General features: G+C 39.6%; 4 protein-coding genes across 8 annotated transcripts in view; 3 read left to right on the plus strand and 1 right to left on the minus strand.

Moving 5' to 3' along the window:
- The first annotated feature begins 751 nt into the window (after positions 1-751).
- Positions 752-14,993, plus strand: mapk9 (mitogen-activated protein kinase 9). Of its 2 annotated transcripts, none has more exons than XM_026938444.3 (12): positions 752-1,019; positions 4,683-4,834; positions 7,003-7,132; positions 7,228-7,286; positions 7,461-7,599; positions 8,944-9,109; positions 9,200-9,271; positions 10,506-10,688; positions 10,900-11,024; positions 11,654-11,717; positions 11,815-11,886; positions 12,046-14,993. In XM_026938444.3, exons 2-12 carry the CDS (start codon positions 4,719-4,721, stop codon positions 12,183-12,185), a joined length of 1,266 nt encoding a protein of 421 aa, XP_026794245.1. In that variant the 5' UTR covers positions 752-1,019; positions 4,683-4,718; the 3' UTR covers positions 12,186-14,993. The 2 variants fall into 2 exon arrangements, with proteins under 2 accessions (XP_026794245.1, XP_026794244.1); XM_026938443.3 differs by having other exon boundaries at positions 753-1,019; positions 12,043-14,993.
- A 67-nt stretch (positions 14,994-15,060) lies between these two features.
- Positions 15,061-28,106, minus strand: si:ch211-247j9.1 (rho GTPase-activating protein 24). Of its 3 annotated transcripts, none has more exons than XM_026938441.3 (8): positions 27,759-28,106; positions 21,479-21,592; positions 18,346-18,553; positions 18,022-18,151; positions 17,710-17,783; positions 17,486-17,607; positions 15,961-16,993; positions 15,061-15,711 (listed from the first exon to the last, which is right to left on the minus strand). In XM_026938441.3, exons 1-8 carry the CDS (start codon positions 27,871-27,873, stop codon positions 15,474-15,476), a joined length of 2,034 nt encoding a protein of 677 aa, XP_026794242.3. In that variant the 5' UTR covers positions 27,874-28,106; the 3' UTR covers positions 15,061-15,473. The 3 variants fall into 3 exon arrangements, with proteins under 3 accessions (XP_026794242.3, XP_026794241.3, XP_026794243.3); XM_026938440.3 differs by having other exon boundaries at positions 18,022-18,154; positions 27,759-28,103; XM_026938442.3 differs by lacking the exons at positions 21,479-21,592; positions 27,759-28,106 and adding an exon at positions 18,791-20,429 and having other exon boundaries at positions 18,022-18,154.
- A 6,912-nt stretch (positions 28,107-35,018) lies between these two features.
- Positions 35,019-43,262, plus strand: clk4b (CDC-like kinase 4b). Of its 2 annotated transcripts, XM_026938888.3 has the most exons (13): positions 35,019-35,168; positions 35,939-36,128; positions 39,147-39,363; positions 39,950-40,040; positions 40,640-40,706; positions 40,825-40,941; positions 41,047-41,213; positions 41,374-41,468; positions 41,559-41,688; positions 41,794-41,876; positions 42,005-42,084; positions 42,581-42,671; positions 42,792-43,262. In XM_026938888.3, the coding sequence occupies exons 2-13, from the start codon at positions 35,950-35,952 to the stop codon at positions 42,939-42,941; spliced, it is 1,467 nt and encodes a 488-aa protein (XP_026794689.3). In that variant the 5' UTR covers positions 35,019-35,168; positions 35,939-35,949; the 3' UTR covers positions 42,942-43,262. The 2 variants fall into 2 exon arrangements, with proteins under 2 accessions (XP_026794689.3, XP_026794692.1); XM_026938891.3 differs by lacking the exons at positions 35,019-35,168; positions 35,939-36,128; positions 39,950-40,040 and having other exon boundaries at positions 39,223-39,363.
- A 4,706-nt stretch (positions 43,263-47,968) lies between these two features.
- The window catches only part of LOC113541783 (collagen alpha-1(XXIII) chain), a 64,872-nt gene continuing 41,679 nt past the window's right edge, over positions 47,969-71,161 (plus strand). The window contains exons 1-2 of the mRNA XM_026938945.3: positions 47,969-48,476; positions 50,797-50,866. Coding sequence (XP_026794746.1) covers positions 48,207-48,476; positions 50,797-50,866 — 340 coding nt within the window. The 5' untranslated portion in view covers positions 47,969-48,206. The remainder of the gene's footprint in view (positions 48,477-50,796; positions 50,867-71,161) is intronic.

The raw sequence follows: 71,161 nt of genomic DNA on the forward strand, positions 1-71,161 counted from the left end.
CATCCACTAGTAATAGTTTTTAATATTAATATTACTTAACAATTTTTTTTACTAATATTTTTCTCAAAAGACTTTCCCATGCTATTTTTAAAAAGAATTTTAAACTGCTCATGCGTTTATAATTTATTTATATATTTATATTTGATGTCTATGTTTTATGCCGTTAGGTACTTAGCTATGAGCTAATCGCAAATGCTTTAGCACTAAAAGCTAGCCGGTGAATAACTGGAGTGAATACTAATACAATCACAACTTTTATGTTTTTTTATATGTAAATAATTTTGCATTTTGCATGAACACATGTAAGAGGAGTTGTTGGTGTGTTTTTGGTCTACTAAACTGATTTCTTTGGTATTGGACTAATTATAATGTAATAAAATGTAATTAAAAAGGAGACAAGTGGACCCAAACCATGCCCAAAACGTTGTCAGATTAGGGCATTATAATTTATTTTATTTTATTAAAAAATAATGCTAAGTTTTATATGCTAAGTTTCAAAATAAGACTGGTAATACATGTTATTTTGACAAAAAAGTGGACTTTTAGTTTATTTTATAGCACTTTAGTAGGGCAACGTATCACAGGAGCTACAATTCATACTTCCGTTCTAAGTAGTATGCAAAAAAGTGCCATTGTTGCTTTACTGTAGCGTACTATTTAGTGCGTTAGTATGCACTAGTTAGCATGGTCGCAACTTTAGCTCTTTGCTGCAAAGTTCCAACTTGAGCTGACGGCAACGCCATGACGTCATTCCTGCTCGCTGGCTGCCACACACACACACACACACACACTGACTATCCCACAGACCTCCGCCCCTGCAGCCATGCCGCCGAAACACGGGCAGCACTTCGGATTTTACCCCGAAAGCCCTTAGAGAAGGAGAAGCCCGGGCTCGCCTCGCGGACTTAGCAGACCCCATAACAGGGCACTTCCGCAGTCCAGGCGGTGTGTGTGTGTGTGCAGCCATTAGCTGGCGTGTATGGGAGTGAACTGGAGGAAAGCGAGGAGCTGAGGAGGAGGTAAGCTTCCATCCAGCAGATATGCAGGCTAATGAAAAATGTGTCCGGCTAACGCCGCTTCACAGTCCGCCCTGTCACACCGGGGACACACGTCCTGTACACACACATTTTAGCTCGTTTATAACTCAGGTGGCAGTTTGCCGGGAGTTTGCTATCGAGTTTCTCTTTAGGAAGCGCTGTGTGTGTGTGTGTGTGTGTGTTGTGTTAGGTTGTGTTAGGGTAACCTTGGCCGCCCAACACACAGCTGCACAATTTTAGCCTCCAAGCTACCACAAGCACACCAGCTACCCGCCTCATTCAGGGTTAAACTGAGGAGCAAACGGAAACGCTGTCACTTTGTTTGGGCTTTGTGTTGTGGGATTGTGGTGTAGCCGGCTGTTAGCCGTGTTTTCCCGAAGCTAACATGCTATATACAGCGAGAAGGATGGTCAGGTAACGACTGTGACCTGTAGCTACATTCTCAACTGGCTCACGTCATTTAAAATAAAATATTTTACATCCATTATAAGCGTTCTTTTTTTAAAACAATTGTAGCTATAATAGTTAAAAGGAATTGCAGGTCGCTTGGGTCTGTGTAGAGACGCTTAATTGATTAGGAAGTCGTCCACCTCTTAATGCATACTAGCGTACTAAACAGTATGTCAGAATAGTGTGGGATGGTGGTGTGGGTGGTTTGCATACTGTTTAGTACGGAAGTATGCACTGCTAGAGGCTGTGACGTAGCTGCACTTCTTTCTAGTATAATAGCAGTATGTGTTGCCATTTAGGGCAGTTTCTTTGACACAGTACATTTGCATGTTAGAATTTTCTTTAGGTGTTTAATAAAAAAAATAAATTCTGATACAAGGGTTGCACAAATCGTTAGTACTACTTTAGTATTTTTTTACATTTTCAATATTAGACTAGAGATTTGTGGATCAGTTGATGCTTGATACTGATCCAGTACTGACACAGACACAGGACTGACATGCATTTAGTAAACAGACTGACTCTCTAAAGCTCCTGTTGGCAAGTTATGCAAATCCATCGGAGGCACAGAGGTGGAGTGGTTTTAACACAAGCCGTGTCCAGGGTTGACAAGAACAGTCTTTGATGGGTCGGTCGAAATCACATGGTCACGGCATAAAATAAATCAGAAGGGATCGGGATTACTGGAAAATGTGTCAAATCCGCTCTGATATCTGTCGATCCAGGATTTCAGACCAACATCAGTCCTGATAGCAGCACTCAGACCGGTATCAGATTGGTGCCGATACTAGTCCTGTTGACTACCTGGTTCTGGTTCTGATATGAGCCACTAAGACATTTAGCGTGTACCTGTTTTGGAAGGGGAATTTATTTATTTATTTATTTAAATCTTCAGCCATACACCCAATCACCCACCCAGCTGGCCAGCCTCCCTCCCTCTCTCCCTCCCTCTCTCTCTCCCTTCCTATCACTGTGATTTATGATGCCAAATGATGTCATCGTATTTAATCTTAGGACATGATTAAAGAGTCATGTAATGGCAGTCGTGGATCATACCTCGGCCTGGAGGTCGTCACAAATCGCGCGAGCGTAGTGTTAGGATTCGTATTTTGATAGGGACCATTACTCAGAATGTTAAGAATGGAGTCCGATATAATCACGGCTTGTAAAAGACAAATAGAGGAATAACACAGGATGAGGAGGGCAGGAACGGCCCCCCGGCTGAAGGTCTGTTTTGCCTTTCTAGGTCACCGGACTATTTACATATCATCAGGCTCTTTTGACATATGCGTACTCTCCTTTGTGTGGATTCGTCGGTCGACTTTTGGGTGTCACAGCGTTACACGTCCCTCCTAGCTTGTCTCGTTCATAATTACTAACCTCTTCAGTTCGTCACCTTGTCTGGATTTGAATTGCTTTCCTTATCAGGATTTAGCTCAGCCATTACTGAACAGGCTGCAGAAAAAAGAAAAAAAAAGTCTGTCCCCCTCTCCCCCAGTTGGTGAAATATGGGAATAAAGCTCCAGAAGAGATAAAGTCAAGGCGCGTGGGACCTGTTTGCTGCAGTGTGTGCTTTCTTTCTGTGATTTAGCACCGGAGGAGTTTCGCTCGGCAGAGCGGATGTGTTCAGCACACAGAGAGAGAGAGTTGGATTTTAGCTGTCATTTCTCTAAGGTTTTTGCCACCTTTCAGAAGGATGCTTGTTTCAGTGACCAAGACACATAACTGAGACCAGGATTTGTACGTGCCATCCTACGTCACTGTCTGTAAGTTTGAGTATGAATAGTTTTTTTTTCTTTTTTTTTTTTTTTGTAATGACATTTCAGTCTGTGACAGTGCTGTTGGTACTTAGTCGTAAGTGCAATGTCCTGGTAATGTGATTAATGCCTTTCTAAAGGTCACATTCATTTGTTTTGACACAATGTGAGCCTGATTATTATCATTTTAGCACTCTGCGGTGACAGTGGTGATATTTAAGATGTTTCTTGGGGAACACTGAAGAGTGAGGTTTTTATAACGACTTCACCGAATTCTTGCAAAAATTGTGGACTATAATATATCTAACATGGTGATATGTAATCTGGCCACATTCCCTTTTAGTGTATTAGCCTAGCTGACTCTTCAGTCATCCTCAAAAGAAGCTAAACAGCAAAGACATACACAGCAAATGAACTCAACCATCATTGATTATCCAGCTTCTCTCTTTTTCTGTATTCTTATCAGCCAGGCATTAGGTAGATGTATCATATCACATCATAGTTTTCATCAGCTAGATTTTTTTTACTTATTGATCTGTATACGTCAGCAACATGCAGTAAGCAATATTGCGTTAATTTCTTACTGTAAAAGCGGTGCCACTACTCCAGTGGCTGCCTGCTGTCAGAACTAGCTCCATTAAGATATTGGATTATAGAGCTCTCTTTAACCTGATTACGTTCATCCATTTCCACGCCGGATCAGACGGCCTTATTAAGAAGCTAGTCCAACCTTAGCAAAGCCTCCGCTTATGGTGTTAAAGCCTTAGCGAGTGTGGAAATGCTAATGGGGTTTATCTTGCTAGGATTGGCTCTACGTACGTGATTCGTTCCTGTTCACCCCTTATCAACACGTATCACCTGTTGCGTAATCAACACGTATCACCTAATAAGAATGAGAGGAGAGTTTATGAGGATAAGAGAAGACAGTTTAGGGAGAGAAAGAGAGAGGGGCCTGTTGAGCCTAATCAGTTCTTCTCTCTTACGTAAACTCCAGGATGAGATGGAAGCGCCTGGTGGACTCGCGTCATCGTGTTGCCTGTTTCCGTGTCTGTCAGACAGTGATACTGATTAGAAAGTGGCTTTTTAGGATGATAAGCGGGATTGATGCCTAACCATGGCAGGGTCTTTGTCTCGGTGATGTAAGTTAATATTGGATTCTAATAGTCAATTTATTTATTTTTTTTACATTAGCCACACTGATTTTAATGAAGCTTCATGTCTGGTTCTCCTTGTATGAGTCATTCAGAGAGTCATCTCCCACACACAGCTCTGAGACGGTAAAGCTGGCAAGGAATGAGTGTGCACACTAAGCGATGACTTGGCGTAATATCTCTCAGCCAAGCACATCGCCCCCCCCCCCTCTCTCTCTCTCTCTCTCTCTCTCTCTCTCTCTCTCTCTCTCTCTCTCTCTCATGTTTTTTCCCCTCAACCTTCTCAGGTCTGAATTGTCCAGCGGCATTCAGATAGAGGAGCCATGACTGAAGGGGAAGGACATTTTTACAGCGTGCAGGTGGGGGACTCCACCTTCACAGTGCTGCGGCGGTACCAACAGCTCCGCGCAATCGGCTCCGGGGCGCAGGGCATCGTCTGGTGAGTGGGCACCGAGTGCCACCGTCATGCCACCTCCATCAGTGTAACCCATTAACACTGGTATAGATGAAGAACTACAGATTTCTGAATGTGCTGTCTATTGATGTTAAGCAAAGCTACAAAGACGGCTAATTTACTCACCTTAAACATTACCTGTTGAAAAATATTACCTGGGTTGACTGCTGGTTTATGCAGCAAAGAGTCATATGAACAATGACGGAAGGGGGGTGTGGCCTCTGTGATCAGAAAATGGTTGCAAAATCTTTGTACATAGAAGTGAGCATTACACAGCCATAGCAGTACCGAAGCGTACAGCCGTAAAAACGGTGTTATTTCAATCTCATGCGCTCTCTTAATAATGCAGATTCGCGAAACACAAATGTTTTGTTACAGTGCAGCAAAATATTAGCAGTGGGTCTCTGTGATCCACACAAGAAACAAAATAAAGGCAAAGTGCCGGCTACGGTAGCTCACTTTTATTTATTTTTTTTTAAACATATTCTGTTTCACCCCACCTGACCACCGGGGGCAGTGCTAAACACCTGTATACCTCCTTCTGTGCGTACTCAGCTAGCAGTAGTCTTTCAGGGACACGTAATAAATACTGCTGTTATGCTGGCATCTTTCCTTCTCTTGGATAACTAGATTATTATGGGATGGAGCTATGTGCTTATGAGCACGTTCAGAGCTACAGGTATCATTCGTTCTTCTTCAGTAACCGCTTTACTCTGGTCAGGGTCGTGGTGGATCCGAGCCTGTCCCGGGGAACACTGGTCATGCAACAGGAATAAACCCTGAATGAGATGCCAGACCACACATATTCACACCTATGTGCACTTTAGTGTAGCCACATACTGGCATGGTTTTGGGAGGTGGGAGGAAAACTGAGAACCTGGAAGAAACCCATGCTGACATGGGAAGAACATGCACAGAACCTCCTATGCTCTCAGCGATCAGAGACCAGGCATTGGCTTGCTGGCGATGCAGGGCTTTGCTTAGGTAGAGGAGTTGAGACCTTACATATTTTGGTGTCCAGATGGCACCGGGGTGACCAAATCCAGGTTTCCAGCCCAAGCTCACGTCATCCTGCTTTGCAGCCTTGGCATTTAGGACGACTGAAATACTCTGATAGTTACAGGTGGCTCAGTAAGAAGGTTATAGAGAAGATGGATGCATGCTGGCAGTTTTTATTGCAAACTCTGTCATTTCTTGAAGAAGGTATCCAAGTGATTCACATTGCCCTTGGCAGTTATACAGAGTTCACAGACCAACAGTTACGTCCATAACTATTGTTTTGTCCTAGGGCTGGGCGATATGACGAAATAATAGGGGTGTGAATTTTTGGGTTGACAGAGAATCGATTCGATTCACGATTCATCGGTTTTCAATCCGATTCAGAAGTGATTTTTGGAAAATTCAGAATGATTTGATTCACCAATTCAATTCAGTAACATTTTAAAATGTATTATTCACAGTGTTTAACTTCAGCTGTATCTCGAGCGAGAAAAAAAATGACAAACTACTTTAAACTGTTGACTGCACCAGTTTTTTTTTTTGCAAGAAAAGTAAACATTGCCTAAATTTCCTGACCATATAGGCAAGCAGGAATACAAAGTGCAATTAAAACACCTGTCAGGAATTTACAAAAGATTGGGCGGATTAGACCTCACCATATTAGAACTAGGAACTGCCGCATTTGCTTCTCCAGATATCTCTGTCTTAATACCATGGCGCCTGTGCAAATGGTTGCTGAGATTCATCGTATTCTCGAAGTACTTCAGCTTGAATTTACAGTATCTATAAATTGCGACTGACTTGTCCAGTTTTCCATCTCTTTTGTTAAAACCAAAATGTTTTTCCCAGTCCTACTTGATGATCCTTTATACTATATCTTCAAAAAATGAACATAAAGCTCATTGTAAAAGGTGTATTTTTAAAAATTAGCAAACCTGTTTATTGTGTAACGTATCGTATATAATAGAAGTGCCTTCAAATATCGTGATATGATATTTTTAGCATATCACCCACCTCTTTCTTTTTTTTTTTTTTGTGCTAGCACAGAATTAGAAGCATCACCTTTTAAGCCGTTGGACTTCCTCACTGGCATGCTATTTATGCTGATGTTGAGTATAATAATAACGCCCTCTTTTTCCACCCACTGCATTAAGCTCTGCTCTGGACACTGTCTTGGGCATCCCTGTAGCTGTAAAAAAGCTCAGCCGGCCTTTTCAGAACCAGACCCACGCCAAACGAGCCTACAGAGAACTGGTGCTGCTCAAATGCGTCAATCACAAGAACGTACGTCACGTTCTCCACCACCACACTCCTCTCCCTCATTTACTCATCATGCTAATCATCCCGGCTGACTCAAACATCCACGTCTCTCTCCACAGATCATTCGTTTACTCAACGTCTTCACACCTCAGAAGTCTCTGGAGGAGTTTCAGGATTTGTAAGCAACAAGTTTTTTTTTTTTTGGCCTACGATGCTTTTATTCGCTGAATGGAATTACTGCTTCAGGGAATTGATTTGTTTGTGGCCTAGCTAGGGCTATTATTATTCATAGCTTTGCTGAGACTGTAATGCGCTCTGCAAGTGTGTAGATAAATCATGTGGTGCCTTCTAGGTATCTGGTGATGGAGCTGATGGATGCCAGCCTGTGTCAGGTGATCCACATGGACCTGGACCACGAGAGGATGTCCTACTTGCTTTACCAAATCCTGTGTGGCATCAGACACCTGCATTCTGCTGGTATCATCCACAGGGTAATGAGCCTAGTTGATTAAAGGAATAGTCCAGCATTTTTTAATCTACCAGATCCGCACATATGCGATTACCACAGACAGAAATCTGGGCACATTTCTCTTTAATAAAGAACTGAAAACTTGTTATTCCAACAAGGGCTCATGTTAAAGGGTTTGGAAGCGTTTTTGTAGAACGTTGTCATGAATTCTTCTAAGGTCCCTCTAAATTAAGCCCTTTTATGAATCGGACAGCTTTTTTAAGTGGGAAGAATTTGCGGAATATGCAGTAAAAATATAGTTGTGTGGGGTGTAACATTACGCAAAGTTCAGATATGATACGGTGTGGTAGTGTCTTGATGCGAAACATTTTCACTACGACAAAAATAAGCATTGCTAGAACATGCCTTCGTTCGTGCCTTCAGTTTCTGTTTTCAATGGGCTACTTGTACTCAGGGCTATGACGTATTTCCATTTGAAATAGCGCAAATCTCGCTATCTCCGTTAGCATTTTTTACGTTCGGCAGTACAGCGAGACAGCAAAATCTTACATATATTTTTTTTTTTTTTTTCCCCACTTACAATAAAGACATAGTTTTGGTGCTCGTTTCTATTAATAGGTATTTTCACGCCTTCATAGTTGTTTATGTGTAACAAAGCATACAGTCTGATGCCTTCCTCTAGCTTAGTAAAAATTCAACATTATTAAACTACAATAATTGAAAATTGATAATGACACAGTGTAGTGTTGTGTAGTGTTTATGTGATCCATTCAGACTCTTGGTAGCGTGTACTGAAAAAAAAAAAAAAGCTGTGCATTAGAATGTAAAATTTGTAGACACTAATAATTACCATTAGCTCTCTCGCCAAGTTTCACTGAAGTGGTGTGTCTTGAAGCACAGAGTTTTTCTAATTTCAAATTCTGAGAGATAAGAGATTGAATCCTGCGTTCATCACTATACTGAGTAGTCTCATATATGCATCTGAACTTCCTAAACACCACAGTGATTTCTTTAACCAAGGCTTAACCAATCACCAAGGTCTTGATTAAGTTGAAATGTATGTTACACTTCACGATATGAGGAGTATTTTATGGCGGATAGACTGCATTATTATGCATTCGATACGCAGACATATCGAATCGAGAGCCTCGTATGAAATGATACAATACGCCATATTTTTACACCCTGTTTTGTGGGTCTGGTTGTGCAGGATATGAGAAAAACTTAAGGCAGGCAACCACTTTCCTTTTTAGTGTTGGAAATGTGGATAAAACTACATAAGCACACCTTTGGGAAGAGATGTCATGGTTGTAACAGTTAACACAAATCACCATGGAGATGAGCTTTTTCCTTTCCTGCCCCTCAGGACCTGAAGCCGAGTAACATAGTGGTGAAATCAGACTGCACTTTAAAAATCCTAGACTTTGGCCTGGCCAGGACCGCCTGCACCAACTTCATGATGACTCCATACGTGGTGACCAGATACTACAGAGCGCCGGAGGTCATTTTAGGCATGAAATACAAGGAGAATGGTAATGTTCTGCTCACGTATCTGGAATGTCATCTGTGGTTACCTTTTTGAGTTTTGAATATTGTTTATGTTTGTGTGTTTGCCTTTGCAGTGGATATTTGGTCAGTGGGCTGCATCATGGGGGAGATGGTGAAAGGCAGTGTTATATTCCAAGGCACTGATCGTATCCTATCTGCTGACTTCATCTCGGTTTGAAACTCTCAGATCTCTCACGTAATACTCAGAATAACATTTGTATTTGTATTTGCGTGTGTGCACACGAGTGTGTGTTAACATAGTGGTTCTGAAACTAGTCCAGAAGGTCCACAGTATTGCTCAGTCTGCGTGATTTGTGAGGTGGCATCGAGTAAGGTGACAGGATTCTTTCTTTTTCCACAGTCCATGTTAGCAGCTTTCTTTGATTAGCTTCTTGTGACACTGCGCAACACTTTGGTGCACACGCAGATGGCAGCAGAATGCATTTGCAAGGCCTCTACTCCCCTGGGAGGCAGGAAACTGTTCTTTGGCTGTGTCTAGACTTCTCTGTTTCTTTCTGGTGCAGTTAAATATTTTATTTCTTGGTACCTTCAAACAGACTGTACTTAGTACTTGGATCTGGGGCTGAACACAGTGACTGCAAAGTATTTGATTTAATTTGCCTGGTTTGTATGCCTACTGTGTACTCAGCCTATATAAATCTTAGTCAGCATATTTAATAAATGCCAGGGATTAATTATAATCAGAAACTGAAAGTTAATGTGGCTGTAAATAACATGTATTGCATTAGGGCTGCACAATAATAATTGTGGTCCATTTTGGCTTCCCTAATTAATGAAATGTGTATTTATTTTGTGACTTTGGGGCATTAAACCTTGAGCTCCAATATCCATGTGTTATAACTGTTTGTATGGTTGTGCACTGTGCTGGCATATGTATTTTCAAATCAAACAACATGCCTAACCATCAGCCTTATTTTAAATAAAATTGAGATTGTTATTTCATTAATAAGCAAAATAATCATTATTATACCTTTTAGCCATTATCCTACGGTCCTGCGTTAAAATCTAATGGTCTGTGCGTGAGCCTCCTTTGCTTTAAAACGATTAAATCATACCCCAATTTGGCAATGTTGTTGTGTCACAGTTGTTTAAAGTTGCAGCCAGATAAACAGCAGACGGTATGATTTGTTTGGATAAAAAAGCTGCTGCTTGCTTTTCATTAGAAAACATTCACCAGCTGGCTGTCAGTGCACATTGCTTGGAGCACTCACTTCCTTTCTTTTTTGTTTTCATTCTGTACTGCAAGTAACAGTGAAGATTTAATCATTAGACAGCCAACAGCTGCCTAGTGGAAAACAGATATGCATATACGATTTCAATTTTCCGTTTCTGTTTTAACCTTAAATTGGCTGCTGCTAGACATTGACCAGTGGAATAAGGTTATCGAGGTGCTGGGAACTCCTTCTCTAGAGTTCATGAACCGTTTGATGGAGACAGTGAGGAACTATGTGATGAACAAGCCACATTTCCCTGGAGTCAGTTTCAGTGAGCTCTTCCCAGACTGGGCTTTCCCGTCAGAGACCGAGCACGACAAACTTAAGAGTAAGACGAGTATTCTCTCTCCCCCTCTTTTTTGCTTTCTGTTTTTTTTTTTTCCCCATTTGTTCCTCTATGACTGTTACCTTTGTTGTCAAAAATGTCAAAATTCAGAATCATTTGCCCTTGTGACTAGATGCCTTTCTGCAAGCTTTAGGATACTCTTAGATAATCTCAACACAACTCTCTATATATTCATCCACTGCGTCTCCTACAGCCAGTCAAGCTCGGGACCTGTTGTCAAAGATGCTGGTAATCGATCCAGAGTCTCGCATCTCTGTCCAGGAAGCCCTGAATCATCCCTACATCCATGTGTGGTACGACCCAGCTGAGGCTGATGCGGTGTGTAAACACTGTGTACTTCCATTCACCACATAATCTGTTCACTCTGTAATTAAAGTATATCTCACCCGAAATCTCATCCATAAATACACGCCCAAAATCTCCATACATTTCCTCACTCACTTTCAGTAACCGCTTGTCCTGGTCAGGGTCACGGTAGATCCAGAGCCTATCCCGGGAGCTTTGGGTGTGGTTCGGGAATACACCTTGATGTTACAGCAGTCCATACACTTAATTAATCTCATTTATAAATGAGCAATTTTGTGAAATTGCAAAGCAGACAGAGGTTCAAAGTGGAACTATTGAACTATTCAGATTTTCACTAGAATAATGAACAAATGGAGGCAAATGAACAAATGGAGGCAGTTTGAGGCAGGTATTTACTGATCAGGTTTTGCTGATATTAACTTTTCAACCTTGTAAACAAACAGTGGACACCAAACACACCTCATCATATCAGATGCATAGAGTAAGAAAAAAATTGTGCAAATAAAGATTATTATTATTATTATTTGCCGAACTATTCCTTTTTATATACTATTCCTCAGGTGGTCTGTCTTGTGTTGAGGTCCAGATTTGTAATTATTATTATTTTTATTATTATTATTATATATATATTTTTTTTGCAGCCCCCACCTCAAATCTCAGACAAACAGTTGGAGGAGAGGGAACACAGCATAGAACAGTGGAAAGGTAAAAGTCCTTGCCAGAAAAAAGGTCTATAAGAGCGATTAGTATTAACGTGTTCCTATGATAAGATGATTCATTTTCTCTGTCTGCCTTTCACTAGAGCTTATCTATAAAGAGGTGATGGACTGGGAAGAGAGGAACAAAAACGGTGTCCTAAAGGAGGAGTGCTTAGGTGAGTTGACCCAAATGTCAGCTGCGTTCTGTTTTACGTCTGCATTCGATTGTAGCTAAGTGTGTGTGTGTGTGTGTGTGTGTGTGTGTGTGTGTGTGTGTGTGTGTGTGTGTGTGTGTGCGCGTGTGTGCGCGCGTGCTGTTCTGTCCTCTGCAGTAGATGGTGTGGTGAACAGCAGTGCTACAGCCTCTCAGTCCTCGTCCATTAATGACATCTCGTCTATGTCCACTGAGCAGACGCTGGCCTCAGACACAGATAGCTCCTGCATCGACACCATCGCTGGGGGATTAGAGGAGTGACTGTGAGCCTCTGTACTCCAAAGCACTCTCTCTCTATCTTTCTCTCTCTCTTTCTCTCTCTCTCTGTATTCCTCCTCCACACATTTTTCCAGATGGCAGTGTGGGCCCTGACTTGTTCCAGACAGACAGGCTGTGACACTCTGGGGCTCTTCTCTCACAGAATCATTTTTCGCCTAGTTTCTTTGCATTCAGTTACGTTCCATAGCCTAATCGGTTGAGAAGTAAGTCTAAGTACAGATTTTAGAGCAGGAAATGAAAAAGTTCCTGTAGCTATGGCCTGTGAGGTAAATTTGATCTGAATTCTTTGGTGGAAATGTGCCTAAGGATTTCGGAGTTCCTTCAGAGGTTCCTGAAGTGGAAATATCCTTATTACTTAAGTGGAACAGAGTTGGAAAACTAGATTACTGAATTTATTTTTCACATTAAACTTGCCTATTAGCTTACTGTTTACATGTAGGCATGTGGAAACAACTTTTACATTTTATCCCTTATTCAGTTTAAAATTTTCTGCTAATGGAATAGAAGAAATGTAAACTGTAATGAACTTTTACCTAGAATTATAACCATGAAGTTCATGGTACTTTCTTTAATCACTACCCTCCCCTCTCTTCCTAAGTTTCTTTCTCTTTCTCTTTCCCTTCCACGTAGCTGATATTAGCTTTCATATTCTCACTCAAGAAGCACAGACACTCCTGGAACACGCTAATCAACGGCAAGTTCCCTCTTCTGGAAATGTTAAAGTTCTCAACGCTCTGTTTAAAGTATTGCATGCCACTCATCTTGAACTCTTAAAGTATATGTTTACAGGCCCCCTGATTATGCCTGAATACTTACGAAATGGTAGTGCCTGCCTCTGTATATAGACACGATACACCATGTTTTCAATCAGAGAACTTGATAATGCATCTCACTCATATAGGGTGTAGCCATGTATATAGATTATGTGTAAATTTTTTGTGTGTTGTGGAAACCTGATTTTACAGCTTCTCTAAATATGGTTTAGCGAAAGTACTGTATGCCATACACTTTATTTCAAAACAGTATCTATTGTTGGGAATTGGGTTTGTTGCAGAAGAAAGAGAAAGCTGCACCCTGAGTAACTAGAAGTGGTCATATTGATGGTGGTACGTATTGATGAGGAACGATAAAACTGTGGAAGCAGCGCACAAATTTTCCTTTCTGTATCATTCCAAAAAGAATTCTGCACAACCTGTGGCGTTCATAAATAATTTGTGAGAGTTGTACATATAAGCTCAAAGCAGACGATTGCCTTTTTAATTTTCACAAAGCCCATAAGGATGTTTTGCAAATCAATTTGTATCTTTTTTTAGTCACTTATTGAAGACCAATGCCCTTTTACGGAAAGAAAATTAGCTTTATTTTATACGAAACGCTTCAGAGAGAGATCATATTGTTCCCCTGTGTATGCATTCTGCATTTTCACTGCATTTAGTCATTGGCATGCTGTGGCAGAACACAGCAAGTAGCAATGTATTATAAATCTCTAGTCCTGTTAACACAATAGCATGTGCTTCACATTGAGCAGTCCATTGTTACTTGTCTGTCCAGTTTTTAATTTTTGCCCTGGGAAGGGAACCAACACTTACCATTTTCTGTGCTGAGACTTGAAAACAAAAATAACAAACTATAAAATTCCATTGTATGATATAGCTATTATTTTACAGAAATGCATGAAAGCCGTCGTTCAGTGCAAATCTTACTTATAGGTGCATACCAGGAATGTTTCTTCTAAAGGTGTCGTTGAAGATCATTTCTTCAGTTATAAAAATGACTGTAAGCCTCGTTATTGACTCATCTGGACATGAACATGTCTGGCTTCATCTTAATGCGGTGTGTACACACCCCAGGCTTGCTCTGATGGACTTTCGGAATGGACCTACATTGATTGATGCACGCAGAAGTGCAGCCTCGGCATCATGAACGTTCCTCATGCCTTAATATACTCGCCATTTCTTTTCCAGTCTGGTCTGACAATTAAGAAGCTTTAGGTGGATGGACAGAATGATTGAAGACATTATCTGTCACCAGGCAGCATTATTTGCTCTTGCACAATAGCTTTCTCATTCATACACATTTCTATAAAATTGCTGTAAAATAGCCTCAATATGAGATGCAGGTGTATGTGACCTCACCTGGTTTTTCTTTTCATAATAGTAGCACGGTAATAATGTACTCTGATACATTATGTATTGCAATAGTGCACTGTTGGTGGTTTTTTTTTTTCCCTCTAAACTTTCACAGGTTAGCTTGTTTGTTAAAGAACATGAAATCTGCAAGCACTTTTTTGTGAACAAAAGTGAGCTTTGTGGTATTAAATCCTAGTACAAGCTGACCACTAACTCTCTTAAGGGCTTACCGGTGTTTCAGAGGGTATGTCTCTGACATTTTTGTCACTTTGACAATCTGTATTGCTAGAGATGGGACCAGTCATTTTTTTTTTCTTTCCACATTGGTATCCGCTCAAGTTTCCCCAACTTAATTTCTTCATCACTCGAAAATGTTTCTGGGAAAACCTATTAAATATCTTAACTGCTATGTATGAATAATACTCTTACTGCTTCTTCGTGGTTCCTGTTGTTGTGTCATGTATGGATGTGCTCCTTGTGGGTTGTTGCGAACGAAAACTCCTAGTGAGTTTCCGTCATTAAACCCTGTCTGAAACATATGCAAAATCTCAAACAGGATTATAGGTCTGCTGCAACTGAGTGTCCAATCCATTCATTTCTATGTGAGGGGGCAAAAAGAAATAATCTGTAACAAATTGCCAAATAAAACACTTTAAATTAAGTGCTCTTCTACATTTCTTACACATTTTATTTTGGTGCAAATGCATTTTTTTTTTTCAAGTGGCTCAAGTATTTTCTATACAGACCTGTGTGACTGTTTATTAAAGTTTGTAAATACAATTGTTCTTAATTTGATTTTATTTTCACTTGAATCACCCAACATTAGTTATGGAGTTCATTCATACATCAAAGTTTAAGATGTTACACTCAATACTTTATAAGAATTGACTCTTTCTTGTGTATTTTATAATACCATGCTTGCTAACACTTCCTACCACCACTTTTGGGTCATTTCATTGTCTTTGTTTAGCTGTGTGGCAAAAGGCATTTTTCAGACATGCGTGTCTTCTTTTTCAATGCTTGGATCCTTTTTTTCCCCCCGCTTGGTCCAGTAGGCTTTTAACGTTTGTACATGCCAGAGAGATATTTTAGGTGTAACCAAATTCAGTCTCAGTATGGAAGCATTGAGAGATTGGGAGTCTCAGAAGCTTTGAATGATGCGCTCTGTTTTCCGAGCCTCAGAGTTTAGCTCTCCAAACGTGTCAAAGAACTGCTCCATTTCTCTTTGTAGTGTAGCATTTCGTCGGTCTGCATCAGCCCTTGCTCGTTCCGTGTTCCTCATCTTGATTTCAGCGACGCTGACACATCGGCGCTGTTGCTCCAGAGTTGCACGCAGTCCTGCTACCTGCCCCTGGAGGGCCTCGTTACGCTGTTCCAACCTTAACAGATGGATTAAACATACTGGGGTTTTTTTTTTTTCCTATAAACTCCCAAAGGAAACAAAGTGCATACAAGACTATTTCAGTGCTTAACAAAAAGTTGTTAATGCTGATCATCAGTCACAGGATGTGAAACCTTTAAAGTGTCCTCAATGTGTATATAGTGTAGAGATTAAAGACATACTGAGAACCAAGGTTTCACGTGCATTATATTAGTACTGTTGGAACTCTGATGAAAGTTGTTCTTACCTGTTGATCCTGGCTTCATACTCAGCTTTCTGCCTGGCCATTTGCTGCCGTAGGCCAACCACGAGGCACTGTATTGCTTGAGAGGCAGGGGGGTCTTGTGAATCTGAAGGAGCATTTGGAAGAAAGACCTCACTGCTACCTGTACTCAATGGGGCATCTGTGGGGGCAGTGGAAGAAGCAGGGGAGTTTGGGTGTAAGTCACTTTCCCCAAGGTCTGACCTGAAAGAAGGGAAATGTACAGAGCTGTGGCAAGGACTAGCAGCTCCACCGCTACCAGAGCCCCTATCCCCAAGCAGGATCTCACAGGAAGACCAGGAACTGGTGCTGTCAGCCATTCTAGCAGTACCACCCTCCAAGTCTACTATCCCAGTGCCAGCTTCCCCTTCTTCTACACAGTCATCCATCTGCTCCCCAGTTACCATGTTGTCATACACAGATAATGTGCTGTCCTGGGCTTCACTGCTCCCCCCACTGTCCCCTAGAGCTCTCTCAGTCTCCCAGCCGCATTGCCCCAGGGCAGGCCAGCTTGTAGACTGCAAACAGCCCTCGTGCCCATCTTCTGCCACTGTAATCGTTGAGGAGGAGGCAGTAGGTGGCGTGGTGGGGAGAGGCACAAGTCCTGAGTGAGGAGACTCCTGTGTCGAGAGGGATGGATTGTGGTTTTCATACAGAAGAGCCGAGCTTGTCTGAGAAGAGACTTCCGTTTTTTGCTGCAGTATCTCAGGTGGGTGATGTGGGGTGTGAGAACTTTGGGAAGAAAATCGTTCATTCACAAGAGGTAGAGAGAATTTTCGGGAGCATGGCTTGAAAGTCTGAGTTGGTTGGGGCACACGATCACTGTTCAGTCCTAGCTGAGGCTCTCTTAGATGAGCAGTAGGCTTGGTGTACATCCAGTCTACCTGGCTGCCTTGTCTATGTGTGGAAGCAAAAGCTGGTACGGAGGTTCCTGGTTCCTTGCGATTTTTTTCTCTTAAGAAGAGCACACTGTGCTCTCTGATCAGCTCTGACATCAGATGCTGCACCACAGCTGCACCTAGAGAGAAAGGTCAGTAAAAGTTGTTAGTCAAATATGAGTAGTATGACTAAAAGGCACTAGAATTTTTTTTTTTAAAATGTTTATACCACTAGGTACTAATGTTTTTCTCTCTTGAGCCAGAGTCTTGATATGAGAGTATATGAGCCTCTGAGTTCTTAGTCAGGGTCTTGTTCTCAGGTTATGGTCTCAGACAAGAGATCTTTGCCACCACAGACAATTCACTACAATTTTAAACACCAAATATCTATCTGAATACAATAATTAATGAAAATATATATAGTGCAAGTTAAGCCATTTTAACCATGGGGACCAGCTAATTAAGGCTCTAAGACTAAAGTATTTAAATCTCCTTTTTAAAATAAATTGGATCTCTGATAGCTTAGGTCTAAGGTGGGTCTAGTCAAGTTTGCTTAGTACTTCCCCTCTTTTTTTATCCTTTATGATTTTTTTTTTTTTTAAAACATACTCTTTTTTTTAAAAAGGTCTTACCCCCAATTATACTTTCAGGGTCTTCAGCTTTAGGTCGAAGAATATTTGGCCCAAAAACAGTTGCTAGGTTTTGGATACTCATCTTATTGGTGCTAGAGAAGGACTGGACCTCATTTAAGAACCTGCAACAAGAATATTTGTCTATCACTATATATTGATGAATATTTCATAAAATTTAATGATTTCATAGCAACTATTATTTCAATATGAAATCCAGAACTTACTGACAAATGTACTTCAGCAGTTTAAAATTAGCTACAGGGAGCTCATGAAGAAGGTTTCTTAATTCCAGCAATCCCTGAAGCCAGACCAGAAGAAATTATACAGAACCTTATGTATTATCAAGAGACATTAACTCCAGAAATGTGGTAATTAGATTGAAAGACTTTTACAGATGCATTGTCAATGGTCCTTTATTTAATTTTTGGTGTTTTTATTTATACTTTTTAAACAGTGCGAGTATGTACTGAACGTACATATGAACGTAACCTATTGAATATACTACGGTTTAGCGGAATAGGAGATGCAGTGATTACCTGGTCCCTGTTTGAGGTGATTTTTTTGCCACATATAAGAAACTCTTGATAGCAGGAGAAGGGTACTAATGGTTCAGGCAACTCTCTGAGGTATAGCTTCAGCAGAGAGGCCACTGTGTGGACATCTGTGCTGCTGAAATACAAAAAAAAAAAAAAACAGAATACAGACATATTTTGTGTTACATATTGTCTATGTAGTTGCCTTGGTAGCTAAAAGACTTTGATCCTTTGGCATGCTGTTGTGTGAATAATACAGTTGATGTATCACCAAAATGGCATGTCCAAAAATCCCATAACAGATGTTCTTAGTGTTCTAACACTTACCTATCAAAAGAAGGTTTTTCACCAGCATCAAAAGCTTCCTGCAGCTCTTTGACAAGTGTTGCCTGCCCAGGTTGCCTGAAGAGCCCGACTTCCATCAACCCCTGCTCCCTGATGAAGTCCACACACTGCTCCACCACAAGAGGAGCCATGTGGTCTCCATACCGACGCTCATACAGCACCGTCTCTTCCAACCGCTGCCCAAACACACCTTAGAGAAAAAGGCAGGGGTGTAATTGATCAAACCCTGGGCTCCTACCTGACCTTAATAAACCTCAAAGGGTTGTGATGCACTGATCATTTCAGAAAATATGCTGTAGCATGCAACATAAGCATGCAGTTCAGAGATAGGTTTTTGAAATCATAAACTGTGATCGCTATTCGAGATGCTGCAGCACTGCACCAAAATCTCTCAGCACGTCTCTGTAAAAAAACTTGAAATACTCACGCCTTCTAAAGCTCAGCACTCTCTTAATTTTTCTGTAAGCAGAGTTGGAGAGGTAGCTTCCTGTGCGGTGGACTGCCTGCTTGCTCTCGGGCATCTTCTTCTCTCCTCCGTGCTTATATCTTGCGTTTTCGTTTCTCAGATGCACACCCTCCCACAGTTTTAAAATCACAGCGTCTCCAAATGACTTAGTATCCCAGAATGGAACAAAGGACTGTACAAAGGCAGTTTAAAAAAATCTTCTGCCTCTTGTTCGTTCTGAGGGTTTTTTTTTTTGTTAGTGTAGCGTGACCTGCTTCTCTCTCTGTCTTCTTTCTTGTCTCCCTTTTTCCTGTGTGCAGGTAAATGGATAAACCCCAGTGCTCTGTTAGCCTTGGAGCTGAGAAGAGGCAGTCCTTGTTTTGTCCTGTTTATGTGCACTGACCCTCAGGCTCAAATATGCGTGCTAATCAAATATATCTACATTCCGATGGTGACAACAAATCTCATCCTTTAAGAGGAGTCATTGTTCCACTGCGATATGTCCCATGCATATAGGTTTTAATAAACTAGCTGAGCTGTTTCAATATAACTAAAAATCTTTATAGCTTTAAATCTTCGTAGAAGAAAAATACAAAACCAAAATCCAAGTCTCCGATGAACGTTTCTGCTATGGAATAGAACAATAGAAGATGTAAAGCTGCAGTTTCTGTTTCAGCTCTTTATGAACGTGCCACCAGCTCAGAATTGTCCAGTCCTCTCGGAGCGTCCAGTGCCTCCTCTCTTCAGTGCGTGTCTTCTCAACCCCAATGAATTTTGGTGAAGGGGCCAGCTATCCACATTTTCTGTTTCTTTTTTGAGGTTTTAGTTGAGGTTACCTTGCATCCACTTTCAGACGTCAAGGTCATGCAGCTTGGTCTGTAATAATACGGTGCCTGTTTTTTCTTTGATGAGAAGAGTCTCTAATTGTCTTAAGGAGTTTCCAGTGACGCAAACTGGCACCTCCTTAGTTCACTGTCAGAATTATTCAAGGCTGCTCCTTCGCCGAACACCTCTGGAATTTCTCCGCTCCCCCATGTCACATGTTCACAGTCTTATGCCCTCTGTTTCTTTTGCCTTACCTGTCTTCTTACATTTTCCTTTTCCTGTGTGCGCACTCTCTCTCTCTTGCTCTCCCTCTCGCTCTCCTTCTCCCCCTTCTATCTCTGTCCTCCTCTGTCCTTTCCTCACCCCTGTATCAAACTACCCCTCTGCAGGCTCTTTGGAGCATGGCCAAGTGGCGCCAGCTCCCTCTTTCCCTATCCTTCTCGTCTCTCCATGAATCATTAACACTGAACACCACTGTCACAGATTGACTAAAATAAATGAGCTAGAACATGTAGCCTTTTACCCACCCTCTTTCACTGTTTCTGCCAGGTATTTTTGCCTCTCTCCTCTGTCACCTTGTCTCATGACAACCCCCTCCCATGCTTACTAACTTAACATAGTCACCCGTCTCCAATCACTTTCCATTGGCCCACAGTGAGCACTCTCAACTCTTTTTTAATGCTTGTATCCGGTTTGGGTAACTTACCCCCTGATGACAAATCCAAAATGGCTCCTGAGACACTGACTTAGCATGTAGGGAACTTGAGTGTGTGTGTGTGTTATCTTTTAGCGAAATCTTTTTCTGTGTAGGTGCCCCAGGCTGGTTAGCAGTTATGGCAAGGAGGTCATGTGGGGAATTCATTGGGAATGTTAATCTCTCCTGGGAAATGAGCGATGGGGACTGGGCAGTGTGTGATCAGCACTCGCAATCGCAGCACAGCAGTCTTTAAACAGCTCCCCCAGGCATTGCACACTTATTGTAGAACATGGGACATGTTCTATGAATAGGACTGTACAAAACTGGCAAACGCTATACTATTGCCTTTGTGTCAGGGTCCATTCTGGACTGGTACATTGATGTTGTTGTTGTATGACACGTCATTGCTGAACAGTAGTGCTGTGATAGAGAATGATAGAGAGCTGACAGCCCACTTGAGAGACATGAGGTGTGCTGTAACTCTGGTGGAAGTAGGCATTTTGCCAAATTAAACTGCTTCCCAAATCATCTCTCTCTCTCTCTCTCTCTCTCTTCAAGCCAGGAAGCCAGACAGGGATTTTGTACTCTGATCTGCCTGGACTGAGCTTGAGCTGAAATAGTTCATGAAGGGCGTGTGGAGGAACTGCAATCCAGAATCATCTGTTTATACCAGGAGGTTTATATCTGGCGAGCAGTGAGAGGCTTCAAGTGTGTAAAGTCCCTATTCACCCAAGTGGCAGTGCTAGAACTTTCCCCACCTCTTCCAGTTCAGCTACTTTCATGCTTGTTACCTCAAATAAAGACAGCCAGAATTCTGTTGGGTTTTTTTTTTAAACCAGTTTGGAATTGCATCATTTTTAGTGATATGTGGTTTTTATTTTGTGGTATGTAGGCAGTGGTAGACAAAGGACAGTCACTGATTTGTGTAACGCAATGGAAATGTCTGGGAAATGGTCGTAATATGGGTATTGTGTCAGGGGATGAGTGTTTTTGTGGGGAATGTGTTATGACTTGAATCTTTAAATGGGCTGTCGCACTATGTAGATATTTGGTCCAAACATTCTTATCATAGTGTTTTTATCAGGTGAATCAGGGGAACTCCAGCAGGATTTTCCAGAGACATGTCCACGTGCATGTAATGAAATTACCTGTAAAAGGTATCCAAACTCCTTTGTTGAGGCTCTTCAACCATTCCTCTCCTTGACCACAGCTGTTAGACAGGAAGAAGTATGATCCTGGGCTTACTAACACGTCTCTGTTCCCTGTCAGAGAGAAAGGGAGGGGGACATTGAGGGAAACAAGAACACATGAACTTTGTTCAAGTCTTAGGTGTATTAGACAATGTAACCTTTATCAAGATCAGCTGGCTTGACCAAATTGGAGCTAAATCAACAGGAAGCATCTAGAGTTTGATGTTTTAGATCAAGGGGATCGAAGAAGGCGTTTGTTTAATAGCACAAACCGTTGAATGAGAGCTTTTGAACAGTCTCCGTTGAATGTCATCATGATGTTCACTGGTGCTCAACATAACATTTCGGCCCAGTCTAAACTTTGCACAAATCCTTTTTTTTTTGCCTGGGAAGTCTATCAAGCATGAATAGTTAATACGCTCATTTTAATATGTCATCATTTCTGTAGTAACAACTTACCCAGGGACTTGTATGGGGGCGCTCCACATAAACAAATTTAATAAACATGTGTAATAGTTTTCTGTGAGAAGTTTATTTAGCATTTTTGGAATTTTTTAGGGATCTTCAGTTGCAGCATATGTAACAAAAATAAAGCGGTAACTTTAAGGTTTCTGACACAGGAATGTTCAGGATGGAGGACTTTGCGGTTTCTTGGTAACATAGCAAGCTGGTTTTTTTTTTTTATTTTTTTTTTTTTTATAAATCTTATTAATTTCAAGAGAGAAAGAGAGAGAGAGAAAAGAGGCTCTAAGATCTGTATTTTTTTTCCCCCCCCCTACAGTCACTCCATACCAGCCCACCAGCCAGACATGACAAATCCACACACTCATAGACATCTCTGTTTTCCATTCCTACACTGTCCCGGCCCTCCAGATGTAAGGAGGGCTCCTGTGGGGTGGGTGACATGAAAATAGACTTGCTGTGTCTATTTCAGTTCATTTAAGTTGATATGACTATGAGGGAAGGGAATCATGGTTATAAATACAGTGGACATAGAGACATATTATAGCATTGACGTGTAGGAATAGGACCTATTCTAGGACAAATATTGCTCTTTCAGGGCTGTTGATGAACATGATCGATTGCTTTTAGTAGATGTGTCATCCTCTTTTCATTGTAATACAACCTCAGATAAACATGAGCATGCTCTAAAGAAGCATTTGAACTCACAAACTATTTAATATGCATCCGCTGTAATTTTGTAATTTACAACACTACAAAATGGCTGCCCCCTAAATAGTGCACTATACTGTGACTTGGGAACTAATTCTTTCTTTTGATTAACTGCACCAAGTGACAGGGAAAAGAACCAAACTGGATCTGTTTTCCTGAGCTGAAAATCAGACACAAACACTCTCAGTACAGGTTAAATGTGCTAAATTAAGAAGATCCTCTATGAGTCACGGTCAAGCTGTCCTTTCGCCCAGTCTCATATCGAGATAATGGCCTGAGTACAATTGGGTGACCATTTCTTATTCTTAAGTACGGCTAAAGTTCAAAAGCGGAAGAGCACAGCATTGATTTTCATAATTTAATTTTAAAAAATCTTGCTGTTTCTCTCCCCCATATGTTCCTTGGAGGAGACTATTAATCACAGAATGGGTCTTGGCCACAATTACACTGCGCTCTACATTCCACTCACATTTGCTGAGAGAGCGTGGTAATTAATTTCAGCGAGACACTTTCCTTCACCTACAGAGAGCGGTAAAAACCAGCTAAGTGGTTTATCAATACCTCTTTTGTTCCAAGCATGGATAGTAAGACCTACCATAGCCTAATGATATTAAAAGGAGATAGAGGACATCCCTAAAGGCTGAAGGAAGTGACTGCTGCACTGGGCAACAAGCTTAAATTGAGGTTAATGTAAGTGAACATTTGTAGCTCTCTCAATGGCATTAGTGACCCCCCTTGCTCATTCTTTAAAAGAGGCCCCAAATTCTTTATCAGCCGCCCTGCCATGAAGCGATAAGAGAGCAGAGACATGCTGGTTCGGAAATCTAGCTTAACTGGATTAGAGCAGTGTAAGAGAATTTGCACAGACTACACTTTGAAAACTGCTGGGTTAGATATAAAGAGTGTAAAGAACTTTGTAGTAATAAGGAGTACAAACTTAAGACAACCAGTGTTGGATTGGAAGGGAAGCTGAACATGATCCTTTCACCCAAAAGCATTAATGAGTCTCGGTAATTAAGCTTGGAGTGATCGTATTTAATATAACCGCTGTTGTACAGAATAAGGCCCACCTATAATTTGTTAACTGAAACGTTAACGTATTGTCTAACTTGTCATTTCCTTTAAAGAGAAATATTAGTAAAGTAACACTAACACAAGTAACACAAGAATTCAAGAATTCCCTTCAGGATCAATAAAGTTTATATTATCTTTTTTTTTTTTTTACAACTGTATTACTATTTTACATATTTTTTTAATAGGTGAAAACAACAATATAGCATAAACAACTGAAAACAATATAACTGATGTATATGTAGCTTTACTGAAGTGCAAATAAGTGTAGATTGACTGTTATAGGAAAATAATCAAAGATGCAGCCTGATGCAAAGCAGAGCCTTTACCACATTGACGCTAATTATTTTTCAATTAACAGCACGTCCTCGTAGATCCTAGTAGAAACGTAGTGCATTATTCCTTTATTCCTGTTATACCGCTTCCATTTGACATCGCTAACCATTTTTAATTTATTAAAGAACGACGTATACTTTTTATTCATTTATAGTTATGGAACGTCCACAAAACAAGTTAGTTCCTGTTATCATTTTTGTCATATCGGCTATAAACAGTCATTCCCTCGCTTTCCTTTGATGTTAATAAGACAGAAAAAATGTATCCACAATAAATAAACTCCTCGCTCCTTACACTTTGGGAAGAGCTTTAGCTCTGACTGTTACAAAGTCTGGAGACTTCGTCAAAAATGTTAAATAAACGTCGTCTTACGGAAAGCTTCACCATCAACGAGTAAACAATTTTCTTTATTAAATCGCATTTTTAAAATTCTGTTTTATTAGTAGGCTTACATTGTGATGATTCTGACATACAAGTCCTAATGAGCAAGATGTTACTAAAGAAATTTTATTACAGCCGGAACTATTGTCCAAGCTCCCGTTACAGAAAAGTATTCTGACCCCACCTTCTGACCAATCGAAATCGAGAACAGCAATGTGGTATACAAACTTGTAACACTTTATTAGTGATTTATACAGACTAAATATCACTTTAAGCATTACATTACTTTAGACCCACATATAGAACCTATTTAAAGTTGCTTCAAAGAGACTTGTGTTCAATAAACTGTAATAGATGGTATATAGGGGTAGTTTGTATTTGTAAACCCATATGAGGATGGGTTCTCTGTTGAGTCTGGTTCCTCTTAAGGTTTCTTCCTATCACCATCTCAGGGAGTTTTTCCTTGCCACCGTCGCCCTGCTTGCTCATCAGAGACGACACACACACACTTCACTTTACTTTTGTTTGTGTAAAGCTGCTTTGAGACAATGACCTTTGTAAAAAAGCGCTATACAAATAAAAATGAATTGAATTGAATATTTATGTATTGATGTAATTATGTAATTATTCTGGCATACTGTCAATGGTCAGAATAATATAAAAACATTACATAGTTTTAGCAGTACAACAAATGGCAAGACAACCTTGAAGCCATTATTACCTGAAGCCATTTGTTTGGAAATTCAAACCTCAAAAAGAAGCCATGCCCCCAGAATCCATTCATACATGATCCCAAAGATGGCAAGATCACCCAAATGCAAGCACAAGAGGAAGTGTGAACTGACTAGTAACGACTGACAAGTAACTGATGATTAACAGGGAAATAGAGACTTATTCTTGTTCTAATTGGTTGGCTGTTTTTTTTTTTTTCTTTATTTTACAGAACCTAGAGTGCCATTGAGAAAGTTTAATATAAATCTCTAGGAAGCTTTATTGAAAGCAGAGAAATTAGCCAAATATTACAAAAAGTATCCTGACTTATAAATTGGCAGAATAAAAATGATGAATATCGAACTGGGAAGCAGGAACATTCCTGTAAGGACACCACATAACATTACATGTCTAAATTGCTGGCTAAACCTGGCTATACTGGCTAAGTATGATTGGCTAAGTTGCCGGTTTATTAGGTATACCTACCATGTAGGTGCACTCTATAGCGATATAATTACCGACTGTAACGTATCTATTTCGTAGCACCCCCACTATCTAGATATTATTTGGGTGGTGGACCACTCTCACCACAGTAATGTCCCTGGTCTGAGTGTATCAAAGGCAGCACTGGTGTTGAGACCAGTCAGGTGACTAAAAATAGCTATCCAACGGCGGCAGTCAGAAATTGCCACTGATGAAGGGCTGTTTTCTCTAACTGTACACTTGCAAGATGGACCAGAGCATTAAGTGTACACCATGAGAATGAGCCACCATCCAAATAACGTCTGGTCTCCACTGATGGATAGGATGGGGTAGAGAGAACAGACTGGCTAGCTGAAACATGGGTGCAAACTCAAATATAGGTCTGAATGAGTCCAATAACTCATGAGTAGGCAGCATGATGAGGAAGTCGTGTTAATTGGTGGGAGAAATCAGAGACCATACATGGGTGTGGCTCATAACCAGAAACACTATTTAATGGTTTCGCTTACTAATCTACTTAATATGCCATTAAAAATGGCTTCTTGAGGGAGGGTTCTTAGCTTCCTAAAAGCATTCTACTTGGAAGAGGGGAGTGTCCACTTTATAGAATACTCCATAAATAGTTCGATTTTTTTTAAAGTTCATTTTAAGTATTAATTGAAAATGTGCTTTTATAATGTATTTCAGTATGTCTATACTTATTACACTAAAGTATGCTGTCTAGGGTATACTACAAATATAGTTTTCAGGGTTGGAAATCATTCATTCATTCATCCTCAGTAAGCTCTTTATCCTGGTCAGAGTCGTGGTGGATCTGGAGTCTATCCCGGGAAGGCTAGGAACAAGGCGGGAATACACTTTGGAAGGGACTCCAGTCCATCACAGGGTACCATGCACACACACATTTACTGTACACACCATGGAGAATTTAGTGTAGCCAATCCGTCTACTGGCATTTTTAAATATATCACACTTCACAAAAATTGTGATGTGTGATATATTTAATTATAATTTTTTTAAACAGAAGTTTTAAATATGTAGTATATGCAGTATGCAATGCATTACATATAAATGTATAAAATAAATTTTTAAAAATATGTCTATATTTTAAGCATTTACCAGTATGAATATACTTCACATAAACATTTATATCACTACGTATGTTTTTGTATAGACCACTGGGAAGTCATTATTGGAAAAATCATAGGAATTTAAAATAGGATTTACTTTCTTGTGATTATTATCCCAAGAAAATCATTCTCAAGTGTTGTTGAATAGTGTTGATTTAAGTGTGACAAAAGTGTGTCAGTTAAAGCAATAATTATAACCAGGTTCCTTTGTCAAACATTACAAAGTATCACAACATTACTCAGAATCCTGGATGGAAACAGTCCTCCTTAGTGTTTGGAGAGAAAGTGAAAGACCTTTATTTAAAGACCTTTATTAAACACCTCATTTTCTCCTCCACATAATGCTACATAGTGCTCTAGTGTGTAGTATTTGCCAAGTATCCTCCAGTTCATTATATTAAGTGGTGTCTTCAGCAACACTATAGCCGTCCCTCAGGCATCCATAAAACCACAAATCACTGAACTGTTAACGCCACTTTGGATTCTTCTTCATGGGCTTTCGTGTCTGTGAGCCATCAAGCAGAATCAGAATCAGGGTCCAGCTAAATAACTGTATGAAGAGTGTCTCTGAAGCTGCCAATACTGATCTAGACTGAATTGATAAGACCACTTAAAGTGATGGACAAGTCGCTACTGAAGTGCTCTGCGGTATTATGCAAACCAGATTAATAGGTCAAAGCTCACACCATGTCCAAGCTTCATAGGTATTGAGCTCAGTTTATTTATCAATCTGCTGAAGCGCTATTATTTATTTATTTAGTTAGTAAGTTAATGTACAATCTAAGTAATTGCAGCCTAATGCAGTAAGGCCTTTTTCAGCAGCCGTGACCTCTCAAAGACGACATGCAGCGCATTTCTACGCTCAAGGTCGCCATGCATTGCAATCCATCCAGCTATATTATGATGTGCTATATTATGGATGTGGCAAAAGGTGCAAGAAGTAGGCGACTCACCTTTCCGTGTGACACTGTCAAACTTCCAAGACTTGAAACAGGTGAGTCCCATGCTGCAGGTGTCTTTCTCATGCAGCGCCCTAGCTTTGCCAGATCTGTAGTCCTCTCTTGGCATTTATCATTCTCTACATGTCAGCGATGGAGTTGTTGGTGAACAGAGGCTGGCCACGCCAGTGGCGTTCCTGAGCGCGGACTCCCCAGCACTGCCATGGTTCGGCTCAACTGCCGCTCCATCCGTCTAATTCCCCTCATCTCCCTCCCCATCCATCCCATCAATAAAGATCCAGCTCTACCCCTTTTGCAGTCTGTGCTGGGGGAGATATGAGGGTGGGGCGGGCGCTGTCTCCGCAGCATACGTACGCACACACACTCCCTAAGCCAAAGTCTGGCCTCAGCATCCCTTCAGCAGCTATAATTACTTTGGTACAGTACGGCATTTCAGGCGAGCAGGACCAATTTCCCTAATGCATCCACCTCCCTGCACCCCCCATCCCCCACCCCCCTCCCTCCCTGAGCCGCCACCCAGCATTTGGTTTAATGGCCATCGACATGATCGGCCCTCACCCGCACGCAATGACTCAAAGAGGTTATAAAGACAGGAGCGGGTGGCCGGCGCGTTAAACTTTTGAACCGTTCTCCATTACGCTAAGAGGAGACGCTCTCTCTCCTCTCTTGCTCTCCTTTTCCTGCCTATTTTCCATCCTGCCTATCTCTCTCACTCCCTCCTTCTCTCTCGCTCTCTTCATAGATGAGATTTATGTTCCCTGGCCTGGCAGGGATGTTGTGGATGTATTGATCCTGATGAAAGAGGTTCACTTCATTTGGAAGAAGGAATGGTCTGACTGACTAGACTTTACACATGCCATCAAATCTAGGAGCTTTAGTTGGACTGATTTGTTGTGAGTGCCACCATGTCATTTCATGGCTGATGTCCACAGTCTCACTGATGTGTCTTTTCTAAAGAATTCAAAGAAGAGAAATGGACACCTTTGTGAATAGACATACGCATTTTTCTCGTAAAGTTGACATTATAAAATAAAAGGCTTGTTGGTAATTTCCATCAATATTCATTCATACATTGCTGTGTTATCCTGGTCAGGGTTGCAGTGGATCCGGAGCCAATCCTGTAAATATTAGGCTGGAGAATTCATCCTGGATGGGAGGCCAGTCCAGTGCAGGGCACCATTCATACATTCATTCACACCTTGGGGAAATTTAGCAAAGCCAATCCGCCTACCTGCATATTTTCGGACAATAGGAGGAAACCGGAGCGTCCGAAGGAAGCCCACGCAAACAAAAGACAGTAACCCATACTCGGAATCGAACCAATGAGCCTAGCAGCAACGCTACCTGCTGCACCACCATGCTGCCCACCCATCAATACATACAAGGCACTTGCGGAACAAGCAGCAAGTGGTTTGAGATTTTCAGTTTTTATATTTCTCTAATGCAAAACTCATCATTATCAGATTTGGCTCCAATTTCACGAAGATGCATCCCAAGCAGGATGACGACATCCGCTCCAGCACAGCCAGCTCAAAACTGAACATGTACCACCTGTTTACATGCACAAAATGTAGAGTCAAAGCACCTGTCGAGAATTGATGGAGTGTCAATGCAAAGTGCGACTTGAAGATAAGTGTGTCCTGTAGCCCTCTGCTCACAATGTGTGTGTCTGTGAGATTCACTCCAGCTGCAACAACGGAGGCAATTCTAATTAATACTGAAAGCTTTCATCTTCCATTGTCAATATGGCTGACTCATGCCATTCATGTACTCAGGCTCAGGCTCTTCAGAAAATGAAACCACACATACACACACACACTGGCCTGCTACTTTTCTAGGAAACACACACCCACACACTTCATCATGCCTCCGTTTTCATGGCATGTCAGTCTCGGAAATTGAAATTGCCACTGTAGGAGACTGGTGGTGTGAATTGAAACAGACTTCTCTTCACTTTTCTCTAATGAAACAATCACCTGTAAAGGAATTTTGGAAACAGAAAAAAATAGTTCTTGTCCAGAATTTCTGAATCCTACTGTTTTATGGCCTATACTCAAACTGTTTCCTCTCTCACACAAAGCAACAAACTGCTTCTGCCCTCTGCAGCCTGAAAGACAGCATAGCAGGCAGGGAAGATGATGAACTGGTTTGATTTGGATGCTGCACACAGTTTCATCATAATAAATCCGGATTTCATTACTGTTTTCATGTGTCCTATGCTGTTCAGTTGTTCTACTAATACAGAGCATCATAACAAGGTGAGTTTTCTGGTGATCACTGTGCAAGAAAAACTACGATTGGAGTGAGAAATTCACACACAAGCTTCAAATCAGTGACCTCTTTGAATATGTCACTGAATCAGACCAAGTCAGAATATTCTGTTGCTTTAAACTCTTTGCATGAGTTTGTCATTATCCTCTGAACACATGACGTATGATTGCAAATTACAGCTTTGACTGCGTACGTTTAATTTAGGTCTTTTCATGTCACATGCAGCTGATTTGGATGTTTTAATTTTTTTTAATGTATTTTTTTAACCAGTGTTTCCTCTTCCTTTGCTCATTTTACTTGTTAAATTATTCATTTGTGTAGATAAATTAAAGCATAATTGAAAAGAGAGATAATAACTGCACTGTACCTTTAATGATAAAAGTAGTGTATTACACCAAGTTTTCAGAGAAAAGGGATAAAAATTTCTTTACCAGCTGTGCAAGAAGCAAAGTGCCTCTGAAGCTGTAAGAACTGTAAGTTGTAAGTTAATATCCGGAATGATTGACGATGTAAATTGATGAAGTGTTTTCGAAACATGAAATTCAGTCCAACCGTTCAAGTTTATTTACACAGTTGCTAAAATTACAGGCTTTATTTGGAACAGATTTGATCACTCATCACTCCTAATGCCTTTCTGTAAGGCAGTCAGTTGTACATCAGGGAAGCCAAGAGGAAACAGGCTGATCGTTTTATTGACTATCTGCGTACCATAGCAACGAAGGAGACGGCAATGGACATAACATTAATGAGTTTTCTGTTTGTATTGTAAGCTGTAGTTACAGAAGCAGTGAAGGAAAGATATTGAGAAATAGTTCATCTTCACTCTCAGAACTGGTTTCATTTCCTAGAGTCTCAAACACTTTGCTTGCACAACTGATGGAGAACTTGGAACTGAAACATCAGTTTTCTCTGTGCGATACACTGCATTTTCATTACAGATGGATGGATGGAAAGAAGGTCACACTACATACTACAGGTGAAACGCTGTGAGGATTTGCCCATTCAGCCAAAAGAGCATTAGTGAGGTCAGGCACTGATGTTGGGCGAGTGGGCTCTTTGTTAGTACTTAGTGTGAATTCTGGTTTTGACAGTTCCTCAACCTTAGCTACGTCTCAGCTGTATATTATGTTGATGATATTCTCAGTTTTTTTTTTTTTACCATCCTCTTCTCTGTCATAGCACACAGTGAATCCAAATGTGGCATTACTGTTAATCCTAGCACTTAGCCATCCTAAACATCATGGTATTTATAATATGAGTCGTAAAAATATCATTGCATTGCCATTATACTTTTGCCATATGACACACCCCTACCCAAAACTGCATCTGAGATCATTCCATTGCTGAGTTAAACAAAGAAGTGACTCACCCTAGCCAAATATACACACACACACACACACACATACACATATACACATATTTTACTTGCTTGTTGCTGGAGTGCTGTCAGGTTTAAATGACTAATCACATGTATTACTGCCCCTGAGAGACACAACATGATGATGTCATCATGTGTAACTTTTGAGTATGCTAGTTCACTCCCTTACTGCTACTTTTAGAGGACAGTGCATTTGAAGAGTTTTACCACCATACTTAGGACAGTTAGGGTTCCACAAAGGCTAATTATCACAATAGGCTGAAATGATCATGGCATGTCAGGAACAATGGGTTCAACTGCAAAAAATGTAGGAAAAATGGGAAAAGTGACCTAACGTTACACTTGATATCAATGCTAAGAGCATGCTTCAAGAAACAAACCTCTCCTAGGTATATACTGGATATACTTAAATCTATTGTTCTAATTACTATAGACTCCCTATATAATAACCTCATATTCATTCATCTTCAGTAACCACCTTCAGCAACCAACATTCTGCTCAGGCTCATGAGGAATCCAGGGCCAATCCCAGCAGACCCTGGGCTCAAGAGGAGAATTCACCCCATATACACTAATAACTAAATCTTACGATCAAAATTCTGAATTTTTGTTTGTTTGTTTGTTTCTTTAACACAGAATGCATGAATTAATTCTGCAACTATTTCACGTGACTGGTACAATGCCATATCTTTTTAATTGCTTAGGTCATTTACCCATGGTTGCATAAATGTACTTTTTTTTTTTTTTTTTTTTTTTCCAGATTAAATCTAGAAAATGATACCAGCCATGTGTTTGCAATTGTGTTTTCTGGGTGAGTGTTCATGGCATGGTGGTTGCAGGATTTCGTGTTTGCAGCTTTTTTGAAATCTCCCCTTCTCACTGTTGTCTGAAGCCACACCTAAATATCATTCAGTAAATAAATTTGCAGGTGTAGTCAGAGAAACAGAGTCTGCTGACTTTTAGCTAACCGTGTTAAGACAGTCTGCTGCCACTGTCAGGTGAAAGGAAAGATTGCAACGTGTTGGCCTGCGGGTCACCCGTCATACACTCTAATAGAGAAGCCACGGGCCAGTTAACATCTGTCCACGGGCTGCATTTGACCCTGGGGCCAGACTTTGGACACCCCTGGCTTAGGAAGATGTGTTATTTAAAAAATACTCCACCAGCTAAAGAATAATGGGCTATTTCATTTAAAATTTAAAATTTAGTTTATCCAGCAAACAAGGTCCTGCTAAGATTTAAGGTTAATGATCAAATTTTTTTGTACATTTAGATTTAAGATCATTTCAGATTTCTGAGATACCTAGGGTGCTCATGGTCTATTAGAGAAATTATTCTCAGATTTGTCAAGACACTATTTGAAAAATATTTCCAAATATTTCTATTTTTCTGACGAAGCCTCAGCAAGTCAAACAATGTCAATGAGACGTGTTCCTGGCTGGAGTAGAGCAGTTCCTGCTGAAAACCCTGCAGCAGCTGGACCTCTGTTCTTTATCTAACTTAACCATTTACAGCTTAATCTCCTTAACTGAATAATGATTTGACTCTGTGATGTTAATTTGTTGCTGGTTTCAGGAAAAGATTGCTCACGGACATTTACATTTCCCTCTTTCATGCATATAAACCACAATCAATTATTAACATTCTTCTCAGATTAAGATTTTAACACTCTTGAGTTAATAAATTTACAATTTACAAATTTCTCTTTAAATTCTGATTTAAATGACAATAATCAAGACCCAGATTATAATATGTGCAATACTGGTTGCAGTGTTTATTTCTTCTTTCTCGTCTTCTTCTTGTTGTCATTGCTGTTGTAGAACATCTTCAGGGTTTCCTGAAAGAGAAATATAAAGTGGTTTTTGTCTACACAACATATGTTTGAGTCACAACTACATAGTACATGTGTGTGTGTGACTGCTTAGTTGATAGAATTTTTTATCCCTATATAAACTGTGATGTGACGATAAATCTAAATATTAATTGAGTACAAAATGTTGTGTATCACATAATCCACTTTTCATTAAAGATCCTCGCCAGCTTCCCTCGCCTTCAGGAGAGCATCCATTTCATCCACCTACACACAGCACACACATACGCATATATTATGTGTGTGTAAATTAAACTGACATGCATATAAAGATTGAATATGAGAGTGATATACGTAATTGTGCATATATGTAAATGAGGAATTGGTGGGTGGGGTTTCGTTTCCACATGGCCAGAGCTAAATCATCATTTTAAAATCAACAGTTTTAAGAATCAGATATGAAACACTTGGTATATTGCTTGAAAATACACTCATTACTACAATCACTTGAGAAATAATTCCTAAAAATAATATTAATTATTGTGTGTGTGTGTGTGTGTGTGTGTGTGTGGTCACCCTGGTATGCAGGAGCTCAGGATCTCTAATCATGTTCATGATCTCATAGTTGTTCTCGCCCTCCAAAAGCATCCAGGTGATCGTATTAGCCAGAGTCGGGTGGATTTTCTCGACCAGCAGTAACATAATCATCTGCAGAGAGAGAGAGTGAGAGAGAGAGAGAGTGAGAGTGAAGTGTGCGAGAGAGAAAGAGTGAATAGTCCCAGCCATCCAAATCATGTAACATGGGTGGGGCTCAGACACCAGACTTTCTATGCACTATTATTGCTTAACAAAAGCAAGAGGACTTGAAAGCAAGTGCTTGTAGAAGTTTTGAGTCTACAAAAGGAAACACTTCCCAAACTGTAATGGGGAAGCAAAAAAAAAAAAGTGCATTAAATCACTGAGTTGCAGAGCAGGAGTGTATATGAGCCATATTTATGTGTGTGTTTGTATGAGTGTGATACTTATGCGCCATCTGGTCATCTACCGGAGCAGACTCCAACATGTAGATAGTTAGACGCTTCCCAGCTGGTGGATGTGTGGGTACGTCTTGGGGGCATCCATCCATCCATTTTCTGTACTGCTTATCCTACACAGGGTCACGGGGAGCCTGGAGCTTATCCCAGGGAGCTCGGGGCACAAGGAGAGGGACACACTGGACAAGGTGCCAACCCATCACAGGGCACAATCGCACACCACGGACAATTTAGAGATGCCAATAAGCTGACAACGCGTGTCTTTGGACTGGGGGAGGAAACCGGAGTACCCAGAGGAAACCCCCGAAGCACGGGGAGAACATGCAGACTCCACACACACAGGGGCGAGGTGGGAATCGAACCCCCAACCCCAGAGATGCGAGGCAAACCATAATAATAATAATAATAATAATAATAATAATTTCTAAAGGATTTCACCAGGATAGCTATGTAGCTATGTTACATATCAGGTGGTGACTTAATGTATCAGATTTCCAACACCAAAATTTATGTTTTGCCACCACAAAAGTGAAGAATTTAGGGAGGAGCCCATGTTTTAAATAGTTTTAAAGAGTATTACAAATTATTAAATATAACTAAAAACTAAATGACTGGCACTCCTGTTAGTCTTCACAACCTGCTAGTGATTTACATTTGTAATATAACGGAAGTGAAACCAAGGCTGTTTGCAGAATGACCTTGCGCGCCCTATATACGTGCACTACGTGGAGTTGGAAATAAAGGCTTGTACACCCTACGTAGTGCACTTGACGCTATAATGGGGCGCCATTTGGATTTGACCCAAAGTCATTACTAGCTGTAAACGTTTGTGGTTCGTTGCGGAGAGTGCAGTGTCTCCTTTCACGACTTGTCATAAACTCTTGTTTGAGCTGAGGATATTTTAAGTTGCGGTAACTTTATACTTTATTTTGTACGCTTATTTATTTACTCATTAGCTCTGGGAGCAAACCAGGGCGCTAAAGCTAACCGGCTAGCAAGTTCCAGATCTGCTTCAGACCGGCTAAGCTAGCTAAATGTCAAACTTCTAACTAGCTAAAATCTATGTAAAAGCTAAAACGAGCAGTGTTTTTTGTGTAATTTAACTGTAATGATTGTAAAAATGGGTGTATAATGTCACGTTTTCGTATTAATAGATAGCTAGCATGCTGGACTAACAGCTGGACTAACAGCTAATCAGTTTGCTAGCTGGAATCCTGTATATGTTAAATGGCTACATGTGATACAGGAGTATGCTCAATAATTAATAATATACACCCCGGAAGTGTTATAGTTGTCACGTGATGTGTGTTAGAAATATGAAGACATTAATCATTTATACCCTTCAGGAGATTTTATGTAAATCTGATTCACCCAGGTGTGGTTTGAGAATTTAATTAGAAAAAAAAAAGAAAGAAAGTCTGAAATGTCAGCTGATTATTTCTAAGTAGCCATCAGTTTATTGAGTGAAGTATTGCTCAGTAATTCAGTCAGGGTTGAAGAGCAGGTGAGAGCTGGGACTTGTAGCCTTTAAGTCATCAGCCAACTCTTGAAACTGAATATCAGACACTGGTCAGTTGGTCTGGGGTTTTTACAGCCTTGCTAGGGACAAGGAGTGGCTTTGGTGTAGAGTTCCCTGCTGTAAAATTTTTTATTACTTCTGCGTTTCTTTCCGTTTTGGCAGTGGCAGGACACATGCGGCGCTCGAAGCGGATGCGCTGTCCTGATGGACGGAGGACGGAGGAGTGGAGCTGGGAGGAGGAGGAGGAAGAATACAGGAGTGTGGAGGCTTACAAGCGCCCTAAGAGGGACTCGCGTAGCAGTGAGAGGGACAGGAGACCAGGACGCTTCCACCACTACAGAACTTATGAAAGGTACTCCACGCATGGAGTGGTGTGGTCTGAGAATTAGTTTCTTTAAAAAAAAAAAAAAGTCTGGTCTACTTATCACTGTTACCAGGGTTGAGTGGACTGCTTCTTGTTGGGGTTAGGGCCCCCCTAGTGATTTTATACCACAGCAATATTGAATTCTTGAATCTGATTGGTCAGAAGCTGCTGATTGATTTTCTGTAATGGCAGCTCTCACAGTAGTGCCAGCTGTAATCCTAATCACATGTTCATATTAATGCACTCGTTCGAATACGTTATCGTTTTTATAGCAACAACTCATTCAGAGGGACTTGTAGGTTTAGTAACAAAAAGCATGATGATTTGCCCATTAATAAACTAAAAATTATAATTGTTGGCTAATTGCTATGGTATAAGAAGAATAAAACACTCCGAGACATGCTGTTCTTGGAAAACTTCAGGATGTCAAAGTCTCCGCTTTGCATCGAGCCACATCGCACCATCTTTTTTTTTTTTTTTTCTTTTTCTTCCTTTAATATCACACCCCGTTGTTGTTGTTTTTTTTTTTTTAAATTCCTTACGTAGAACCAAGTGTTGTTGAATTCTTGAATCTGATTAATAAGAAGGTGCTGATTAGTTTTCTGTAACTGGAGCTCTGACAGTTGCCGGCTGTAAGGCAAATCACAGGTTTATATTAATGCGCTCGTTCTAATATTTTATGGTTTATGTCGTAACAACCCATTCACTAGGACCGTATGATGGATGCTTCATATAATTTAAGCCTAAGATGAATTTCTTTATTTTTTAAATGGATTTTTTAAAGTTGTTATCTAACAAACATAAAAACCTCTAAATGATCTTCTGGCTCTGGTGAAGCTGTTAGATGATTTTTACACATTTATGAAATGTCATGAATAGTGCAGTCTGTGTGTGTGTGCTTTGAATTAACCTCTGACAGGAAGTTTTCTCTGACAGGGAAGTCTTTTGGACACATGACTTTCTCTCAGTAACATTACAAGCTGCAATATATATATATTTTTTGTCTTATTAACTTCAAGAGAGGAAAAAGAAGATGCTGGTGAGGGTATAACTGTAGACAGCTGCTATAGCGTAAGTGATAACAGGAACTAACTTGTTTCTCAGATATTCTACTTCAATAATAATAATCAACTCTGCGTCAGGCCGCACATCATCACCTCGTCGTTGATTATTTTGCCTGTTGTGTTTTATTTCTTACTTATTTATAGCCTGTTAACAAGGAGAAAGTGTAGACCTAAACTTGTCATCGTGCATCGCGTATCGCTATTTTTGTTTTAAAGCATGTAAGGTGTAAGTACTTTGGAGTCTACGCTGGTACTTATGATTAAATGTTATGTAATTAAGCTTTTGCCAAAATTAACTGGTGCTGACAGTTCAGAGAATCATGTGAATGAGTGATCATTCATATGCTGCTAATTATTTCCCCAGAGTGAAATGTTATCTTCAACTCGGTTTTATATTTAGATACTCAGGATTTATTTTGAATTTTGATTAAGCGGAGGTATGATGTGAAATACTTTGGACAGATGTACTTAGCTTTAAACAGAAAGTTTAAACAGAAACTCGAGTTTGTACATTTACGATCTGCTCAGAAACAATCTGGGAAAACCATAATCAGAATTCTTTACGTGACGTTGCAAAAGTAGCAAAGTTAGTTAGTTTAATTACATTTTCTAATAGTTTGCTGGTAGCATTGCTGCTTGTTAAATCTAATAGTTAGAGCAGGAAGTAGTTATCGACAGAGTAGCATTAATAAATGCTTCAGTGTTTTATTTTCCTAACACACAATTTTTTTCCCCTCTAACTAGTTGTGCACAGATGCAGAAAAACAAAACATACTTTGCTGCTAAAGCTCGTGACATAGAATTTTCATCCTCCGATTAGGAAAAAAGAAAGCGTCTTGTCAGCTTGGAATTTCTACTCGATAAGTCATGAAGGTCTCTTCAACCCTGAGTTCAGCATATGACGTCAAATCAACATGGCTCTCACACCGTCAACAACTAAAATATCACTTCACTACTTTAATTGAGTTTATAGTAGTATTTACTTTAAATCAGTCAACACACACATTAGTTGGTTAAATCTATAAAGTTGACCGTACACTTTACCGTTTTGAGAAAGGTAAGCGACTAGTTGCTAACAAAACACACGTTAGAGGCGTCCATTTTTTTTTTTTTTTCCACTTTGTAGCTTGAACGTTCCAAACTCGAAAATGACGTAGTTCTGAGTTTAGATTTCCCACATCTGAGTTAATTTAAATGGAGCATTAGATTAACATTTTACATTCACTGAATAATCAGGTTATTGGACTAAAATCTGTGTATTCCTTGGATTTCTTGAAATTTGATAATGGAATGGCTTTGTCTAATTTAAATTATCTGATGTGTGATTGAATCACTTTTTAAAATTTCTCAAAATAGATAACAGATATTATTAATGCGCATATAAACACTCTCAGTGATATTATTTTTTTGAACTGATTTTGGAAAGTAAATAAAATCTTCTGAGAGCCCGAGAGACTCAACCCACTCCTGTAGGTTAGACAAATGAATTCAGTGATTAGAGTGGAGTTCACACAAATAAGATGTATGCATGATGCCATAACAGGAGCTGAGGCATCATGTTTAAGGTTGCGCTGTTACAACATTGACAGGTTAAAAACTGGCTTTCCTAAAGCTATGTGTTAAAGGGGAGGAGTTTGCATTCCCACAGGAGGTGTCTCTAGGGCTTGCTCTAAGTTTAGCCTCCGTTGAAGATCCCTCCCTTCTGGAAAGACACTCGATGCTTTTTGACGGCGGGCAGGGCAAGATGGCACATTCCTCACACGCTTGCTGAAAGAAATAATTAACTGCACAAAACTGAGAGACGCGCACTTATGTTTCGAGATAGAGACACCATAGGAGAGGCGCGCTGTCCCCAGATGGTTGCTTTGCAGATCGTCCAGGAGAAGGTGGCACTGCGTGTTTTGTATTATTTCTATGACTGTGGATTGTATTGTTTCTACAGGTGCAAAAAAAGCACTAGGGGGCTGGAGTACGCAGAGCGCAGGGCGCCAGAGCCCGGTCTGAAGCCGTGGGGTCATGAGAAGAGAGCGACTGACCGAGCCGTTCCTGAGAACGAGCAGGACCGGGACAGGCACTGGCACCACTACAGCAAATCCTTGGCTCAATGCGGAAGCAGAGAACAGCAGCGCTCTAAGCACCACGACAGCCGTTCACACTCGGTAACCACTCATTATCACTCTCTTGACTTTAGCCGGGTTTTGATACAGTGAGTGTTTTCTGTCATGTGCTCTGTATTTTAAAGGAAAGTCACCTTGGTCTATTGTGAATGTAGAATTAGCACAGACTTTTTTTTTTTAAATCAAAATGCAATTTCAAACTTTAAAAAAAAAAAAAAAAAAAGGTTCGGGGTCCAGGTTTCCAAAAGGTCATGTGTTGATTTTGGGAAACTCAGTACAAATTTAGAGAAGTATAGTGAAATGGTCCAATGTCTGTTGTTTTATTACTCCAAGTCTCTTGTCTGATTGTCTGAAAATGTTGTTGCCATGTCTTTCTTCTGTAACGCACACTATGTTGGCCCTGTGCCGTTTTCTCGGGACTGAATTTGAAATTGCTGCTGCTGCCGTGGCCTGCTGTTGGCTTCCGAACGCGTCTCATTCCCTCCCCCACCTTCACCAACCCTCCTTGCCGAATGAACGAATGACACGTTCGGGCCTGGTTCTGACTGGTGTTTGATGGTGGTGATGATGATGATGGTGGTGGTGATGCTGGTGTCCATGAACTTCAAATCCCTCCCCCCCGTTCCAGAAAAGTCATCGCAGGAAAAGAACCAGGAGTTTTGAGGATGATGAGGAGGGTCACCTGATCTATCACAATGGACAAGTGCTAAGAGCAAGATGTACAGGACACGTATCTTTCTCTGTCTGTTCTGTGTCTAGTCTTTGGGAGATGGGTAGGGGTAAAAATTTTTTTTTTTAAAGGGTAGCTGAAATATTTTAGAGCTAACCTATGAGGTACCATGCTGGGTGTTAAAACAGTTCTCAAAGTATAAACTGTAACAGAAATGTTTTGTCACTTATGACAGGCATGCACTACAGGATTTTAGATTTGTTTCATGCCTGACTTGCTCTTTCTGAAAATTTATATAAAGTTATAAGCTTAATCAGAATCATTTGTCTGCACTAAACAATATCTATTGGTGCAAAAAGGTCAATCTTAACCTTTGCAGTTCTGAATGATCAGAGGGCTTTTCATCTTTTAAGCCACTGACAACTACTGTAGAATTTTAAAAAATGCATTATCATATAAGGGTAATTCTATAATCTGTGTGCCATTATGGCAAAAATACAAGAAATCTAGTAACAGAAAAGCTGACATTAATCTAAAGTCATGTAGTGTATGGCCAGCATTACTAGGTCTTCTTAAAACTTCTTTTTTTTTCTTCCTTATAATCTATAGGCTCTGCTGACTGCATTGTCTTTATCCTCATTTTTTTAGATGAGATCGTAAGCACTCTAGGTGAAGGAGCCTTCGGAAAAGTAGTGGAGTGTATTGATCTCACAAAGTAAGCTCTCTCACTTACAGTGTGTGATCAGAAAACCTGATCGTTCCATATGAGTGGAACGAAACATGCACACAAACATGCTAACTGTTCTCACTCGTCTTTAATTGCTGTTGGGCAGACATGGTATCAGGGTGGCCCTGAAGATCATCAAAAACCAGGAGCGCTATCGCGAGGCAGCTCTTATCGAAGTGGAGGTGCTGAAACAGATGAACGTGTTGGACTCTGAAAATCGGTTGTAAGTTGTATACTGGATGTTGTTTGAGAAAATAATAGTTTGTCATAGAACACATGAAAAACTGTAAAACAAACAAAAAAAAACAAACAAAAAAAACCTTTTTAGCGCATGTGTGCGGATGCTGGACTGGTTTGACCACCACGGTCACATCTGCATCGTGTTTGAGTTGCTGGGGCTGAGCACATACGACTTCCTGAAGGAGAATGACTACATGCCCTTTAATGTTGAGCAGATCAGACACATGGCAGATCAGATCTTCAGAGCTGTACACTGTGAGTACATGCCACCATTTTGCCTTTGAATCTTTGACAATATCAGTGTTTCGCTAACTGTTGCAGTAAAAACAATACTTGCACTTTAGATGAAATGTCCTTTCTTCTGTAGTTTAATATTTAATTACATTATCATTGCTCTGTCTATGTTTTCTTTTAGTTCTTCATCAGAATAAGCTAACACACACTGACTTGAAACCTGAAAACATTCTGTTTGTGGATTCAGACTGTGACATAAAATTCAACGCCAAGTTGGTGAGTAAAGCTGATAGGAGCTGAACTTTTAACATTTGTTCATCTAGTAAATTAGGAGATTAGGCCTCGTTAAAGTGTTTCCTTCTGCAGAAACGGGATGAGAGGACGCTGAAGAACCTCAACGTGAAGGTTGTGGACTTTGGCAATGCTACATATGACCACGAGCACCATACTTCAGTGGTGTCGACGCGTCACTACAGAGCCCCTGAGGTTGTCTTAGGTAAGAGGCTCCTTCTGTTACCGAATTTCTTCTTAAGTTGAGCATCAGTACAAATGTGAAATCAGACATTCTTTTCTCTTTACACATAATGCTCTATCTTGCCAGAGCTGGGCTGGAATCAGGCATGTGATGTTTGGAGTTTGGGCTGCATTCTGATTGAGTACTATCTGGGATTAACACTGTTTCAGGTAAGTGATGCAACAGAAATCTGCAGAACCCTACAGTAGCTTTTCCTAAACATTAATTCTGCTGCTGCTGCAAAAAAAAAAAAGAGCTAAGTGTAAAAGCACCTTTATTGATATTGTTTTTGTTACAGACACACGACAGCAGGGAGCATCTTGCCATGATGGAGAGGGTTCTAGGACCAATACCAGCACAGATGCTCCAGCAAACAAGGTAGAGTGAAGAAAACGAGATTAAACATTTGCGTTGTTGTACCAAGCTGTGTAGTGGCTAGTAGTCTCACAAACAGGGTTTCCACCTCTTAAGCTAATATTAATTCTTAATTCCTGTTTCATTTGTTTGGTTTTTTTTATGCAACAGTTACCCAGGCAGTAATGAGACACAGTTTCAGAGACACTTTATTTATGTCATATCCATATGTATATGGATGTGTGTTTATTGAAAAATGTTCAGTCTATAGTCCAAAACCAGTCTGGTCCATGGGATGAGGTGGTGTCACATCTATAGTGCAGACAAAATTGCTATATATCTGTAATAAATAAATATCTGACTTGTTTTGCATTCTCCCTGATTCATCACATGATCAGATATCCACGCTATCCCATGGATACTAAGCTTGTGCAGGCAGTAAGCTGTATTTGTTTGTGGTTGTTACAGTGCAGTAATCATGATGCTTGGGTACATGTTGAGCCGTGTGCTTTGGTTATAGGAAACAGCGATATGTTCATCATGGCAAGCTGGACTGGGATGAGTACAGCTCATCAGGGAGATACGTGAGGAAGCACTGCAAGCCTCTCAAGGTAACTGCCTTAAAATTCTACAACTTTTAATCAAATAAAGACTTGTAATGACAGCTAACAATGGTTAGTGAATAAAGCATAAACGTATTGATTCATTGTTTGTCTTGACTGCTCTTCCAGCAATACATGTCCTCCAAGAGCTCAGAACATGAGCAGCTGTTTGACCTGCTCCAGAAGATGATGGAGTATGATGTGTCCAAGCGCATCACCCTGGAGGAGGCCATCAAACACCCATTTTTCATCCCACTTAGAAGAGAGAGTGAAAAGTGAACCTCTGCTCACCTGTTTGACCCCTTTACACCTCCCACGGAGACTCCTGCTGACTGTATCAGTCTGCTTTACTGGAGCAATAAGTCTAAGATAAAGCTTTAAGTGTTAATAAAGTGAATGCAGCTACAAACTGCTTGTCGGTGCTTTGTTTTAGCTGTGTATTGACCGGTGATCTAAGAATATACAGACGACAACAAGAATGTTGCACATTTCTCCTTCAAAAACTACCTGCTTGCTTAATGTACATATTTATTTTGTGATTTCATGTGTAAAATATGTTCCACTGGATTTTTGTGTTAATTAAACTTTACTACATTTTCAGGTAATCACTCTGTGTGATGTGTTTTTATAAAGGCTTGGAGTATTAACAAAAAAACAGGACTAAAGGATGTATTTGTGTAACAACTTTCCAAGAATTCAGTAATTAGTAAGAAGTGTTAGTCTTTGTGTTTTGAGATTTCTGGATTTACAGATTGGCCAGTTTTCATACGCATGAGTTAATTTATTGTATCGGTTATGCTGTTTGGTTGCATCGGAAACCTACAGCCACACCTGCCCCTTACAGTTTCCAACAACTGTCAAAGGTGTTACTTCTGTATTCAGCGTTAAACCTGAAGTGGACAGGGCCTCAAAAAGAAAGTTGTTGTTTTTTTTTTCCTTTCAAATATGCATTTATTTATTTATTTGATAATTTTTATTAAATCTTAAAACTATTACTATGTCCCTGGAAACACCTGGGGTGAAGACAGTTCCTCAACCTCAGCTACATCACTAATAGCTCTCAACTAGGCATTAAAAAAGAAAAAAAAGAATATTGCACCTCTTATTTGTTAATGTATTTGGATCCCTATAGAACCCTGTTCAATCCGAATAATATATTTGTATTCAGTTACATCCCTTTTGCAGATATTAGAGAGGTATGCACAGGCACTGGAAAGAAGCTCAGCCTAAAAGATGTCCTGTAGATGTCGCTACAGTTCCACAACAGCAGAGTTTCAGAGTCTTGGTTTCTCCTCTGTGCTCTTCATGGTGCAGTGATTTAACACATTACATACAACTAACATGATCAATCTCACTGTGGAGGTTTGAGATTAGTTATTAGGTCTGAGCATTATTGGATCATTGAAAATAATTAAAATTCATTATTCTTATTTTTAATAAGTTATTTCATTGCAAGAACCTTATTGTGTAAAACTCAGCTATTATTAATCGCCCTTTTTCATATCAGTTCTGTTTAACAGCAGAGAAAGTTTGGAAGTTATGATGTCCTTTGGGTAATGTTGGAAATGTAATCAGAGTTCCTGGTTTTTAAACAACAGAACGAATTTTCCCTCGTTAGATGACTCTCGGTCCTTTACAGACCCAATAAATTATTCTTCTCTAATTTTAGCAGGGTAGCTGGTATAGAGTTTCAGATGTTAGCTATCTTCTTTGCAGATGGTCCTATTTGCTTTGCACATGTGTGTTGTCCTCTCTGTGGGAAATTTCAATTTCATGCACATCTCCTCTTTAGAAAATATCAGCAAGGGGGATTCGTTTTTCACTTTCTTACATTGCTTTTGTTTATAGCTTCCTTTGTTAATGTGAGATCATTAATCTGTCTGCTAAAAATAACACCTGTCAGGATTTCCACACTTATTCTACCCTGAATAACACAGAACAAGTAGTATCTCGATGACTAGACGGTTGTTTGATGGCCGGTAGGGTTTTGAAATTTTTTAAAATAAATTACACACAAATGGCAAAAACCACAAATACTCAATATAGACAAAATTAGCAGATCCTGCCGTTTTGCCGTACAGTGATATTGTGGAATATATGAACTGTGCAAACCTCAAATGGTCTGTTTTAAATAACATTATACTTACAAAAATAAAGTTCCACTACGAACCCTTGGGGTCTTCATTGAAGTCTGGGTTTCTTTAGGAAAATTCATGTTTTTAAAAGATTCCTGGAGGCACTTTTAAGGGTCCTGACAATGAGACAATCCAAAAAAACAAACCAGAAGGTGTTCCAGGAACTTTGTGTTCATAGAGTTTACAAAAGTATAGCTCATGACCACTGACTATTTAAGTTGACTATTAAATTATTTAATTAATTAATTTAGTTCAATTAACACTTTATTTATTTGAACTAAATTAATTAATCTAAAGCTCAACCTAAAAACAAATACATAGGCCTGCATATGATCAACCTGAATCTAACTGTAATATAAATATAAGTTGTAAATGTGTTGTTTATAATAATAGCTCGTAATATTTAACTCTATATTTTTTTATATAGCGTAAGTGTTTTGGGTTTTGTAGCTGGAAAGTTCAGGGGTGAAAAGTTTATGGTTCCAATATATAAATATAAAGGTAGGGGAGAGTGGGAACAGTTGTACCACTATCAGTTGCTCTAATCAGCAACCAGCTACACTCCGATCATGATAAGTAGCATCCTCTGCCTGCTTGCAGAAGAACAGCGACTTAATCACAGCTCTGAAGAATTTTTCTGCAGAAGTCAGATTTTGACATATAAAAGTAATTCTCCTCATGGGGAAATGTTTTGAACTAACAAATTAGGTTAGTTTGGATCACTGTCTTGTTAGCATAACTGATCGTTGGCAATGTTAAGGTGGTTAGAAAGCATGACAGATTCCAAGACGGTTGAGAGTATGGGGTGATTTGTAACAGTGATATTTATCAAAACACAAAAAAACTTTTCACTTCACTCAATTTTTCACTTACTTGAAAAATGGTGTCCTTCCTGAAAAAAAAAATCATTACACAAAGACGAAGCACAAAGACTCAACCATATCAGCTGTTAGTGAATTCGTGTGATTGTCATGCTGTATTTTTATTTGTGCACCATTTGTGCAGCCACGTAAGAATGTATTTTAGCAAAGAAATTGCTTCATATGGTGCAAACATTGTACAACTACATAAGAGGTTTTTTTTACTGCATGATAAAATAATTTGCCAAAACTGCACTACGATCCTCTAGTACTGGTCGATTGGACACCCATCTCTCAGGGTACAAGAAAGACATGCACCATTGCTCTTCTCTGTCCTGGCACTCAGATAGTGGAATTAACTTCCCCTGACTATCTCCAAATGACAACTAAAGACCTACCTCTTCATCGAGTACTTAAATTAGCATTTTGTAATTAAAAAAATGCTAACCTCCCTACTAACCTTCTCAACAGGGTTTTTAGACTGATGAAACTCTTAGTCCTGGTCCTAGTGAACCAGTATGAGGATGTCTTTATTGATAGGGACTTCAAAGCACTTCCGTAAGTCGTTGTGGATAAGGGCGTCTGCCAAATGCCGTAAATATAAATGTAAAATTGTAAACAAATGACCCCACACCATGTTACAACTGACCTCACAACATAGGGCCAGCTGTAACATTTTGGTCCTTTCCATTTAATTGTGTACGTATATCCTCTGATAGTAACATGAAAATGGTATTTATTTATTTATTTATTTATTTATTATGAATAGCTAACAGAACTGTACCGGTCGTGTGTCAAGAACCTCTAGCTTTAGAATGATTTAGGCTGGTTTCACACTGTGATTCCAGCGGGCTTTTACGATTATTACTTCACACTGTACAAGATGGTCCCAAAAAGAAGTCTATAACAGCTGGTACTTGCTGTATTCAGTCTTGTAGCGCATATATCAGTGACCTTCCCCCAGATATTACACATTTCCCGAAACAAAAAATGGATGCTTCTTACATACACATTGTGATTACTGTTTTACTGTCTTTTCAAATTGCTGCTGGAATTTTGGTTTGCCCCAAACTAAAATAAGAGTCAGCGTCTCCAGTGACTCCTCGAATGCTTGGACGCCATGTTGTGAACGGCGCATGATCATATGACCACGTGACTCAAACTCGCTCCTCCTGTGTTCATTTTATTGCTGTCACTGAGGAGTAAAAAATTTATAACTGACATCCCCCTGATAAATCCAATTTATCCAAATCGAATAGGGCTTAAGACCATCGATCTCAAATCCAGACCAAAGTTAACCTTTACAGTGTATCGTACAGTGTATTGCAGATTTTTGTACAGTATAAAGCCAGCTTTACTCAAAACACGACAAATGCTACAACTGACCCCACTCTCCCCTACATATGCATGTGTCATGCAGCAGTTGGATTATGTTCATAAAGTACATCTGATCATAACAAGGGAGTTTACACTGGTGTCTGGTTGCAGTCTGAGGAACCCTGATGTGAGATTATATATATATATATATACAGTACTGTGCAAAAGTTTTAGGCACCTTTTTTAGTACAAACTTTGTTATAGATTTTTATTTTATGACTTCTACATCATCAAGTCTAAACATTTTTGACATTACCAAGCATTAGTTTCCAGCACAAAATTTAATGTTACACAAAAATGTTTGTATGTCAGTAAAGAAAGCAGCAGATTACATAAGAGACAGTTTTCAGACAAAAAACATAATGAAGGCTGCTGGGTTTTGCTGCAAAAATAAGAAGCGAGTCGACAGTCAAAGTCTCCAGAAGAACTGTGGCTGCTTCTGCAAGATGCTCAGTAACACTTACAGCTCATTTCCATATAAAACTGCACACACTGCACCTGAGACTAATAATTTTTATAAGGCAAAGGGTCATCACACCAGATATTTGCTTTGTTTCATGTATTACTGTTTACTGCTCTTTATAGTATTTTTTTTAAAGTAGAAACATTTAATTTCATTATTTTTGAAGGCATCTTTTCTCTCCAGCATTTCTGTCCAGCTTTTCTCTCCAGCATTTCTGTCCAGCTTTTCTCTCCAGCATTTCTCTGCACGTGCCTAAGCCTTTTGCACAGAACAGGATTGTATAGTACAGTACACTATAAGAAATATTATGGGGAAATTCAGATGCTTTCCATTTGCAGATTCTGTGTACAATTGTACTCCTTCTACCTAAATAGGTTATTTATCATCATGCTGTTTGTGCGTGTGCGTGTGTGTGTGTGCGTTAAACGCGCTCAGAATGACAGGAAGTGCGTTGCCCAAAGTGTTGGCACGAGATCCTCGCGAGCCGAGAGGTTTAAGCAGCGCTCGCGCACTAAGTAGCGACACAGAGCCCCACAGGCGGATAAAGCGCTCGGTTTTCTCTCGGTTTTCATCTCTCCTGTCGATTTTTTTCGTCTTAAACCAACCTGTTTCCTGTCAGTACGAGTGACGGTGAACGTGTAACCTGAGTTTTGTTCAGAAATCAGAGGTTTTTGAGATTTTTCTGACCAAAGTCACCAAAGTACCAAGGATGCGCGCGAAGGCTGTGTCGAAGGAGATGGGCAGCATGTCACCCACCAGTGCCCACACAAGCTCCTTCCACTGTTTCCAGACTGGCTTTTGTTTAGTTTTGTCGGTATTTTCGGTGCTATTTTGTGTCGTCATAACCTTAAGGACGTCTCACCTGGAGCACAGAATGCAGTTTCTGGAAAGTGAGCGTCTTTCTGTCCTGAGCTCTGCACCTCCATCACTGCAGGCTAACCTCTCTCTGTGGGATGCCATAGAAGAACTCGTGCATAAGGTGAGCTGGAGAGCTTAAACTGCATATTTCCACTGGCATGAAGAGCATTCAGTTGTTGTATGAAGTAACATGCATGTGTTAAAGATGAACCTTGAGCTGCTGTATTAGGGTACACACACTTGTCAGTGGAGTGGTACCCTCACAGAGCCATCTTCTGCACCACATAATTACTCTCTATTCCACTGTTCCTTTCAAGAGACTATATAATATTCTCTCTGCTAATGTGCCTAATATATATTTAAAAAAAGTACCATTTTTCACTTATTAGTCTTCCATCCTACTGACATTTCGTGTCTTCAGGTGGCAAAATTACATTGTGCACATTTCAATAAACAGATAAAACAGGCTCTACATATTTATATAGCAATTTAATTGATTCATTAATACCTTTTTAGGAAGGAAATTAAATTCATGCATTGTTTTGTATCTTGTTTAAGATATTAAATAAATCATATAAAACTCTTGGCTGTATGCCAGTCAAAACTGACTTTTTAGCTTCAGTAATTAGGATTAATCAGTATACAACAGACATTAAACATGCAAATGCATAAATGTTTTTTGCTGAAATTTAATAAAACAGATAGGATCAGCATAGAATTTTACGTCATTCAAGTAAACATTTTTCTTTACCATTTAACAGCATTGATAATTATTGCACTTTTTTTCAAGATTTTTTCAAAGACTACTTTATGTACTTTTTATATAATGATTATTCACTATACAAGTTACTGAGCAGGAACTACAGGAATGTGTCAGAATTTCATGCAAATTTTCATCAGGTCAGGGACGTAATTAGGAATTCTGGCCCACCTGAATCAATATTGTTATAGGCCTCTTTAATTCTCTATTTCGTTTTGTATACCTGAAATATATTTACACATCCTACTGGAATTTTGGTGCCCCCCAACCCCCCCCTGCTGCCTCCAGATGTGGGCCCCTGGACTGGACACCACCTTTTATCCTATTATACGGTCAGAATCAGGTATATCTACCATATCAGTGCACTTTGTAGGTGTACAGTTACTGACTGTATCTCATTTGTCGTTATACCCTTTATCATTTTTGCTTCCAGTATAGTGACATGTTTAATATTTATTTTATTACCGTAATCCAAATATTCAAATATTAAACATTCATTACTTAAATATGCACTATAGTATTTTGGTTATTTATTAGAGACGTTGCTTTTTATTCCTTCTTCCCACCAACAGAACACATTCGGACCAAGTTGAATTTTTTTTATAGGGCAACTTATTTTTTGAGTTGTCGAAGTTGGTATTCAAGTGACCAATCAACCAGGCTAATGACTTCAGAAAATCAGCAATAAATATAGCAGCTTTGGTAATGGTGGCTTGTGATTTCCACCACTGTAACAGAGTTTAAAATAAATCATGAACCTTCTGATTCTGCTTCATGGACCCCATTTTGAGAACCGTGGCCTTAGGGCAAAGGGACCGCCATGTGAACACCACTGACCAGATACTATTTTGATGGTGGTCCATTCTCAATGTAGCCATAACACTGGCAAGGTAGTGTGTGTTGCTGGTACAAGTGTATCAGGTGGAGAAGTGCTGCTTTGATTTTCAACCACATTAACGTTACTGTTGGGTTGAGAAAAGTCGATCAACCAATTTGACACTGATGATTAACATAAACTATGCATAGAAGAAGTGAGCTATTGTCCCAAGCTGTACACTTTTAAAATGGACTAACAGGGTAAATATGTAATAAAATGACCTGTAAGTGTAAGTGTAATCTATGTTTAAAACCTCAGCATCCCTGTGTCTGATACTCAGCACCAGCACAACACTTACTAAGATGCCACCATGGGGGTCTGTAATCCTGTATAAGTGCACCTATATTATAGGTTTATCTGATTAAATGACCACTGAATATACACTATATGGCCAAAAGTTTGTGGACACCAGACCATAACATTCGTGTGTGCTAGTTGAAAATCCCTTTAGTCCCTCCTTTGCTGTTATAATAACCTTCACTCTTCTAGAAAGGTTTTCCACTAGATTGTGGAGTGTAGCTGTGGGGATTTGTGCTCATTTAGCCAGAAGAGCATTAGTGAAGTCAGGCAGTTGGCGTTCCAGTTCATCCCAAAGTGTTCACAGGGGTCGAGGTCAGGGCTCTGTGCAGGGCACTCGTCTGTCTGGGGAAGGAGCACATTATGGGTGTGATGGTCAGGTGTCCACAAACTTTTGGCCATATAGTGTAGAAAAATTGATACTTAGTGTAGACATTGAATTTACAACCAACACACAGAAATGAAAGTTGCTTTTCGGAAATCTAACAAATGTCATTATTGCTGCAGAGACTCATGGAGGAAGCGCCTAAACTTCGTACACCGAGGGAAGTAGGTCAAGAGTGCTCTTGCCCACCAGGTAAGTCCCTCCTACTAGTTCCTCTCTTCTGAGACATACCGGATCATCCTGCACCTACTGGACAGAGTGACTTATCTCGGGCTAGAAGAGTTTATAATGAATTCAGATATTTATTTAGCAAGTGATTGTGTGTATTGAAGTATGAAGTAATCTCAGGTTATATACTGTGACTTTTCTGTCTCAAACGAATTAGTCTTTCAGTGTTGGGATCATTTTCCAGAACCGTTTTTTGGAGTTTAAGGGGTTGTCATCAACCAACAGTGTGCTTTAGAACCGTGACCTCTACTTCTTTTAAGATGACGCAGATGCGTCCTTGGTGGTTCACAAATGTGTGTATCCCAGCATCTCAGTGCCTCTCCTCCTGATATGCGTTGCTGAATGACAACATTTGTGCAACCGCAAAACTGAAAACATCTCATGGACGTCTTGTAGTTTAAAGGCAGCCGACATGTGGAAGTTATAAAGCCCAAAATGTGGTTCTTTCTCTCCTTAGATTGATTGACAGACATGGTATGGTGTGTAACCTCAGCCTTACACAGTATCTGCATATCAACAGAAGTGTTTTTGAGGGGCAGAGTATTTAACCCTGTGTGGATTTGTGTATCTAGTTGATTTTTTTTAAAAAAGACTTTATTTTCTGGGAATATGTCTCCCTAGAGTCAGTAACAGATTTTGAAAGGTTACGACTAAGACGGGGTATCAAACCTGGCATTTTGATGGGCGCATGAAGGGCCATTCTCTAATGTGTTATATGTGTTGTAACGTGTTATAAGTGCATCCCTGAGATGATTATGGTTGTCAGCCATTTATGTATTCATCTTCAGTAAGCACTTTATCCTGGTCAGGGTTGTAGTAGAGCCCGGATAACTGGGCGCATGGGAGGGACACACCCTAAATTGGGAGATGGAAGGAAACCTGAGAACCCTGAAGGAAATCCACATGAAAACACTGAGAACACTTCTAAACTCCACACAGACAGCAAGGATCAAACTAGGGACCTTGCAACTCGCTGTGCCACTGTTCCACCCTTGGTTGGGTCAGTTGAATGAATTATGGATTCAAAACTAGTCATATTTCTTTCATTTGTAAAAGTGCATCTTAAGGAAACATTGCAAACCTGTGCAAAGAAATAGTTCAAATCAGCATACGGTTTGCATGTGCACACTGCCAGAGGGGTATGTGAGTATGGACCATAACTAACCAAGGACAGGTGAGTTTCCTCAAAGTGCTGTAGATATGAGATCACTTTATAATGTTAGACAGAGCATTCTAATAATATGGTCTGTACAGTCTTCAGAGGAGCAAACTCCAGAGCGTTTCCTTCTGTGTACCTGGTAGGAACCTTTTACAAACGTTCAGGAAATTGTTCTTTCTGTGATAGGGATATTAGAGCTTCCGAGGCACTAATATTTAGACTGTATATAGATGGAACCTGTAAGACAATTACGTGATGATCTCTAAACAACAATCAGACTGCCATTAAAACATTAACTTGTTGGCTAAGGCCACTGTGCCACTGTTAAATAAATCAAATCAAGTTTGCTCTTCTACTTTTCACAGGCTAATATTACTTTGACTAATATTATATTATGTAACATTATATTATTATAATATTGACTAATACTCACAGGTTAATATTACATTGACTTATCTATCAGTATGAGAAAATCTAAGATTTAATGTCATTTTCTTGCTTCCTTGAAGTTTTATGAAAAACACCACTGGGTTTCTTGGTGTCCGTTCCAGGATTTGAACTGAAAGCTACAATCCAACAAAGTCAAACTCATAATGTCAGGCATGAAATTACCCAATGGTGCTTTTGGGAAACAGGGCCCAGGGCAGTACCAAAAGATATGTTTGCACATTTTTTAAACCTAGTGTTCTTCTAATGCTATTTGCTGGCAATTTCCACTCAATATCAACTAAGCTGCCTTCATTGTTATCTACCAGTTTGAGAGTGTAAAGGCTGACACTTGCTTCCTCACATGTTTTCGATCAGTCTTTTGACAGCTGAAAATACTAGGAGGACTGTCTAGTGAGTTTCCAGTGAATTCCTCTATCATGGATTCTCAGGTATTGATGCTAGCAATTCTGCAAACAGAACACCTTTTAACCAATTACTCCACCTGGAAGTGTGATTTCGTACTTACTTATGGTTTGAGTGGATAAGCATTATTTAACAGTTTGCCAAAAATGTTTTTTGTTGCCAGTATGCCTTTATGGTTTATAAAATGAAAATACTCTGCATATCCTTGACAATTACATTGTTATCTGTTACACTGAGTTATTAGCAACATTTTGTGATTCCAGACCACTTGCTATGACACTTTTCCATTTAGGATGTTTTGCACAAGTTCAAATCAAATACAGTTGGTCATATCCTGCTCTGCACTACTTCAAATAGTTTTATTAACTGTTAATTATCAGACTGTTTGCTAAACATTATTATTCCAAATGAAACACAAGAGCCCCATACAGCCCTCAGTGAAGTGTTTTTACTGGCTGTCTAACAAACCTCATTTGGTGGCAGTTACAGTTATGAAGGGATGCTTACAATTTACAGCCTCACTGCAAGTCCACCAGGGACATTTTAGTGCTTCCTTAGTTTTTATTGTCTCAAAATATTTTTCCTCTAAAGTCATTCCTGGTATCTATTGTATGTAAAACAAATACAAATGGACTTCAGAGGGAACAGTTGGAACGGAAGCGGCGTCTGTTTCTTGCGGCTCTTGACCGGATTAATTGGACTGAGAATGTGAATGCATCTGAATACGTCTCAGGGCTTTTCTGAATGTGTCTTTGTGGAGCATTTCCGTCTCTCTGCTATTAAAGACCAGTGACTCAGGGCTGTGTTGAAGGACTCATGATGAAGGTAACTCAGGGCAATATTCTCGAATCGCCAACAAACATGAATGGAAGTCCATGAGAGCCTTCTTTCGCCCTTGTTAATAGCCTTTCATTCATAAGAAGCATGAAAGCACACTTGAATGAGGCCTGTAGAAAATGAACTAATGGGAAATCCATTGAAGCAAGCCCACCACTTAATTGTTGGTTTCCTCAAGACCCTGACTGATCATGCAGTGCTCTCTCTTAAATCTTGAGCTTTGTTCCTAAAAATGGGTTTAACTTTGTTTTACGCTTCTTGAATATTCCCTTCCATCATACTGTCAGGCCATGTTCAGAGGAGCTACATAATGAACTGTAACAGAGTATCAAAACCACAAACCATAATGACCACTGCGCAGCTCATACATTGCTCCATGGCTGAGAAACAGTGACATTGGTATGAGGTCCATTAGTTCCTTTTAGAGTTGGTCAATACGACAAAAATATTATATACGATACACAATATCCATCACAATACAGTATATAGGTTTGCAAAGAAAGTGCCAGCAAAAAAAGAGGAAAACTTCAAAATTCAAACCTCACCAAAATTGGACAGTTGAAGATTGGACAAACAAAAATGTTTTTCCGATCCTCAACTGCATAGTTTGGGTGAACCAGTACCCACTGTAGCCTCACATTCCTGTTCTTGGCTGATGGTAGTGAAACTCAATGTGGTCTTCCGTTTGTCGTAGCCCATCTGTAGCAAATGTTTGATGTGTGATGTGTGTGTGATGTGTTCTGAGATACTTTTCTGTTCACCACAGTTGTAAAGCGTGGTTATTTGAGATACTGTAGACTTCCTGTCAGCTTGAAGTCTGTCCATTCTCCTGTGACCTCTCTCATCAACATTTCTGCCTGTAGCACTGCAGCTCACTGGATGGTTTTTTTTTTGTTTGTTTTTCGCACCATTCTGTGTAGAGACTGTTGTGCATGAAAATCCCAGGAGATCAGCAGTTTCTGAAATACTCAAACCAACCCATCTGGCACCAACAGTCATGCCACAGAGATCACATTTGTTCCCCATTCAGATATTTGATGTGAACATGAGTGCAGATCAGACATGAGTTATCAGTTATTACACAACAGTTGTAAAGTAATAACTGAAGTCTCCAAAACTGGGAGCTCCAGAGAAGGTGTATACAGATGGTGATAGTCCTCATCACAGTTTTTCATTAAAATATTGTCCCTTGTGATTAATGCTAGATTTGAACATGATCAGTCCATGCAGAGATTGCATGAGAATCATGTCTTTGCACTTTCTTTTTTTTCATACTGGCCCCATATTAATAGATACCACATTGACGGAAAGTGGTGGAAAGTACAAAAGCATGCTTTAGTGATTATGGAGAAGTGTTTTCACTCTACAACCTGAAAACATGGATTGGGTTTTTATGACCCAGCAAACTGCTTTAATACTTAGTTTCAAATGTGACACAGAATAGTTGGGTGATACTGTGAGAGGGAATGAGAGAGAAAGCTGAATGTTTTGCACAACCACACAACCCTATGGCCTAGGCCACAGGGTAACAGCTAGTTGGATTTAGACGCACACTGGTCTAGTTGTAGAGCTGCTTTTGGCGCTGTGGTGATCTGCTGGGATAAATGTACCTCCAAAGAATGTAATCTTCCCTGTTTTATTGGCCTACCCATTGAGAAGACTTGTAATCTTTAATACTTCCTCCCTGAAGCTGTCTGGGTCTGCAAAGGTCTCTCTCATTCTGTATGTGTTTCGTGGAAGGAAGACTTGAGACCTAAATAGTGGATTAAATGGCTCATTTTGTATTGTTATTGTATTAAATGTGTCAGTAGTCTGTCAAATGATTTAACACTTGGCAATGCATGATATGCCTCCGCTGTAGGAAACTTGGAGGTTATTTCAGTATGACGTCTACTGAGATATTGGGTGAATTTGGGGAATCTTGGGGTGTTTTTCTTATTCCAGTGTTCATACTGCTTGCACTGCCAAATATATTTGACTTGATAATTGAGTGATGGCAAGGATCTCCACAGCTAGCTATTTTAAGACTAACCTCTCTCCCATACTTAAATGCAGTACAAACCTCTCCAATTATGTTCAATTGACATTGGCCTGAAGTTGCTTTCTTGAAGCAGTCAGGCAAAACATATCACCTCCATCAAGGTCAAGATAAAACAGCAAATAATAACATTATGGTCACTGTGCCACTGGCTTATTGAAAGCATCTGTCAGTAGCTTGTAAGCATGCTCTCATCTTTACTGTAAAAACTCTCTCCTTTATTCCTTTTCAACATTTCTTAATTTATTTGAATGAACTTTAAGGGCTTTGTATAAGAACACATAAGAACATGGGTATGGAAATAATTATAGTATGGTATTTTTTATTACCTAAAAATTGTAGAATGCATCATTAGATACACTCACTGGCCACATTCATTGGAACATCTACACCCCAGCTCATATATGCAATTATCCAATCAACCAATCATGTGCCAGTAATACAATGCATAAGATCATGCAGAAACAGGTCAAGAGCTTCAATTAATGTTAACATCAAACATAAAAATGGGGGGAAATGTGATCTCAGTGACTTTGGCCGTGGCGTGGTTGTTGTTGCCAGACAGGCTGGTTTGAGTGTTTCAGAAACTGCTGATCTTGTGGAAATTTCACACACAACAGTCTCTAGAGTTTATACAGAATGGTGTGAAAGACAATAAAACGTCCAGTGAGTGATGGATCTGCGGGCAGAAATTGATGAGAGAGGTCAGTGGAGAACAGCCATACTGGTTCTGACAAGCTGACAAGAATGCTACAATAATTTCAATAATCACTCTTTACAACTGTGGTGGGCAGAAAAGCATCTCTCATTGCACAACACGTTCAACCTTGAGGAGGATAGGCTACAACAACAGGAGACCATATCAGGTTCCACTCTTGTCAGCCAAGAATCTGAACAGGATCACCAAAACAGTGAAAACATAGCCTGGTCTTCAGAAAACTTTCTGTCTTTCTCTTGTTCTCATCTTACGAATTACACCGTAGGTTCTTTTTGAATTTGGAAGGCAATATAATCTCATTAAACCTCAGATTATTGTGTTGTCAGCCTAACAAAACCCTTTTACAAAGTACATTTTTTAATTGGTACTAAACTCCAGCTTGACTAAGAACAATCAGCCTATGATTTTTGGTGTAACGTTTTACTATGCAGGCTTTTTAAGTTTTAATGATTATCCTGTACTTTTCATGGCCATGCGGATTGCCGGTATTTGCTTGGAGTTGGCTGAACTATTTGCTATTTTCAAGTTGCACACAGGGAGGAGTTGGCAGGACTGTCTGTGTCTTAATTTGATAAACAAGTGTTAAAATGCTCATTAAGCACTTGTGGTCAGATGAACGGAGCAGACTCTGTAATAGCATGTCTGTGCTGTCTGCTCATGATAGCTGACTCAGTTGGGAAAGCTGCATTAAATACGATCATTTTCTTAGAAAGTCTGAAGATCAGTTTGTGGAGATGAGTCAGCATTATCACTGTGGAACTACTAACTATCTAATCCTGTTGTGATTTTCCGAGGGAGTCTCCAGCCTTTATCGCTCTTTATCCGAATACAGCATCACTAAAGTGCTCTGCCCACTTAACCTTCTTTTCCTTGAATTTCCTTGTTGAGTGAAATTCTTCACTTCCTCATCATCATTCTGGCTCTGATGGAGAAGCCTCTAAGAACGCCGATGGTTTGCGTGCATGTATGAGTAGAAATAGTCTGATCCTTATACCGTCGTCAGGCCCTGGGCTAATCTTAATTGCAAATCTCCCAAATGCCTCCAGCCAGGCATTTATTTTCTTGCTTGCTCCATCTGTGTGGCAACACGCCATGTCTCTTCACTATTTCAGTTTCCCCCCAGACGGCACTTTCTAGACCTGCATGATCTGCAGGAGGGCATTGGACCTGTGGAGCCTGTTTCCTGAAGCGGGAGCTGAATGGAGCAATGCTTTGGCCTTGTTATGGCTATATTTGTTTTTGACACATACTGAGAGTGCAGAATTATACCTGCAGAATTATTTTTATAGTCTTCAGAAGCTCGTTAGAATTTTACAGACATGTGCTTTCATCTTTCATTGTGTAGTAACATGGCCATGTAATAGAAAAAAGGTTAAAAGTTACAAATTTATTTTGTTTTCTTACCGCAGTCCTAACTGAACTGCTCTGGGATATTTTATTAAAACCAGTGGTGCATTGTACAGAAGTAGACTTACAGTATACTGTACATAATAGGTTTCTTTACAAGCCCGTCTGGGTGTGGTCATACAGTCGGAAATCTTTTTCACGTGGGGAAAATTGTTTTGAGTATATAATGAAAAACATATAAATATACAAATTAATAGATGATACAGGTTTGAAAGTGTAAAGGCAATCCACTCTGCAGTATGAAATAGAATCCTAAGATCATCAAGATCCCAGTCTAGTAATTGGGTTCAAAAACAGTTTGTTAGTTACAGATCATTTCAGTTTGGTTATGCTGATATCTAAATATCATGTTTACCCTAGGACCACAAGCAGAAAAAATGGCTGAACATCAAACATTTGTAAAAGTGTAAGGTTCATTTACCAGTCTGATGTGGTCTGGGCCCAGAGTTACCAGGTCTTAGCAAAATTTCCAACCCAACTACGTTTCCAAAAAAAAAAAAAGTACAAAAAAGTGCATCTTCAAGTGGATCACAAAATCAGGTCCGTGAAGCATAGCCAGGGGGTCTGTGTTTTTTTTTTTTTTTTAAACTTTTGTTACAGCGGTTGAAATCACAACCCATTATTATAAAAAGTTGTTACATTTATTATTGGGTTCTTATGGTTATAAGCCTGTTTGACTGATCACTTGAACTGAACTTGTTTGAACTGAATAAAGTTCAAGTCTCAGAAACAGAAACAAAAAAAAAAATCAGGATCAGGAATAAAGTAGAGGAATGCTCTACTGCTCTGAAAAAAAATAGCCGCAATATTATTGTACACACATAAAATAATGTGCGTAATATTTGTATAGCATATGGATTATGTTTGTAAAATAAATCTGAAAGGGTCTGCAGAAGTTATTTTAAAGTTAAAGGGGTCCCTAGCTGCAAAAGTTTGAGAACTCATGATCTATACCAATAATCGTCACTGACACTGATGAAGATGATGAAGTGATTGTAATTTTCACATGGCAAATTTCAATTTTTCTGAAGAATTTTCTGTCAACTGTGATCAAATTTACAGTTCTAAAGCTAAACATATTTTTGTAATCCAGTTCGTGTTACGAAAGTGTATCCTTTACACAAAATGGACTGAAACAAATACATTATATCATCTCATATTATGTCTCTGTGGACTGATCCGGAAACAAGAGGACAAGGGAAGTTATCTTCGGGTCAGCTGGAAGAGAATTCAGTTCTGTGTGAAGACGATTTTACAGCCACCGAGTTGCGTGCAGTTGTTGAATTTGGATGATGGCAATCTTTTAATTATATGTACTATTGTAGGCACTACTGATGGCTGCTGATAAGATGCCCTCTCCTTTTTATGTTTCCCTTCCCTAACCAACATTGTGACTATGTGTGATTCATGGGGCATGTTTTTGTGTTTTGTTTATTTTGTCTTCCTGTCGTACATTATATAGTCACGTAGTGCTGCCCTTGTGGAATTTTACACTAGCACTAACACAAACAGTGATGAAAATGTAGCCTGTGACTCTCACTATGCTGTCCAGAATTTTTTCAGTTAATGACTGCCCTGATATTTGCCCTGGTATTTACTTTCATCTGTGTTGGGGCAGATTTGATTGTATACACATTGATAAAATTAAGATGAAGTTTAAATCAAATATAAGTTAAAAGATGTTAAAGATGACTCAACATTGATCATCAGAAACTTATCATAAAGATTTATTTAAAGGACATTTCATGGCTTTGAACAGTCATCTCTCAGATCTTAGGAAAAAAAAATCCCCATGCTCAGTCTCTGCTCTGAGCTTTTGGCTCTCTGTGACAATTCCTTCGCACTAATCCAATGTTCCTCTGCTATATTGAGAGGGATGGGGTGTGTATTCAATTTGCTGATTATCTCAGACCTGAGTCACAGTGTAGACACATGCCACAGGCTGTCCTGATGACACTCAGACCCCATGGAGAAGACCAAACTTCCGCTCAGGATGTCCCTCCAGCGCTCACATGGTCTGTGCGTGAAAGCAGTTTGTGACTATGTCGGTGTGTGTGTGTGTGTGTCAGGGGAGGGAAAGTGAGCACTTGTCCCGCCTCAAGGATTTCAGAGGTTCAGGGGCCGGTCATTGTATCACTTTGTTGGTTCAATTCACTCTATTGTCACACCACCGAACAGATTACAATAAATCGATTAGTGCTCACCAGTGCCCTCCTTCCTCTTCCACTTTCTCACACATGGCTTTTATCTGGCCAGAGAACACAGAGGCTGGGCTAAACAGAACGTTCTTTTCAAAGGACACAGTAGGTTTAGGCTTGAGTACACTTTATCAGTAGAGACAGCGTAACACAGCTTTTATTGCCTGGAGGAAAGCACTTAAAGTGCGAGATGGAAATCAACAAAATAAAGACATCAAAGGGGCATCTCCTAGACTTAAGTCTCATCAATAGTGCTGTCAGGTTTTATCTTAGTAGATGATCACCTAGGGTACGATGGCTTGTAAGTGGAAAGGATTTAAGAAAACCAAAAATATGGCAGCAAATTTTGGAAACACAACAAAAGCAAAAACACAACAGCAAATCCAAAAACGCAACCACAAATTTCGAAACATGACTGCAAAACAAATTAAAGACAGCAAAACCAAAACAACTACTACAAATTCATAAACACAGACACAACAGAAAAACCAAAACATGACAGCAAATTCTGAAACACAACAGCAGATTCAGAAACATGACAGAAAAATCAAAAACACAACCGTAAATTTAAAAGCACAACAGAAAAGCCAAAAACGCAGCAATGAATTCAGAAACATGACAGTGAATTCAGAAAAATAACAGCAAAACCAAAAACAGAAGCACAACAGCAAAAACACAATAGACACAATATTAAAACCGAAAATGCAAACACAACAGCAAAACCAAAACAGCAAACTGGGAAACATGACAGCAAAACCAAAAAGGAAAAAAGAAAAAACGAAAATGACAGCAAGTACAAAAATACAACAGAAAATTCAGAAACACGATGGTAAATTCAGAAACACAACAACAAAACCAAAAACATGAGAGCAAATTCAAAAATACAAAACTGAAATCAAAACCAGAAACGCAACAGCAAAACCAAAAACATGACAGCAAAAACACAAAAATTAACACAACAGAAAAATCAAAAACATGATAGCAAATTTGGAAACGCAAAAGCAAATTCAGAAACATGACAGAAAAAACGAAAACACAATAGCAAATTCAAACGCAGAACACCAAAGCCAAAAACACAACAGTGGATTCAGGAACATGACAGCAAATTCAGAAACACAACAGCAAAACCAAAAACATGACAGCAAAGCCAAAAACACAACACTGGATTCAGGAACATGACAGCGAATTCAGAAACACAACAGCAAAACCAAAAACATGACAGCAAAGCCAAAAACACAACAGTGAATTCAGAAACACTACAGCAAAACCAAAAACGACAGCTAATTCAGAAACACTACAGGAAAAAATACCACAACAAATTCAAAAACATAACTTGAACTCAAATCAGAATGGGTACGTCCTTATTGAACATGCTTGCTGATGATTGCTGTCCATTTTCTGCGCTCTCTCAGACTGACACATGCTGCATCCAATCACCAGCGTGCATGTGACGTTCAATAAAGAACTAATCTTTCCGTTTTGAGTTCATGTAGATGTGTTTTTGAATTTTCTGCGGTGTTTTTTTGTTGCATTTTCTGATTTGCTGTGTTTTCAGGTGTCATGTCTCTGAATTTGCTGTGGTGTGTTTGGATTGCTGTTAGTAGTTTGATTGGCTGCTGTTTTGTTTTCTGATTTGTTTGTGGTTTATTAATGTGTTTTGCACTTACAGGCCACCGTGCTACAATTACATTAGTAGAGAAAAGTCATTCCCTGGACTAGTACCAATGACACAGACCTGGAACTTTAATGCTAGCACTCATACTCAAATTTCAGATGTTAGTGAAAGACAGATATTTTATATGTTGTACTTACCTCTAAGACATTTAAAAATGCCACTTAGTGCGAGTCAAACTAATAAAAACTAATCCACATTTGTCACCACGGCAGCTTTTTAAAAGGTCAGTCTTGTTTGCATGTTTTGTTCGTTTGTACTAAACATTCCCATATGAAAAGTTGAACTTCTGTTGACAAAAGAAGACCATGGAACCAAAGAACTGTTTAAAATCATTCATTTTTATGTACGTTCTCAACGTTACGTTGAATGGACTTTTATTTTGGGTAACTAAATTTGGGCATCTTAATGAGGCACAGTCAGGACAAACATTTTTGTCTGGACACTTGACTAATATGCTTGCTTAGAAAATTAATCCATGCTTAGAAAAAGTGATGTGCGTTAAAAAAAAAAAAAAGACAAACAACAATACAAGTGCATGTCGGAGGTGCAAATACACTATTATATAACCTAATTTAGACAATTAACCCATCCCTCTTACTTCCCATCCCCTCTCCATGACCTCTGTGCTCACCCCAGACTCTCTGGGTCACAGCATAAATCACACGTGGCCTTGGCTTTACCCAGATTTTACATCAGGCTCTGCTTTGTATTATTCATGAAGTAGTTCTGAGTGTGTCTGTGTATCTGTGCATGCACACTGATATTAGCTGTCTGGGTCTGTTGACCTGTCGGGTGTTTTTTCAGCATGCACTGCGAAGCGTAGGACGTTAAACCTTTCCAGTCCATCAACTGCGAATCCGCTCCCATAGGCTTCCAAGCTTATTCATTCACTTCCTCTCTCACCGTCTCCTCAGCACTGCCTTACATAAACTTATTTGCAATTTAGGCTTGTACAATATTGATTTTTTTCTTGATTTTCCATTTTAAAAAATCGTGATAAAATATTTAGTCTTCCAGAACTGGCAGGAAAACATGCATTTCCACCATTTCAGGTTTAAAGAGAGTAGGAAAGAGAGAGGATGGTGTATTTTACGTGATTCTGCAGTAATGCACAGAGCAGTTAAAAAAACATAACGGTACAATTTTGATGTAATCCTTTTACAAATCATTTGTGTAATATCCTCATGACCGAGAGTTTTATTGTTCTGCTGTCAACGTGTTTGAAAATATCTGCAGTGCATTTAATAATTTGCTAATTATCATCACCATTAACATTATTTGTAATTTGTTAAATTTGACACTTCACGTATTTAATTTGTTTATCTAAAAATTTTCATCCTTGTTCTCTTTTGGCTTAGAATCTCCCATCTCCCGTTTTTTTGGAGAAAAGCACTGCTGTTTTGGAATATTTTAAGTGATAACTCGTACTAGCGTACGCCGATTTTAGATTGCAGAGCTCCTACGCAAACCGCATAATGGTTTGCAGGACTGGTAATATAATATAGTCTGAGTAAACATCACTGGATATATGTGTAGGGACGAATAAATTGTTATATCGCCCAAGCCTACTGCAATTAGTGCTTAAAACCTTGAGTAGTGTTTTAGATTAGTTCTGGCAATAGACTGTTGAGAAAAAGGAATTTTTTTCAGAGCAGTAAGGGGGATAGTGATGTAAACTGTGACACAGGCGTAATCCACTGGTGATGAAATAGTGTCTTTCATCTATCCCGCAAAAAGCTTTGGCGCTTTCGGTCTTTATATCCTGTTTCCCTGAAGTTGCTAAGCAAACAAGACATTTGTCACATGCTGGTTTCGCTCTCATCTGTGTTTAATGTAACTTTATACACATGTAGGGACTGCAATAGCACTCCAGAAGCCATTTTGTTTTGTATTGTTTATAAGACTGTCACTCATTCTCGAACATGTTTGTATGAAATACTGTAAAGCTAAACACTCAGTGATGTAAAGATAATGTTTTCTTCCAAGAGCCTGTAATACACATAGCTATAGTATTATGTATAGCTTGATCATATAATCGTCCAATCAGTGGGCTCCATGTAGACCGTTTTTTTTTGTTGCACGTTTGCTGGTGTCTCTTGCAAAAGAGTAAAAGGGTTATGAACTTTTGTTTCCTTTATTGTCTGAACCATATTGAATGGTGCAGGTGTAGGAAGAGATGCACACTACACTATGAATCCGCTTTTACCTAATTGTATCCATCGCCTGTAACAATGAGAAAGAAGAGCGTTTGGTGTCCTGACTGGCAGTTCTTTAGCTGTACACATGCTAATGTCATTACTGTGTCTGTTAACCAGGACAAACTGTGAGAATTGGTAATAAATATGGCTTAAGCAGAGCCCATAAAACCGAATCCTTCCTGTATGTCTGACCTCTTTCCATCAGATATACCTGGCCCCTCAGTATTAACGACTGCCCTAACCTCTGGAGATGAGTCTGCTCGGTTGAAAACCACAGATCCGAAGTCACAGGGCTTCTTTTTTTACTGCGAACATATGTTGTGTACCACACAAGTGAGGATGCTTGCTTTACTTTCCTCTTGGGCTTTAATATCACCTGTGCAATAAGATATGCATGCTTTAAAGGAATAGTTTATCATTTTTCGACCCGGTCTCTATCACATAATCTGTAATGTGTGATTACCTTAGACTTGAATTTCAGCCAGTTTCCTATACTGAGAAAAAACAAAACAAAATGGAATAGAAAACCATTTTCCTCAAAACCTACTAATAATGGAAGTCTAAGGGCAGCTGTTGAATTCTGTCAATTATCATTTAAAATAATAAATATATAGTGCAAAGTAAGAACTAGTTGTATGTCACACCAAGGCTGTTTTATGAAATTTCAAACACCAAAGCCTGTTTCTATGTTTATTCTGAGTTACACTGACTATGGTAGCACATAACCACAAATTCCTCCCCCTAAAAAGAAGCTGTTCCACCTCTTAAAGGAATAATTATGCAGATTTAGAGCTTAACTTACAAATATCCATGACTGAAGAATTCATAAAATTGTTATACAGAATTGTTTTTTTCCCTAAATATTTATTGAAGCCCCAGCAATTGCCCTTGAACTTCCATAATACGAGTTTCATGTAAACAGATTTTCCGTTCTTTTCTCAGGACTTGGAAAACTGGCAAACTTCAGGGTTGTGGTAACTAGACATATGCTATAGATGTGGTAGATATAGATTAGGTTGAAAAATGCTGGAGGATTTCATTTAATGTGTGTAAATTTTCTATGATGCTGAGATCATGACCAGATCACTTGACCAGAAGAAGCATTTTTGAGCTATATTGTAGAATTGCCTCTGTAATATACAGTAAATAGCATCTTAACACCATTAAAAGTGCTATTTTAAAGTTGCTCCCTAAATCAGGGAGTGTCTTAATATTTTTATAGGAGAAATGGTAAAAAAAAAATGGCCTTAACGTTTAAAAATATGGTCTATCAGACCTTCTCGGCCCATGCTGTTTCAGATTTCACGGTAAGACAGTCTGGCCAGGTGTAGCATTGAGAAATGGCTGATGTGCGTGAAAGCCTCTGTGAATGAGTGGAATGCCTTAGATGACTGGTGCTGTTACTGAGGTTGAGTGACAGAGGGGAGGTTTAGTGTCAGCACCCTGTCGTGTGAGGGACGCATCTTTCTGCCCCTGGAAGAGCCTTTCAGTGATATATGCGTAAAGAGCATGGACAGCTGTGACATGTGATGGACACAACACTTAATTTAGTCACAAGCACACGCCATAAACATGTCTGCAAGTGTGACTAAGTGCAGCAGCCAAAACTGCAAACGCTAAACTTGTGTAGAGTTTGTGTGAATGATCTCACCATGTCTCACATGAGTTTCCTCTGAGTTCTCCGGTTTCTCCTGCCAACTCCCAAAAACATACCAGTAGGTTGTAGCACAGATTGGGTGTGCTAACTTGACCCTAGGTGTGAATGTGTGTGTGCATGTGGCAGTATATAGGGGCAGATGGGACAGAGCACTACTATATATATCAGCTGTTCAGCAAATGTTCTTTAAATGCTCATTCACAACTCCATACATTTTAAATTCCATTAAAATACTAATTACCTCTTTTGAGTGAGCAACAGTTTAAATGTTGATGATGTTCCATTGATTTGCTTGCCTTTCTAGATATGGTGCAATCGTAGGGCAGCGTGCCATTGAGCTCTGTAGAGTTATTATTGCACCTAGTGGTCAAAAATAGGAACTGCAACAAGTGCTAATAGAGGCCCATTCGGGCATGAATCACGCTGCCCCGTAATTATGTATGCTAAATAGCGCCTTTTTAAAAATACAACGTGACCGCTAAGATCTTATGGTGGTCGCATTGTATTTTTAAACTAGCCCTATCTCAGCAAATAATCAGAATTATATCTAATACATTTCTGCAAATAAAGCCAAAGTTTAAGTGCAGACAGTGGGTCTGCGATGTACAGAACCAATGCTATTGTGAGATATATTGCAAGGATTGGGACAGGGAAAGGGAGATTATGGAGCGGATAATGTCTGTACATCAGAAATGCATGTGCACCATGGTGGCCCTCACCTTTTAAATTCTGATTGATAGCAAGTGTGTTGTAGTAGTTCTCAATCTTAGGTAGGCTTCTTTTATCTGAATGCACCCATATAGCATTCCTATTCTTCACAATCATTCAAGAGAATGCTCATGCATGCTGTCAGCACAAGTCACTAAAGGAGATGGACTGCCACAGTAGGCTGTGTCGGAGAGATGTTGTGAGAAAGCCTGAGATATTACCCAGCAGTGTGGCTTGAGTGTCAATATGGCAGTACACTTCCCTGACCTCCCACCAGAGGAGGTGGCCTGCCAGGGCAGGATTGTGGCAATTCACTTGCATGATGTAAGCCAGACTGGCAGGACCACTGACCAGTGTATGTCAGGAATGTTGAGTGCTCTTTGAAATGAGTGGATCCTGAGCTCAGGGTTAAATCACCATCACAGTAATTCAAAGTGGAGCCTTTTGCTTTCAGTTGAGGACTACATTACAGCACCTGCTCCACTATCACTGCATTACTATGAAGAAACCACATACTCTCTCTCTCTCTCTCTCTCTCTCTCTCTGTCTCTCTCTCTCTGCATTTAATTATCTAAGAAAACCACATCGTCCTAACTGCACAAATAAAAATGACCTTAAAAGTCCAGAAATACTTCCAAGCACGGCTGTCGTTAAATCATTGAAAAAATCTATTTGTGTCCCATTTCCTGACAATAAGTGTAAGTCACATTTTTTATGCAGATGTTTTGTGCAGATGTTTAAATGAGAAACACCTGTCGTCCATTAGGCATACCATAGATGAACTTTTTTCATGTACAGCTTAAAAATTCAGTGATAATTTTGAATTGCTGTAGTAGATATACAATAATAGTGCATTATTCCAATTTTAATGTTAAAGTGCTTAGCTCTAGTTTTAAGGTTGTAGGTTTCTCCATAAAATGTTTAGTCAAAATTCAGTCGAGTTGCCATAGCTGTACAGAGTGGACTCCATTTATTTGTTTATCTGGCAAGTTCAATTTGTGAGAGCAAGAGAAACAAATGTAAAGAAATGCCCTGGGGGCAATAAGATCATTTATCAGCGTGATAGCCCACAGTCCACATCAGACAACAGCTCAGGCTATTTAACCTTTCACCCTTAACCCCTCACTACCACTGATTGCTCTTAATTGCAGCTAAGGACTGATTTATGTGCAGTGATTCATGGGAGTTTACACACAACATGCACATCAGGTTGCGATTTCAGGCTGTAAAAGCCTGGCTGAAATGAAGCACGAGCACAGATGAATTAGTGACACAGCCTTTCAGCAGCTGCACACTCTTGCTAGCTTTCATTAATTAGCACTTGCTCATTGCCAGTCCAGAGGGACGCGTTTCTGTAGCAGAGCGGGAAAGCGGTGCACAATTACGGCAAGCGTTTCCATGTAATGGGAATCTAATGGTCACGTGTGTTTCAGAATGTTTGGAAGTGGTAAAGCGGCAGTTTTCCAGCAAGCGGGTTCTGAGGGTTTGGCTGATGTGCTCCTTCATGGCTGGAGGATTATTATCTGCTCCTCCTGCTGAGTGATCACTCTTCCTCAGGAGACTGTGGTGGAGCTCGTTCTGCTGCTGTGGTTTAGCTAGTAGGGAGGTTCAAAAAGTGAGAGTTCAGAACATACACCACATGCAGCTCTGCTTTTTTGACATGCTTTGTCTGTTTTAGCTTAATTGATTTTCAGCCTGCGCTTAGACTTTCTGAAAACGTTCTGAAAGCCTGAGCTGGTCAGTCTTGGTTTTGCTTGTTCTACGGATGAATAGGCTGTAATAAGCGCTGTATGAATACAAATACCATTACTGTCATTGTACAAGTATAATGAGATTCAGTAAACTACAGTAAGCACAGTCTCTGGTAACAAACAGATTGCACAATTTTCCCATGTGCAGCAGTTCCTAATGAGTGTAAAAAGAGACGAAGTAGAGAAAAGGTAGCATTGTTTCTTGCACGTACGAGAAACTTATGCTTCATTTACCTGTTAAACTTGTCCACACTCAGAGCCACAGCTAAATGTTTGCTGATATTTAGAGCTCAAGAGAGAGAGAGAGAGAGAGAGAGAGAGAGAGAGAGAGAGAGAGAGGAAAATAAATAACCACAACCACATGTGCCCTTTTTTACACATAGCCTTTATAAACACTTCTGGTAAAAAATAAAGTTAATGCAGTTAAACTAGCGTTAAGAGAACATTCTGAGAACATCTGAACAATGACAATAAACAATAACAATAAACCCAATCACATTAAATAAAACAGAAATACATGGTTAAAAAAGTATGTCAAAAAATGTTACAGGTAATGACACGTGTGTGTGTGTGTGTGTGTGTGTCAATCTTTTTGTCAGAAAATCTAATTGAATCCTAGTGTGGGTATTGAGTTAACAGGAGTGTGTGTCAGGAGTGTTTGTGGGCTGAAAGAGTGTGCGTGCGGATTTATGAAAGTGTGTGTCAGTCTCATCAGGACACATCATCTTTCTGTAACAGCACCCAAAACCTCTTACGCATTACACACATGAAGAAAGACGGAGATGGAGAAAGAAGAGAGGAGAATATCTCACCCACTGCGTCCTGTGGATTGAAATGGAATTGTGGACTGACTCGTCCACTGGAATATATCACGGCGAGAGTGTGATTGTGTCTCTTCGTTTACATTTAAACTTTTGACCTCTCCTCCTCGTAAATGCGCCCCATGTCTGCCGGATAGTAGAGGAAACAAGATACTAAACAAACAAACTAAACAAATCACTCATCCAGAATCATTACTTTCTCAATCAATCAACTACGAATATTGCCAAGCACCAAGTAACATTTACGAGTGTTTTAAAATAATAAATGAAATCTCCCAAGCCTGCCATTAGTATTTATCGGGAATGCTGGATCCACAGCTCTGATTAGATTTCCTAGAGCTGAGAACTGTTTGCAGAAGACAGACTGAAGATGTATTCAACGTAAAATACTCATCAGGAGGCCAGATTTAATCTTTGGCAAGGTTAAATAGTATAGCGTAGCGTAGTCATGCTAGATCATGGCCAGCGTGTGCAGTCCATTTTTGTCTCGCTCGACGTTACAAAGGCATGTGGTATCAATTAGAGATCCCTATCTGTAATAATTCAAAGATTAGAAAAGAATCAGCGTACAATAAAAGTCATTTGGGAAAGGATAAAGAGAGCACTTAGCATAGTTTGAATATGTTTTACGATACACCAGAACAGTGGCTTGTACTTACATTTATAAACTTTAAATGACATATTAGGAGAATGAAACGGTTTATGGTGCTGAGTTTAAGTGAGTTCACTCACACACGACTTCAGAGTAGTTTCCAGTCATTTGTCTGCTTTAGTAAATGCGTATGTTGAATATGTTTGAATTGAATGCAAATGCAGAGAGCGCTATGACAAGAATGACCCGGTGTGATAGGAGTAGACGAGTTGAGCAAGATGCAGGTTGATTCCTAATTCACAAATTCCACAACACTACTGAGACTGTGTATGAAACAAACATGTTGTAGTACAAACATGTAGTAACTGTATAAGGAATTATGTTAGCAAAGCAGATTAAATTAACTGGTGGGAAGGCAATGAGGGTGATGCGTTGTTATGTTGTGTCATGTCGTGTTATCATGTGATTTGTCATTACAATGTGTTGTGTTATGTTTATGCTGTGTTTTTATTTTGTGTTGTTATGTTGCTGAGTTGTGTTATGTTATATTATGTTGTGTTGTGCTATGTTGTGATGTTATGCTGTTATGGTTTTATTTTGTGTTATGGTGTGTTGCTGTGTTGTGTGGGTATGTTGTGTTGTGTTGTGCTGTGCTGTTATGTTGTGATGTTATGCCGTGTTATGTTTTCATTTTGTGTTATGTTGTGTTGCTGGGTTGTGTGAGTATGTTGTGTGTTGTGGCGTGTTGCTGAGTTGTTATTTTGTGTTGAACTGCTGGGTTGTTATTTTGTGTTGCTGTGTTTTATTGCGTTATGTTGTGTTACTGTGTTGTGTTACATTGTGTTATGTTGGTATGTTGTACTATGTTGATATGCTGTGTTGTGTTGTGTTGCTGGGTTGTTGTGTTGTGCTGTTGGGATGTGTTATGTTGTTATGTTGTATTGTGCTATGTTGTGTTGGTATATTGTACTGTGTTGTTATGCTATGTCGTGTTGTTGTTATGTGTGGTGTTGCTGGTTTGTTATGTTGTGTTGCTATGTTATGTTTTGTTATGCTGTGTTGCGTGGTTGTGTTGTTATGCTGTGTCATGTTGTTATGTTGTGTTGCTTGGTTGTGTGCTTATTTTGTATTGTATTATGTTTGTTATTGTTGATTTGCTGTGTTGTGTTTTTATGTTCCTTTGTGTTATGTTGTGTTGGTATGTTGTACTATGTTGGTATGTTGTACTATGTTGTTATGCTGTGTTTTGTTATGTTGTATTGTGTTATGTTGTGTTGTTGTGTTGTGGTCTTAACTACTCAAAAATCTTTACAACACTGAACTCAAAAAATATTAAATTATAGACACAAATATAATATGAATATAATATATTTATAATTAAACTATGATTAATTATGTATTCAGTCAGAGGATTTCTTACTCAGTAGATCTTACTGAGAACTGCTAGCACACGAACAGTGGAAATCCATCACAAACCTTAACCACAGCACAGTGCAACAATAAACTAAAGACAACGGAGTTACTGTTACACCCCAACATTGGACTATTTTCCGGTAACAGCACGTCCCAAAGTGTTTTATTCCTCTTACACCTCAGCAATTTGCCAATTTATTAGTGAACAACACTTTAATCACTTATATTCTCATTT

This window comes from Pangasianodon hypophthalmus, chromosome 15, assembly GCF_027358585.1.
Source record: "Pangasianodon hypophthalmus isolate fPanHyp1 chromosome 15, fPanHyp1.pri, whole genome shotgun sequence".
NCBI classification, from domain to species: Eukaryota; Metazoa; Chordata; class Actinopteri; order Siluriformes; family Pangasiidae; genus Pangasianodon; species Pangasianodon hypophthalmus.

What these genes read in the sequence shown, in the direction of transcription:
- si:ch211-247j9.1 (XM_026938440.3), bottom strand. Translation starts at nt 27,873, where the DNA reads ATGCCAAGAGAGGACTACAGATCTGGCAAAGCTAGGGCGCTGCATGAG. An exon ending in AGTTTGGATACCTTTTACAG is followed by an intron (nt 18,554 to 21,478) that starts GTAATTTCATTA and finishes TTTTTCTCTAAG; the next exon opens with GTGTGTTTGGGCAGCGGTTG. An exon ending in CCCTGAAAGTATAATTGGGG is followed by an intron (nt 16,994 to 17,485) that starts GTAAGACCTTTT and finishes CTTTCTCTCTAG; the next exon opens with GTGCAGCTGTGGTGCAGCAT.
- clk4b (XM_026938888.3), top strand. Translation starts at nt 35,950, where the DNA reads ATGCGGCGCTCGAAGCGGATGCGCTGTCCTGATGGACGGAGGACGGAG. An exon ending in ACGACAGCCGTTCACACTCG is followed by an intron (nt 39,364 to 39,949) that starts GTAACCACTCAT and finishes CCCCCGTTCCAG; the next exon opens with AAAAGTCATCGCAGGAAAAG. An exon ending in TGGGATTAACACTGTTTCAG is followed by an intron (nt 41,877 to 42,004) that starts GTAAGTGATGCA and finishes TTTTTGTTACAG; the next exon opens with ACACACGACAGCAGGGAGCA.
- mapk9 (XM_026938443.3), top strand. Translation starts at nt 4,719, where the DNA reads ATGACTGAAGGGGAAGGACATTTTTACAGCGTGCAGGTGGGGGACTCC. An exon ending in ACCCAGCTGAGGCTGATGCG is followed by an intron (nt 11,025 to 11,653) that starts GTGTGTAAACAC and finishes TTTTTTTTGCAG; the next exon opens with CCCCCACCTCAAATCTCAGA. An exon ending in CAGCATAGAACAGTGGAAAG is followed by an intron (nt 11,718 to 11,814) that starts GTAAAAGTCCTT and finishes GCCTTTCACTAG; the next exon opens with AGCTTATCTATAAAGAGGTG.